The following is a 72,089-nucleotide window of genomic DNA, read 5'->3' as shown; positions in this document are numbered from 1 at the left end:
CCCTTCCTTCTCAAATTGGGCCGAAGTCCAATTTTCCTCCCTCTCTCTTTTTCCTTTTTCTTTTTCTTTTTCTTTTCCTTCCCGGGCCGGCCCAGCCGAGCCGGCCCGTCTTCCCGCTCGGCCGGCCCAGCCGAGCCAGCCGCACCCGCCCGCCGCGCGCGCCCCCGCCTGGGCCGCGGCTCCGGCCCAGCTCGCCCGCTCGCCCGTCGCCCGCGCCCGCGAGTCCGCGCCGCCTCCCTCCTCCCTCGCGCGCCACTGACAGGTGGGGCCCACCTGTCAGTGACCGTTTCGCCCGCCGCGCCCGCGCCGCGCCGCGTCCGAGCCGGACTCTGCGCCGCTGCGCCGCAACCGCCGCCACCGCAACGGCCGCCGCCGAGACCGCGTCGTCGCCGACTCGGTCTCCAACCTCCGCCCGCCCTAGCCGGTCGCCGCCACCCTATAAATCCCCTCCGCCGCCGCGCCGTCGCCCACTTTCCACCGTCGCTTGTGTCGCCGCCGTGCTGCTGCCTCTCGCCGCCGCCGCGCAATCTCGTCGCCCGTCGTCGGTCGTCGCCGCTCTGTTGCGTCACCACCTCCGTCCCTCTGTCGCCGACTTGTTGCTGCCCTCGCCGTCGCCAGGGAGCCTCCTCGGCGCCGCGCGTTCCCTCGTCACCCGGCCGCCGCCGCGTCTCGCCCGTCGCCGCCGCCGATCGATCTCCACCGCCACCGCCGATCTCCTGCTCCCGCCCGCGTCGCCACCTTCGCCTCGGTCTCGCCGACCCGTCCGCGCCCTCGCCGCCGCCGGTGAGCCTCCGCACCCTCCTCGCCTCTTTCTCCCCCTTTCCGACCGACCGCCGCCGAGTCGCGTGCCGTCGCCGGACGAGGCCGAAGCCCGCCGCTCCCGCCGGCCGTCGTGGTCGTCGTCGCCTCCGCGTCGCCGACGTCTGGCCGCCGTCTCTTGCGCCCGCGCGTGCCGCGCTGCCGCCGCTCGCCAGTCGCCGTCGCCGCTGTTCTGCCGGGTTGCGCCCGTGCGTCGCCGCCCCGGCCGTCGTTGCCGTCGCGCCGTCGCCGCTCGCCGGTCGTCGCCGTCGCACCGTCGCCGTCGCGTCGCCGTCGCCGTGCGCCGCCGCCGCCGCGCCGCCCGCCGCTCCCGCCGGTCGCCGCCGTCCGCCGAGCCGCGCTCCTCTCTGTCCTCTCTCGCTGACGAGTGGGCCCCACTCGTCAGTCGCTCCCCGCGCCCGCCTCCTCTCTCTCCTCCCCGGGCCCGCGTGTCAGCCGCTCTCTCTCGCCGACAGGTGGTCCCCACCTGTCAGCCGTCAGCCTCCTCTCTCCTCGCTGACGTCAGCAGCCCCATTAATTGCGCAATAATTGATTTAGGACTTTTCTATTTAGTTAAGAAACCCTGAAAACTTCTAAAATTCATAAGTAATTCATCTAGTCTCCGTTTAGGTCCATTCAAATTTCATTAAATTCATAAAATTATCAAGAATCCATTAAAAATAGTTTCTTTTACTGTTTCAGTAGAGTTTGTGCCTGTTTTATTTATTTTTGTGCTTTGTCGCTTAGATTCGGACCCCGCCGAAGAGCCGGTTTACTTCGAGATCGTCGCCGAAGTTCCCCAAGGGCCAGAGCAAGGCAAGTGACACTCATCCTTGAACATATTGAACCCATTATTGCAAATTCCCCGCTTGTTTATTTCAAATATGCATTGTTTTAATTAAAGTACTTACTTTATGCTATTTTCGGGTAAACCTTATTGTTATGCCGTTGGTTATCCAACTTTATTCATTGCTGGACCAGGGGTAAATTGATTAGAGTCAGGCCTAGGTTAATGCTTAGCCATGCTTAGAACAAATAGCTCATGGGATCACATATAATTATGCTTAGTTCTGAATAGCCGTGATAATGATTCACTACCCGGTTCGGGTTAATGTCAACTAAAACATTGATAATGGTGGGCTATGGGTGCATGGTTTTGAGAGTCGCACCCATGGCGATTAAGGACCGGTTCACGGGAAACCCTGGAAGTCATTAAGTGCTAACCACATGCCGAAATGGGTAAGGTGGGATTTGGAGCATGACTTCGAACTATTTGACGTACCCAGGCAAGGGTAGGCGTGATGGAGTATGGACGGGCAATCGTGGCGTAACGAAAGCTTCTCCTGCTTCCGGATCTACCAAGGCACAAGAGGGGACTGCCCGACTTGGTGTAAAGGAGGGGGTGAAACCTGAAGTGTGGTACGATTAAATAGGGAGGGTTGTGTAACGGGTCCTATCACGGTCTCCTTTCCGGTATGCCGTGGTGGTATGTCGGCGCACGTTCAAGTGTAGTGGAGTCGTGTCTTGTGGGTACAGTAGTACACCTCTGATCAGAGTATAAACTATTCGAATAGCCGTGCCCACGGTTACGGGCGAACTCCCAGCTTCACTGTGATTAGTGAACCCTAATAACTTGAGTAAAATCTGTTATCACTCGGGACTACTGCAACGTGGTGTAACGTTGAGTAGTGGTTGGGCCTGTTGCAACGTGGTGTAACGTTGGACAGTGTTGTGGTATTTTACAACTGCTTATTTTATTTATGTTTTACTGTATTTAAATTACCTTTATTCTTTCAATCTCTGCTATTTATTTAAACTGCTGCTTTGTCGCAACTAACCCTAGCCCGTCCTTGTTAACTCCTATGCATCATTTATGTTTCCCCCTTGTCCGTGTTACTTGTTGAGTACGGTGGTTTGTACTCAGCCTTGCTTAACTTTCCCAACCCAGAGCTAGAAGCAGAGTCCGATGGAGGTGCCTCTCAGGAGTGAGCTGTTCCGCCGTCGAAGTGTTGCCTGTGGACTGGAGCCGTACCCGCTGGAGCTAGTCTACCCCTTTGTTTTTCTTTCCGCTGCATTTCCGCTAGAATAAGTGTAATTTTCAGTTGTTTCTAAGAACGATGGTTATGTAATCAACATTGTCTTTTTGTGTACCCTGGCTGGTCCTGGACAGGGATTTAATACACAATTAAGTTCAGAAATTCGTGTGAGGAATTTCTGGGCGTGACAAGTTGGTATCAGAGCCTCCTTTGACCGTAGGATCAGCCCAATGGAAACCCTAAGAGCCCTCTGCTTTTCATGTTTGTGCATAGTTTGCGAAAGTGGGAGTGTTTTGAAAATGGGTTGGTGTTTTTCAAAAGCGTGAGTGATTTAAAAAGACAAAACCCCTTTTGTTGAAAAGCGTGGGTAAATCGATTTACGGGTAAAACTTTATTTACTTTCTTTCTTTTATGATTTATTTATCTTGAAATAAAATTTTGCATCTATTGATTCCAAATCCTTGTGCTCTTTAGATGGCTGACCATCCCTTGTACCATCGTGGAAACGGAATGGCTGGATTCGTGGCAGAGTTGGCAAGAGTCTCATTCACCGCAGGATACCCCTATGAGCCGGAGTACACCACGATCCATCCTCTGGAAGACGAGTTTCCCCACCGAGTAAGATTGGAGTTGCATGGAATCCCCGGTTTCCTCCCTAACTTGGAAGCAGAAGGAGCTGGAGGTTCGCATGAGCATGCCTGCCAGGAAGCTGCCTACAGTCTGATGACAACGCTCAGGGCCAGGCATGACCTAACATTTCGGCATTCGGCTTACCGGTATCACCCTGGTCGTGGACCCAATTCCATGGTCAGTAGGTTTCGGTCTGCCCGAAGTGAGCAAGACCCTACCTTCGGTAGGATGTGCACGGTGCTGCAGGGTCTCGACCAGATGCATCACGACCTCCACGAAGCGTCCAAGGCCCTGAACGACGCCAAGCTCACTCAGATCGTTCGTCTGCAAGATGAGGTCGACCGCTTGAAGAAGGAGAACGCCAGGCTCAAGGGACTCCCAGAGCCCGGAGGTGCAAGGTGTCGCACTACGGCAAGGAAGCGAACCCGTGGGCCGCCAAGAGTTCAGTCCTACCCCGGTGCCCCGGATTAACCAGGACCCCTGATGCAGATGGTGCCAACCTCTCCGACCCCGGTGCCCGAGGAAGGTGTCTCCCCGTTCAACGCAGCAAGTAATCGCAACAGGGTCGTCACGGTCTCGAGCAGCAGTGAGTCCGCTTCTGGCGAAGACGAAGATGGCCTCCCCAGCAACTCAAGAAGCCGCTCTGAAGACGAGGAAGAAAATCCGTCTCCCGTCGTCGGTCGTCGCTCTCCTTCCGTGCCCTAGACGCCGCCCTTAGCTTCGTTTTTAGTCGTTGTGTGCTAGTTTTGGTGTGTTAGGTTTGCTTCGCTTGGGGCTAGTGGTGAACCATAGCAGTAGTGGGGTTATGGTTGTGCCGCCAGGAGTTGTGTGGTTTTTAAGTGTGTTTCTTAAGCAAGATAATTACAGTTCACTGATTAAATAAAGCCCCTGTTTGCTTAGTCGTTTCTTTTTCTTCTTTCTCTTTCTGTTCCTCCCGCCCCGCAGATGGTGAACACCCGCCACGGCAACCGCGACACCGACCAGTCCAGCACCGGAGGACCGCCCCCGCCGCCCCCGCCGCCCCCACCAGAGAACCCGTCGCTTGCCCAGGTTCTTGCTAACCAGACGAAGATGCTCTCTTGGATGATGCAGCAGATGCAACAGCAACAGCAGCAGCACCAACAACTGCTACAGCAGCTTCTAAATCAAAGTCAGAACAACCAGCAACAGCAGGGACCACCCCCAGTTCAGTCCAAGTTGCCGGAGTTCCTTCGCGTCCGTCCCCCAACTTTCTCAAGCACCACCAACCCCATGGAGGCAAGTGATTGGCTCCATGCCATCGAGAAGAAGCTCGACTTATTGCAGTGCACTGACCAAGAGAAGGTTTCCTTCGCCGCACATCAACTGATGGGTCCCGCCTCTGCTTGGTGGGATAATTTCCTGGCTACCCGCACTGCTACCACAGAAGTGACTTGGGCGGAGTTCTGTCTTAACTTCCGCAAGGCCCATATCCCTGACGGGATAGTCACCCAGAAGAAGCGTGAGTTCCGCGCTCTGCAGCAAGGTACCAAGACAGTGACAGAATACCTTCATGAGTTCAATCGCCTAGCGCGATACGCTCCCGAGGATGTCCGCACCGACGCTGAAAGGCAAGAAAAGTTCCTCGGAGGCTTGGATGATGAACTGAAGAAGCAGTTGCTTTCGGGCGACTATGCTGATTTTGAGAAACTAGTAGACAAGGCCATCCGCCAAGAGGACCAGCACCTCCAGATGGACAAGAAGAGGAAGGCCTCGCAGTTCAGGTCTAACCAGCCGCCTCCTCAGAAGCCCCGATTCCACACCGGTCCCTACCCTCAGAATCAGCAACACGGGCAATCAACCTTCATTGTCCGCCAACATCGTCCTTACAATCCCAACAACTTCTCCGGTGCTTCGTCCCAGCGTGCTCCACCTCAGCGTGCTCTTCCTGCACCAGCTCCCCGGCAACAGAATGCTCCTCCACCGACAGCTCAACCTCCTCCAGCCAGGAAGGATGCAGGTGCAAAGCCTGGGGTGTGCTACAACTGTGGCGACCCAGGTCACTTTGCTGACAAGTGCCCGAAGCCGAAGCGCAGTGGGCAAAGGTTCGTGCAAGCTCGCGTGAATCACGTCACCGCCGAAGAAGCACAGGCTGCGCCAGAAGTAATACTGGGTACGTTTCCTGTCAACTCCGTACCTGCTACAGTACTTTTTGATTCTGGTGCTACACACTCTTTTATTTCAAGGAAGTTTGTGGGAATGCTTGGGTTAAAAAGGGAAAAGTTAAGAGACCCGATGCGGGTTAAGACTCCAGGGCATAGTATGTTTTCGGACCTTTATAGCCCTGTTGTGCCCATAGAAATCCAAGGGACACCCTTTCTAGCCAATCTCATCCTTCTCGAATCTGAAGACCTAGATGTCATTTTGGGAATGGACTGGCTTACCAAGCATCAAGGAGTGATTGATTGTGCCAAGCGTACAGTCACCTTGACCAGCGAAGAAGGTAAAGTGGTGACTTATCAGTCGCTGGAGTCAATGGCAACCAGGACTTGTTTGAATCAGATGGAAGCCGAAGAGCAGCCCTCGGAAAAAGCCAAAGACCCAAAGAAGTTGGAAGACATACCAGTGGTTTATGAATATCCGGAGGTGTTTCCAGATGATCTCACAACGATGCCGCCAGAAAGAGAGATCGAGTTCCGTATCGACTTGGTACCCGGAACCGCTCCGATCTATAAGAGACCCTATAGGATGGCCGCCAATGAGATGGCAGAAGTGAAGAAGCAAGTGGATGAACAGCTCCAGAAAGGTTATATCCGACCGAGTACCTCGCCTTGGGGTGCCCCGGTTATTTTTGTTGAGAAGAAGGACAAAACTAAGAGAATGTGTGTGGACTATCGTGCTTTGAACGATGTCACTATCAAGAATAAGTATCCTCTGCCAAGGATTGATGACCTATTTGATCAGTTGAAGGGAGCCAGAGTTTTCTCCAAGATCGATTTGAGATCAGGGTATCACCAGTTGAGAATTCGGGAAGAAGATATCCCTAAGACGGCATTCACTACTCGCTATGGCTTGTATGAGTGTACGGTAATGTCGTTTGGACTTACTAATGCCCCAGCATTCTTCATGAATCTCATGAATAAGGTGTTCATGGAATACCTGGATAAGTTTGTGGTTGTCTTCATCGATAACATTCTTATCTACTCCAAGTCGGAAGAAGAGCACGAGCAACATCTGCGGATTGTGCTAGAAACGCTAAGAGTACACCAGTTGTATGCCAAGCTCAGCAAGTGTGATTTTTGGCTGCATGAAGTGAAGTTCCTTGGCCATGTGATCAATGCCCAAGGTGTAGCCGTAGACCCCAGTAATGTGGAGTCAGTGATCAAGTGGACCCCGCCTAAGACGGTTTCCCAAATCAGGAGTTTCTTAGGACTTGCGGGCTATTACCGCCGGTTCATTGAGAATTTCTCAAAGATAGCCAAGCCAATGACACAGTTGTTGAAAAAGGAAGAGAAGTTCAAGTGGTCAAGTGAGTGCGATAGGAGTTTTGAAGAGCTCAAGCAAAGGTTGGTTTCGGCACCCGTGTTGGTTTTGCCGGATCAAACGAAGGACTTCCAGGTTTACTGTGACGCATCCAGATCAGGACTAGGATGTGTGCTAATGCAAGAAGGAAAGGTGGTTGCTTACGCCTCTCGTCAATTGAGACCACATGAGGGTAACTACCCGACTCACGACTTGGAATTAGCAGCTGTAGTGCATGCCCTAAAGATCTGGCGACACTACTTGATCGGTAACAAGTGTGAAGTGTATACGGATCATAAGAGTTTAAAGTATATCTTTACACAACCGGATTTGAATCTCCGCCAGCGAAGATGGTTGGAATTGATCAAGGATTATGATCTAAGTATCCATTACCATCCAGGCAAAGCAAATGTAGTTGCAGATGCCTTGAGCCGGAAAAATTACTGCAACGCTGCGATGTCAACAGAAGTTTGTGAGCAGTTGCAACAGGAGTTTGAACGACTAAATTTGGGTTTAGTCGAAGAAGGTTTTGTGGCAGCCCTAGAAGCGCAGCCCACTTTGGTGGATCAAGTTCGCCAATCCCAAGCAAATGATCCGGAGATAGCCGAGCTAAAGAAAAATATGCGAGTTGGTAAGGCTCGAGACTTTTCAGAAGATGAACATGGAACAATCTGGATGGGAAACAGGTTGTGCGTACCAGATAACAAGGAGTTGAAGGAGTTGATACTCCAAGAAGCTCATCAAACCCAGTACATTATTCACCCTAGGAGTACTAAGATGTATCAGGACCTCAAAGAAAAGTTTTGGTGGGTTAGTATGAAGAGAGAGATTGCAGAATATGTTGCCTTGTGCGATGTTTGTCAACGAGTCAAAGCAGAACACCAAAGGCCAGCAGGACTATTACAACCTCTCCAGATTCCAGAATGGAAGTGGGAAGAAATCGGGATGGATTTCATCACTGGTTTACCAAGGACTGCTGCTGGTCATGACTCGATTTGGGTAATTGTGGATCGATTGACAAAGGTCGCTCATTTCATACCAGTTCACACTACCTACTCAGGGAAAAGATTAGCCGAGATTTACTTGGCTAGGATCATGTGTTTACATGGAGTACCGAAGAAGATCGTTTCTGACCGAGGGAGTCAGTTTACTTCAAAGTTTTGGCAGAAGCTACAGGAAGAATTGGGAACCCGACTGAACTTCAGTACAGCCTATCATCCCCAGACAGATGGTCAGACAGAGAGGGTAAATCAGATTCTTGAAGATATGCTCAGAGCTTGCGCTCTCGACTTTGGTGGAACTTGGGATAAGAATCTACCGTATGCAGAGTTCTCATACAACAACAGTTATCAAGCCAGTCTACAGATGGCACCTTTTGAAGCATTGTATGGGCGAAAGTGTCGTACACCCCTCTTCTGGGATCAAACAGGAGAACGTCGAGTTTTTGGGACTGAAGTTTTAAGCCAAGCGGAAGAAAAAGTGAGAATAATCCGTGAAAGGTTGAAAACGGCCCAAACCAGACAGAAGAGTTATGCAGATCATCGTCGAAGGGACTTAGCCTTCGAAGCAGGAGACTATGTGTACCTCCGCGTCACACCTTTGCGAGGAGTACACCGGTTTCAGACCAAAGGAAAATTGGCACCACGTTTCGTGGGACCATACCGGATAGTGGAACGCAGGGGAGAAGTTGCGTATCAGTTGGAACTCCCCGTTAACATGGCCGGAATTCATGACGTGTTCCATGTGTCGCAGCTCAAGAAGTGTCTCCGTGTGCCTGAGGAACAGACCAACTCCGAGCACATCGATCTGCAGGAAGATCTAACTTATGTGGAGAAGCCAGCACGGATTCTAGAAACCAGTGAAAGGAAGACTCGGAACCGTGTGATCAGATTCTGCAGAGTTCAGTGGAGTCACCACTCAGAAGAAGAAGCAACATGGGAAAGAGAAGATAAGCTCAAGGCCGCCCATCCGCACCTCTTCGCCAGTGCCTCCGAATCTCGGGGTCGAGATTCCGTTTAAGGGGGGTAGGTTTGTCACACCCGGAGTTTCGTCCTAAGCCTAAATTGTAAAAAGAAATCCGTAAATAACAATTGGCTTAATTAACTCAGGAAAAATCCCTCTAAAAGGAATTAATTCAATTAAATCGAGGCTCGCAAATCGACTAACAGGATTTAAATTCAAATTGCAGAAGTATAAAATTTGGCCAAACAAATTAATTTAAAACTCGGCAAAAGTGGGGTTTTCCTTTTTCCCTCCTTTTTCCTCTCTTTTTCCCTTCCTTCTCAAATTGGGCCGAAGTCCAATTTTCCTCCCTCCGCTCGGTTGCGTCACCACCTCCGTCCCTCTGTCGCCGACTTGTTGCTGCCCTCGCCGTCGCCAGGGAGCCTCCTCGGCGCCGCGCGTTCCCTCGTCACCCGGCCGCCGCCGCGTCTCGCCCGTCGCCGCCGCCGATCGATCTCCACCGCCACCGCCGATCTCCTGCTCCCGCCCGCGTCGCCACCTTCGCCTCGGTCTCGCCGACCCGTCCGCGCCCTCGCCGCCGCCGGTGAGCCTCCGCACCCTCCTCCCCACTTTCTCCCCCTTTCCGACCGACCGCCGCCGAGTCGCGTGCCGTCGCCGGACGAGGCCGAAGCCCGCCGCTCCCGCCGGCCGTCGTGGTCGTCGTCGCCTCCGCGTCGCCGACGTCTGGCCGCCGTCTCTTGCGCCCACGCGTGCCGCGCTGCCGCCGCTCGCCAGTCGCCGTCGCCGCTGTTCTGCCGGGTTGCGCCCGTGCGTCGCCGCCCCGGCCGTCGTCGCCGTCGCGCCGTCGCCGCTCGCCGGTCGTCGCCGTCGCACCGTCGCCGTCGCGTCGCCGTCGCCGTGCGCCGCCGCCGCCGCGCCGCCCGCCGCTCCCGCCGGTCGCCGCCGTCCGCCGAGCCGCGCTCCTCTCTGTCCTCTCTCGCTGACGAGTGGGCCCCACTCGTCAGTCGCTCCCCGCGCCCGCCTCCTCTCTCTCCTCCCCGGGCCCGCGTGTCAGCCGCTCTCTCTCGCCGACAGGTGGTCCCCACCTATCAGCCGTCAGCCTCCTCTCTCCTCGCTGACGTCAGCAGCCCCATTAATTGCGCAATAATTGATTTAGGACTTTTCTGTTTAGTTAAAAAACCCAGAAAACTTCTAAAATTCATAAGTAATTCATCTAGTCTCCGTTTAGGTCCATTCAAATTTCATTAAATTCATAAAATTATCAAGAATCCATTAAAAATAGTTTCTTTTACTGTTTCAGTAGAGTTTGTGCCTGTTTTATTTATTTTTGTGCTTTGTCGCTTAGATTCGGACCCCGCCGAAGAGCCGGTTTACTTCGAGATCGTCGCCGAAGTTCCCCAAGGGCCAGAGCAAGGCAAGTGACACTCATCCTTGAACATATTGAACCCATTATTGCAAATTCCCCGCTTGTTTATTTCAAATATGCATTGTTTTAATTAAAGTACTTACTTTATGCTATTTTCGGGTAAACCTTATTGTTATGCCGTTGGTTATCCAACTTTATTCATTGCTGGACCAGGGGTAAATTGATTAGAGTCAGGCCTAGGTTAATGCTTAGCCATGCTTAGAACAAATAGCTCATGGGATCACATATAATTATGCTTAGTTCTGAATAGCCGTGATAATGATTCACTACCCGGTTCGGGTTAATGTCAACTAAAACATTGATAATGGTGGGCTATGGGTGCATGGTTTTGAGAGTCGCACCCATGGCGATTAAGGACCGGTTCACGGGAAACCCTGGAAGTCATTAAGTGCTAACCACATGCCGAAATGGGTAAGGTGGGATTTGGAGCATGACTTCGAACTATTTGACGTACCCAGGCAAGGGTAGGCGTGATGGAGTATGGACGGGCAATCGTGGCGTAACGAAAGCTTCTCCTGCTTCCGGATCTACCAAGGCACAAGAGGGGACTGCCCGACTTGGTGTAAAGGAGGGGGTGAAACCTGAAGTGTGGTACGATTAAATAGGGAGGGTTGTGTAACGGGTCCTATCACGGTCTCCTTTCCGGTATGCCGTGGTGGTATGTCGGCGCACGTTCAAGTGTAGTGGAGTCGTGTCTTGTGGGTACAGTAGTACACCTCTGATCAGAGTATAAACTATTCGAATAGCCGTGCCCACGGTTACGGGCGAACTCCCAGCTTCACTGTGATTAGTGAACCCTAATAACTTGAGTAAAATCTGTTATCACTCGGGACTACTGCAACGTGGTGTAACGTTGAGTAGTGGTTGGGCCTGTTGCAACGTGGTGTAACGTTGGACAGTGTTGTGGTATTTTACAACTGCTTATTTTATTTATGTTTTACTGTATTTAAATTACCTTTATTCTTTCAATCTCTGCTATTTATTTAAACTGCTGCTTTGTCGCAACTAACCCTAGCCCGTCCTTGTTAACTCCTATGCATCATTTATGTTTCCCCCTTGTCCGTGTTACTTGTTGAGTACGGTGGTTTGTACTCAGCCTTGCTTAACTTTCCCAACCCAGAGCTAGAAGCAGAGTCCGATGGAGGTGCCTCTCAGGAGTGAGCTGTTCCGCCGTCGAAGTGTTGCCTGTGGACTGGAGCCGTACCCGCTGGAGCTAGTCTACCCCTTTGTTTTTCTTTCCGCTGCATTTCCGCTAGAATAAGTGTAATTTTCAGTTGTTTCTAAGAACGATGGTTATGTAATCAACATTGTCTTTTTGTGTACCCTGGCTGGTCCTGGACAGGGATTTAATACACAATTAAGTTCAGAAATTCGTGTGAGGAATTTCTGGGCGTGACACTTAGACCCACGAGGAACTTCGGCGATGACTTCGAGAACGAACGGCGCTGCGACGGGGGAAAAAACCTACGACAAACAAGGCAAAACAAACAAAACAGGCTATAAAACTACTGAAACAGAGAAAGAAACTATTTTTAATGGATTCTTGGCATTTTTCTGGATTTAATGAAACTTGAATGGACCTAAACGGAGACTAGATGAATTACTTATGAATTTTAGAAGTTTTCTGGGTTTTTAACTAAACAGAAAAGTCCTAAATCAATTATTGTGCAATTAATTGGAGGGATGACGTCAGCACAGGAGTGAGAGGAGGCTGACGTCTGGGGCCCATTTGTCAGTGGGAGAGAGGAGAGATTGAGGAGATGACATGTGGGGCCCACGAGGAGAGAGGAAGGGAGTGAGAGGGGCTAACTGAAGGGGCGGCCACTAGAGAGAGACGTAGTGGGGCCCGCGTGGGGAGAGAGAGAGCAAAGGCTAGCGGGCGGGCCCTGCATGGCAGAGACAGAGAACAGAGGAGGGGGCAGGAGATGGCTCGCCGAGCGGCATGGCGGGCGGCTGACGACGGATGCCGGCGGGTAGTGGCGCTGCGACGGCGGCGGAGGACGGACGACCATGGCCGGCAGCGGCGACCGGCGGCGAAAGTGACGACAAACGATGGACGGCGCCGACGGCCAACCGGGAGAGCTTGGCGGCGGTGGTGACTGAGGGGGAGAGGAAAGAGCGGGAGACGGGAGGGGAGAGCGGGCTCATCGGCAAGATGAAGACGACGGCCGGCGACGGACGAGGAGATGGGCGGAGCGGGAGGAGCGGCGCTAAGCAGCGAGCGGCGGCGAGAGCGGCAGCAACGGCGGCGCAGCCAGACGGCGGGTGATGGCGGCGCTGCATTAGCGGCGAGCGGTGGAGGCCGAAGGCCGGCGGCGCGAGATGCTGCACGGTGGCTAGCGGTGCACGGCAGACCGGGGAGAGGTGGCGCGCGGCAATCGGCAACGGCCGACGCGAAGGCGAGCGGAGGCTATGCGTGCGTGCGCGCGGCGGCTGCTAAGCGGCGAAGTGACCAGCGGCGACAGCGGCTAGGCGCGCACGGCGAGCAGAGCGGCACCCCAGGTGGCGGCGACGCGTTAGCGGCAACAGCGCGGCGACCTGAGGGAAGAGGAGAGGGGGGGGGAGGAAGGGGGAAGTGCGAGGACGGCATCTGGGAAGCGGCGAAGACGAGCACCGCGGTGAGCGGCGCGGCTGCGCACGCATGACGATGGCGGCGAAGACCGACGGGTGAGACTCGCGGCGGAGGCAGCGAAGGGTGGTGGTACAGCGAGCGGGCGAAGCGGAGAGAGCGGCGGCCAAGGGGAGGATTTTATAGGGAGGCGATGCGGCGACGGCGCGCTTAGGGCGGAGGGGTGGTTAACGCGCCCGAGGCAGACGCGGCGCGGCGAAAGCGGGAGGCGGTTGGCAGCGGCGCGTGGGATGCGGCACCGGGAAAAATGGCGAGGGCAGTTGCGCGCGGCCGAGGAGGCGGCAGCGCAGCGAGGGGACGAGCCAGCGGCGAGGCATGACACGGCGAGGCGACGTCGTGGCGCGACAAGCGGCGGCTCGACTGACGGCACGACGACAAGGCTGACGTGGGGTGAAGCGCAGGGAGGACGGGGTAGGGGAGAGGCGTGGCAGCGAGGCAGCGGCCACGGCGAGACGCGGCAACGCGGTGAACTCGCGGCGCGGTGCGGCGACGCGTGGCCGGCGCAGCCAGACGGCGAGGGAGGCGCAGAGGGGCGAGCACGCGGGAGAGGCAGTGCGGCGACGGGCGCAGGCAAGACACGGCAGATGCAGCGAGGGCGCGACACGGCTCGGCGGCTGCGCACGCGCAGCGAGGCAGGCGCGGCAGCGAGGCGGCTAGGCGCGGCGGCGGCTCGGGCGGAGAGGGGAAAAGTGGCGGTGGCGGGCCGGGAGGCGAATTTTATAGGGGTGGCGCGGCTAGGGCGGAGGTGGCGGTTAGAGACAGCGTCGCGCACGCGCGCAAAGAAGGCGGCGGCAAACGCGGCGGCGGCGGCGACGTGGCGCGGAAAGCGCGGGCGCGGCCGTTGCGGACTCGGGCGAAGCGAGGCGATGCGGCGCGCGAATGCAGGCGTGACAGCGATGAGCGCGTGCGGTGCCAAAGCGCGGGTGCGAGGGCGTGGCGCGCGACGCGGCGGCAGCGGCCACGGTGACGGCGGGGTGGCAAGGCGCGGCGCAGGCGCGTGCACGGCAAGGCGGCGGGGACGCGGCGCGACTGAGCGGATGCGGCGCACGGCGTAGCTAGCAGCGCGCGACGCGGTGGCGATGGCCATGCCGAGGCGGTGCAGCGAGACGGAGGCGGCGAGGATGCGAAGGGCGGCGGCCAGCGGCTCACAGCGACAGCGGCAGCGAGGCCGACGCGCGGCGTGGCTGTCGCGCGCGCGAGCGGGCGGACAGAGGAGGGGGACGCCTCCGACAGGTGGGGTCCACCTGTCGGCGACCAGGAGACGGGGAGGTGAGCTGGACTTCGGGGCGCTAGTGGGTTACGACCTATGGGCCGGCCCAGCGGGAGGGGAGGGAGGAGAGGAGGGAGAGCAGGCCGGAAGGGAGATGTGGGCCGGCGCTGTTGGGCCGAGAGAAGAGGGAAAATGAGGAGTGGGCCGAGGGAGGCGATGCAGACTTTGAGCGCCCGTTGGGACACGACTTAGGAAATTGCAGACAGTACACGCATTCACATGACAGAACCAAATCATGCACGAATTAGAGAATCGTACGATGAATCGGATCCGGAACGCAAAACCGTGCACTGTTAGCGGAACGACGACAAGATTGAACGACCCGTCAAATTGAGATTTAACGACTCGCTAAACTAGAACTAAACGTAAAATCAATCTACGCTTACGAAATTGAATTCCGCACTGTAGATCAATCTCACGCTAGCTAATAGATTGGAAAACCTAAGCAATTAAACGGTAGATTAACGATAGATTGATTCGCAAGAATAAAATATATGCGAACCTGAAATTTGGTGGAGAGAGACCAGCCGACGACGTGCTGCGAACCAGGATGCAGCAGGGCTGCTAGCGGCTTGCTGCGCAGCTGCTGGGATAGGGGCAGCACAGCTATAGCGGAGGCGGAAGGGGCGACTAGAGATGCACGGGAGAGGGAGACGGGGAAAAGAGGCAAGGGTGTAGGGGGGTATTTATAGGGGGAAGCTAGAGATAGATCTTGTTATCCATCTCCTATTAACAAGGAATAGATAATGTTTCAAAGGGATAAGATTTAGAATTAATTGGAATTGATTTTTTTGGTGGAGATAGAGATGAGGCTGCATGGCTTGGGGAGGAGGGGGAGAGAACGTGCGTACACAGGGAGGAGGAGGAGGAGTTCGGCCAAGGAGAGGAAAAAGAAAAAAGAAAAGGGAAAAAGGAAAAAAGGGAGAAGGGAAAAAGAAAAGAAAAAGGAAGGAGGAAAAAAAAGAAAATTGCCTCCAATTTTGCCGATTTTTATTAAGTTTATTAGACCAAATTTTATTGACTGCAGTTCAAATATAAATCCTGTTAATCATTTAAAATGCTTTCGGGACATTTTAGAATATCCGAAAAGCTTCCAATTAATTAAATTAATTTATTACACTGAGTTTTCTCCTGAACTTTAATTAACAAATTATTTTTAATGCATTATTTATTTAATTCTTGGCTTGGGTAAAACTCAGGGCGTGACAAATCTACCCCCCTTAAACAGAATCTCGTCCCCGAGATTCGGAGGAGCTGTTAAAGAGGTGCAGACAAGCAGCCTAGAGTTGGCAGAAACTCCTTCTTTTTCTTCACTTCCAGTTGCACTGGTGTTGTTGCGGTTGTTGTCGTTCCTTGCGTTGACCATCTTCAGAGCAGGAGGAGAGAACAAAGGGAGAGGAGAAAATCAAAGGGGCTTTTCTTGAATTACTCGAGTGAAATTTTCTGATCTTGATTAAAACACTTAAAAGAGCACTCAACTCCTGGTGGTACAACCATAACGCCACTACTTGCTATGGTGAACCGCTAACCCCAAAACAAACCTACACACACAAAACTACCAAGCAACGACTAAAAGACGATGCTAGGGTAACGTCTACGGCTCGAAACGGCTGCGACGACTAAAGAAGCAACGCTTGACTCTTGAACGACTCCATCTTCAACTTGAGAGCGACGCTTGGAGTAGCGCAGACCTGACTCTTCACTTGAAGCTTCGGTCTTGACACTTGATCGGCTGAAGTCGTTGTCGACTGCTGCGACGAAGGGGCGGGCTCGTCGATGGGATGACACACATCTATAGAGAGAGGTCAAGGTTTGAGAAGCAAGTATGCTCACTAAATTTTCAAAACCAAAAGACTCGACTCCCCTTTTTCTTTGCAAACGACTCAAATTTTGTAAAACCTAATGCATATGAAAGAAGGCTCCTAGGGTTTCCATTTGGCTCATCCTACGGTCAAGATTGGCTCTGATACCAACTTGTCACGCCCAGAAATTTACACCAAATTTCTGAACAATAGCATGTATTAAATCTCGGTCCAGGCATCAGCCCGAGTACACACTATGACAAATTAATACACAGTTCCACGTCTTAAAAACAAATAAAAACAATTATCTATCGAAATGCAGCGGAAAAGGAAAACAAACTAAACCATCTAATCTTCAGCTTCAGCTGACGAAGACGGCTCCACACCACAGGCACTCTCGACGGCGGACTGAACCTTACTTTAACCTTCGGAACAACCTTCTTCTGACACCAGCTCCGGCACTTGCTCTGGTGGGGGAAAAATTAAGCAAGGCTGAGTACAAACCACCGTACTCAACAAGTAACACCCAAGAGGGGGAGAATAATGAATGCAACAGGGTATCAAGGATAGGCTAAGGTTAACTTGCACAAAGCTGCGGCACTTTAGCAAAACAGTAAATAAAATAGACTGAAATAAAAGTAAAGTAACATTTAAAATAAACATCCACTGTCCAACGTTACACCACGTTGCAACAGGCCCAGACCGCTGTCGAACGTTACACCACGTAGCGACAGGGTCAACCCTCTGTCCAACGTTAAACCACGTTGCGACAGACCCAAACCACTACCAACGTTACACCACATTGCGCAGGGTCAAACCAGTTCCAAGATTAATAAAATTATTAAAGGGGTTCAACTAATCCCAGTGAGTCTGTCGGTTCGCCCCATAACCGCGGGCACGGCTATTCGAATAGTTTTACTCTGCAGAGGTGTACAACTTTACCCACAAGACATGGCTGCCAAGCATGTTACCATGCCCCAACGTATCACCACGATACCTCAGTACGGAAACCATGATAAGACCTTTCACCTAACCCTCCCTAGACAATCGCACCACACTTCAGGTTTCACCCCCTCCTTTACACCAAGTCGGGCAGTCCCCTCTTGTGCCTTGGTAGATCCGGAAGCAGGAGAAGCTTTCGTTACACCACGATTGCCCGTCCATACTCCATCACGCCTACCCTTGCCTGGGTACGTCGAATAGGGACAAGCTAGATTACGAGTCTCACCGTTGCCCATTCTGGCTTGTGGTTAGTACGTGTAAGACCTTCAGGGTTTCCTGAGAACCGGTCCTTAATTGCCATGGGCACGACTCTCAAAACCATGCACCCACAGCCCACCATAAGCAATATTTTAGTTGTATTAATCCACCTCGGGAAATTAATAATGATTACAACCATTAAAGGTCTATCGAAGTGTAACAGTAATTAAACAAGAATTGGTGAGCTAGTTGAACTAAGCATGGCTAAGCATTGACTAACCCTAAGTCTAGTCAAATTAACCCTGGGATGACAATAATAAATGAATAGGAATCAACGGATATATTGGTAAATTCCCAATAGATAAATACAGTAAATAGATTTGCATAAAACAATGCATGTTTGAATGTAAAAGCGGGGGATTTTATAAACATAGGTTCAATATGATCAAAGAAGGGTGCCACTTGCCTTGCTTAGACCCACGAGGAACTTCGGCGATGACTTCGAGAACGAACGGCGCTGCGACGGGGGAAAAAAACCTACGACAAACAAGGCAAAACAAACAAAACAGGCTATAAAACTACTGAAACAGAGAAAGAAACTATTTTTAATGGATTCTTGGCATTTTTCTGGATTTAATGAAACTTGAATGGACCTAAACGGAGACTAGATGAATTACTTATGAATTTTAGAAGTTTTCTGGGTTTTTAACTAAACAGAAAAGTCCTAAATCAATTATTGTGCAATTAATTGGAGGGATGACGTCAGCACAGGAGTGAGAGGAGGCTGACGTCTGGGGCCCATTTGTCAGTGGGAGAGAGGAGAGATTGAGGAGATGACATGTGGGGCCCACGAGGAGAGAGGAAGGGAGTGAGAGGGGCTAACTGAAGGGGCGGCCACTAGAGAGAGACGTAGTGGGGCCCGCGTGGGGAGAGAGAGAGCAAAGGCTGGCGGGCGGGCCCTGCATGGCAGAGACAGAGAACAGAGGAGGGGGCAGGAGATGGCTCGCCGAGCGGCATGGCGGGCGGCTGACGACGGATGCCGGCGGGTAGTGGCGCTGCGACGGCGGCGGAGGACGGACGACCATGGCCGGCAGCGGCGACCGGCGGCGAAAGTGACGACAAACGATGGACGGCGCCGACGGCCAACCGGGAGAGCTTGGCGGCGGTGGTGACTGAGGGGGAGAGGAAAGAGCGGGAGACGGGAGGGGAGAGCGGGCTCATCGGCAAGATGAAGACGACGGCCGGCGACGGACGAGGAGATGGGCGGAGCGGGAGGAGCGGCGCTAAGCAGCGAGCGGCGGCGAGAGCGGCAGCAACGGCGGCGCAGCCAGACGGCGGGTGATGGCGGCGCTGCATTAGCGGCGAGCGGTGGAGGCCGAAGGCCGGCGGCGCGAGATGCTGCACGGTGGCTAGCGGTGCACGGCAGACCGGGGAGAGGTGGCGCGCGGCAATCGGCAACGGCCGACGCGAAGGCGAGCGGAGGCTATGCGTGCGTGCGCGCGGCGGCTGCTAAGCGGCGAAGTGACCAGCGGCGACAGCGGCTAGGCGCGCACGGCGAGCAGAGCGGCACCCCAGGTGGCGGCGACGCGTTAGCGGCAACAGCGCGGCGACCTGAGGGAAGAGGAGAGGGGGGGGGGGAGGAAGGGGGAAGTGCGAGGACGGCATCTGGGAAGCGGCGAAGACGAGCACCGCGGTGAGCGGCGCGGCTGCGCACGCATGACGATGGCGGCGAAGACCGACGGGTGAGACTCGCGGCGGAGGCAGCGAAGGGTGGTGGTACAGCGAGCGGGCGAAGCGGAGAGAGCGGCGGCCAAGGGGAGGATTTTATAGGGAGGCGATGCGGCGACGGCGCGCTTAGGGCGGAGGGGTGGTTAACGCGCCCGAGGCAGACGCGGCGCGGCGAAAGCGGGAGGCGGTTGGCAGCGGCGCGTGGGATGCGGCACCGGGAAAAATGGCGAGGGCAGTTGCGCGCGGCCGAGGAGGCGGCAGCGCAGCGAGGGGACGAGCCAGCGGCGAGGCATGACACGGCGAGGCGACGTCGTGGCGCGACAAGCGGCGGCTCGACTGACGGCACGACGACAAGGCTGACGTGGGGTGAAGCGCAGGGAGGACGGAGTAGGGGAGAGGCGTGGCAGCGAGGCAGCGGCCACGGCGAGACGCGGCAACGCGGTGAACTCGCGGCGCGGTGCGGCGACGCGTGGCCGGCGCAGCCAGACGGCGAGGGAGGCGCAGAGGGGCGAGCACACGGGAGAGGCAGTGCGGCGACGGGCGCAGGCGAGACACGGCAGACGCAGCGAGGGCGCGACACGGCTCGGCGGCTGCGCACGCGCAGCGAGGCAGGCGCGGCAGCGAGGCGGCTAGGCGCGGCGGCGGCTCGGGCGGAGAGGGGAAAAGTGGCGGTGGCGGGCCGGGAGGCGAATTTTATAGGGGTGGCGCGGCTAGGGCGGAGGTGGCGGTTAGAGACAGCGTCGCGCACGCGCGCAAAGAAGGCGGCGGCAAACGCGGCGGCGGCGGCGACGTGGCGCGGAAAGCGCGGGCGCGGCCGTTGCGGACTCGGGCGAAGCGAGGCGATGCGGCGCGCGAATGCAGGCGCGACAGCGATGAGCGCGTGCGGTGCCAAAGCGCGGGTGCGAGGGCGTGGCGCGCGACGCGGCGGCAGCGGCCACGGTGACGGCGGGGTGGCAAGGCGCGGCGCAGGCGCGTGCACGGCAAGGCGGCGGGGACGCGGCGCGACTGAGCGGATGCGGCGCACGGCGTAGCTAGCAGCGCGCGACGCGGTGGCGATGGCCATGCCGAGGCGGTGCAGCGAGACGGAGGCGGCGAGGATGCGAAGGGCGGCGGCCAGCGGCTCACAGCGACAGCGGCAGCGAGGCCGACGCGCGGCGTGGCTGTCGCGCGCGCGAGCGGGCGGACAGAGGAGGGGGACGCCTCCGACAGGTGGGGTCCACCTGTCGGCGACCAGGAGACGGGGAGGTGAGCTGGACTTCGGGGCGCTAGTGGGTTACGACCTATGGGCCGGCCCAGCGGGAGGGGAGGGAGGAGAGGAGGGAGAGCAGGCCGGAAGGGAGATGTGGGCCGGCGCTGTTGGGCCGAGAGAAGAGGGAAAATGAGGAGTGGGCCGAGGGAGGCGATGCAGACTTTGAGCGCCCGTTGGGACACGACTTAGGAAATTGCAGACAGTACACGCATTCACATGATAGAACCAAATCATGCACGAATTAGAGAATCGTATGATGAATCGGATCCGGAACGCAAAACCGTGCACTGTTAGCGGAACGACGACAAGATTGAACGACCCGTCAAATTGAGATTTAACGACTCGCTAAACTAGAACTAAACGTAAAATCAATCTACGCTTACGAAATTGAATTCCGCACTGTAGATCAATCTCACGCTAGCTAATAGATTGGAAAACCTAAGCAATTAAACGGTAGATTAACGATAGATTGATTCGCAAGAATAAAATATATGCGAACCTGAAATTTGGTGGAGAGAGACCAGCCGACGACGTGCTGCGAACCAGGATGCAGCAGGGCTGCTAGCGGCTTGCTGCGCAGCTGCTGGGATAGGGGCAGCACAGCTATAGCGGAGGCGGAAGGGGCGACTAGAGGCAGCACAGCTATAGCGGAGGCGGAAGGGGCGACTAGAGATGCACGGGAGAGGGAGACGGGGAAAAGAGGCAAGGGTGTAGGGGGGTATTTATAGGGGGAAGCTAGAGATAGATCTTGTTATCCATCTCCTATTAACAAGGAATAGATAATGTTTCAAGGGGATAAGATTTAGAATTAATTAGAATTGATTTTTTTGGTGGAGATAGAGATGAGGCTGCATGGCTTGGGGAGGAGGGGGAGAGAACGTGCGTACACAGGGAGGAGGAGGAGGAGTTCGGCCAAGGAGAGGAAAAAGGAAAAAGAAAAGGGAAAAAGGAAAAAAGGGAGAAGGGAAAAAGAAAAGAAAAAGGAAGGAGGGAAAAAAAGAAAATTGCCTCCAATTTTGCCGATTTTTATTAAGTTTATTAGACCAAATTTTATTGACTGCAGTTCAAATATAAATCCTGTTAATCATTTAAAATGCTTTCGGGACATTTTAGAATATCCGAAAAGCTTCCAATTAATTAAATTAATTTATTACACTGAGTTTTCTCCTGAACTTTAATTAACAAATTATTTTTAATGCATTATTTATTTAATTCTTGGCTTGGGTAAAACTCAGGGCGTGACACCCGAGGAGTATGCCTATAAGAAACAGGTCAAGCATGCAATTTAGGTACCCAAACTTGTTTAAGTTTGGGTCCCTTAACAACATTGATCAACTCCTTTGGGATCCATATGCTTGGCCTTCGCTTCTCTTGATTTGATCCAATAAAGATAGCAACAACACGTCCACGGTTGTTCTTCATGATCACATGAGAGCCATATATAAGCCTGATTTGAGCTGGATCCTCATGAATTAAGGAGAGCTCAGAATCAGCCTTTCTGTCCTGCTGGGGTCGGACTGTCTGGCCCCTAGGACAAGACCGTACGGTAGGTCCTCTCTACCAGGCAAACGGCTCAGGTCGGACCGTCCGGTCTCTAGGACCGGACCGTCTGACCGGACCTTTCTGCCAGACCAAGAAGTCTAGTCGGACTGGCCGACCCAGACGAGACTGTCTGGTCTGCCCTCTCTATGGAACAAAGGGTCCGGACCGGACCGTCTGGGCCGGACCGGACCGTCTGGCCTGACTTCTCTGTTGAACAGAGGGCTCAGGCAAGACTGTCCGGCCCTGTGCGGACTGTCTGTCCTTAGGGCTGATTTTTGCGTCCTCTTCAGCAATTGAAAACCCTTCCTTCACAAATGGAACACATGGTTTACCATTGATCATTACTCTTTTTTGGTTTGCATTTGAGTCAAGGGAATAGCCAGGACCGCTCTTATCCTTGTTGTTATAAGAGGTGATTGTCTTGAAGAGGGCATCCTTGGATTGGTAAGTTCGTATGCATCTAAACTTTACCAAGGTCTCCAACCTCTCATTCTCCTTCTTCAACTCCTTGAGAGCTGCATTGTTAGTCTCAACAACACTTAAGTCAATAGTTTTGCATTTCACACAATTAAGAATGGTATTGACTATTGTGTTGTCCTTAGAGTCTGAGAGGTTGCGCTTAAGATTGTCAATTTCATTGTCAAAACCATTGTGCCTCAAATTCATGGACACAATAGTTTCCTCAAGAACTTTATTGACATCCTTAAGATTGGTTATGGTTTGATTTGCTAGCATGAGTTCCATAGATAAATCTACCAATTTTCCATCTTTTCCAGCAAGGACCTTTTCAAGAGAGTCACTTTTCATCCTTTCTTGAATAAGGAGATCTTCTTGCCTCTCAAGAGAGCTTTCCTTCTCTTCTAGCACTTTCATGAGTTTGGCGATATGAATGAGAGCGGGCTTGCTAAAATTTCTAAGCATAGCATCATCATCATCATGGTCTATATCATCATCATCACTAGAATCAACAGCGTATGGTCATTGTCGTCGTCGCTCAAGATGGGGAAGAGCCACTCCATCCTTGATGAAGATATAGACATGGTGGCGACGCCTTTGCTCTTGGAGTCTCTTGACTTGGGCTCCTCTTCCTTGTCGCTCTCATTGTCGCTTGAAAACCACTCTTCACCAATGTGAGCTCTCCCGGGCCTTCTCTTGAAGTACTTGGTTTTGCCCTTGTTCTCCTTGTTCTTGGCGAGCTTGGGGCAATCCGCTATGAAATACCCAAACTACTTGTACTCATAGCATGCTTTCTTGCATTGCCTCTTGGATCGATCCTCATCCTTTCTCCCATAGCTCTTCTTGCGGAGGAATTTCTTGAATTTGTAGACCAAGACAGCGAGTTCTTCATCCTCACTCTCCAATTCACTTGAGCTCTCTTCTTGAAGCTTGGAGCAAGTCTTCTTTGCCTTGAATGCAACCTCTTTGTTCTTGGCTTGGACGACATTGGTAGCGTACTTCTTGACTTCCTTAGCTTCTTCCTCCAAGAGCTCATGTGAGATGATCCTTGAGAGCACATCACTTGGAGTCATCCTCTTGAAACCGCTTGACTCAAGGATCAAAGTCACCAAGGTAGGGTTCCTTGGTGAAATGGCCCGGAGCAAGCGCTTCACCACCACATGATCCGTCATATCTTTACTTCCAAGCCCATGGATCTTGTTCACAATGACCATCATCCGGTCATACATCTCTTGAGGTGTTTCGTTATCTTCCATGATGAACCTTCCAAGCTTCCCTTCAAAAAGTTCAATCTTGGATTCTCGAACCCCTCTTGATCCTTCATGTGCCACGTGGAGTGTGTCCCAAATCTCCTTGGCTTCATCAAGTTGATCAACCTTGTTGAATTCCTCTAGGCTCAAGGAGTTGAAGATCACACTTGCCGCTTGAGCATTGCGGTGGATGAGGAGTTCTTGCCCCGGGGTGAGATCTTCTTCATCATCCGTGTCACGCCCAGAAATTCCTCACACGAATTTCTGAACTTAATTGTGTATTAAATCCCTGTCCAGGACCAGCCAGGGTACACAAAAAGACAATGTTGATTACATAACCATCGTTCTTAGAAACAACTGAAAATTACACTTATTTTAGCGGAAATGCAGCGGAAAGAAAAACAAAGGGGTAGACTAGCTCCAGCGGGTACGGCTCCAGTCCACAGGCAACACTTCGACGGCGGAACAGCTCACTCCTGAGAGGCACCTCCATCGGACTCTGCTTCTAGCTCTGGGTTGGGAAAGTTAAGCAAGGCTGAGTACAAACCACCGTACTCAACAAGTAACACGGACAAGGGGGAAACATAAATGATGCATAGGAGTTAACAAGGACGGGCTAGGGTTAGTTGCGACAAAGCAGCACTTTAAATAAATAGCAGAGATTGAAAGAATAAAGGTAATTTAAATACAGTAAAAGATAAATAAAATAAGCAGTTGTAAAATACCACAACACTGTCCAACGTTACACCACGTTGCAACAGGCCCAACCACTACTCAACGTTACACCACGTTGCAGTAGTCCCGAGTGATAACAGATTTTACTCAAGTTATTAGGGTTCACTAATCACAGTGAAGCTGGGAGTTCGCCCGTAACCGTGGGCACGGCTATTCGAATAGTTTATACTCTGATCAGAGGTGTACTACTGTACCCACAAGACACGACTCCACTACACTTGAACGTGCGCCGACATACCACCACGGCATACCGGAAAGGAGACCGTGATAGGACCCGTTACACAACCCTCCCTATTTAATCGTACCACACTTCAGGTTTCACCCCCTCCTTTACACCAAGTCGGGCAGTCCCCTCTTGTGCCTTGGTAGATCCGGAAGTAGGAGAAGCTTTCGTTACGCCACGATTGCCCGTCCATACTCCATCACGCCTACCCTTGCCTGGGTACGTCAAATAGTTCGAAGTCATGCTCCAAATCCCACCTTACCCATTTCGGCATGTGGTTAGCACTTAATGACTTCCAGGGTTTCCCGTGAACCGGTCCTTAATCGCCATGGGTGCGACTCTCAAAACCATGCACCCATAGCCCACCATTATCAATGCTTTAGTTGACATTAACCCGAACCGGGTAGTGAATCATTATCACGGCTATTCAGAACTAAGCATAATTATATGTGATCCCATGAGCTATTTGTTCTAAGCATGGCTAAGCATTAACCTAGGCCTGACTCTAATCAATTTACCCCTGGTCCAGCAATGAATAAAGTTGGATAACCAACGGCATAACAATAAGGTTTACCCGAAAATAGCATAAAGTAAGTACTTTAATTAAAACAATGCATATTTGAAATAAACAAGCGGGGAATTTGCAATAATGGGTTCAATATGTTCAAGGATGAGTGTCACTTGCCTTGCTCTGGCCCTTGGGGAACTTCGGCGACGATCTCGAAGTAAACCGGCTCTTCGGCGGGGTCCGAATCTAAGCGACAAAGCACAAAAATAAATAAAACAGGCACAAACTCTACTGAAACAGTAAAAGAAACTATTTTTAATGGATTCTTGATAATTTTATGAATTTAATGAAATTTGAATGGACCTAAACGGAGACTAGATGAATTACTTATGAATTTTAGAAGTTTTCTGGGTTTCTTAACTAAACAGAAAAGTCCTAAATCAATTATTGCGCAATTAATGGGGCTGCTGACGTCAGCGAGGAGAGAGGAGGCTGACGGCTGACAGGTGGGGACCACCTGTCGGCGAGAGAGAGCGGCTGACACGCGGGCCCGGGGAGGAGAGAGAGGAGGCGGGCGCGGGGAGCGACTGACGAGTGGGGCCCACTCGTCAGCGAGAGAGGACAGAGAGGAGCGCGGCTCGGCGGACGGCGGCGACCGGCGGGAGCGGCGGGCGGCGCGGCGGCGGCGGCGCACGGCGACGGCGACGCGACGGCGACGGTGCGACGGCGACGACCGGCGAGCGGCGACGGCGCGACGGCAACGACGGCCGGGGCGGCGACGCACGGGCGCAACCCGGCAGAACAGCGGCGACGGCGACTGGCGAGCGGCGGCAGCGCGGCACGCGCGGGCGCAAGAGACGGCGGCCAGACGTCGGCGACGCGGAGGCGACGACGACCACGACGGCCGGCGGGAGCGGCGGGCTTCGGCCTCGTCCGGCGACGGCACGCGACTCGGCGGCGGTCGGTCGGAAAGGGGGAGAAAGAGGGGAGGAGGGTGCGGAGGCTCACCGGCGGCGGCGAGGGCGCGGACGGGTCGGCGAGACCGAGGCGAAGGTGGCGACGCGGGCGGGAGCAGGAGATCGGCGGTGGCGGTGGAGATCGATCGGCGGCGGCGACGGGCGAGACGCGGCGGCGGCCGGGTGACGAGGGAACGCGCGGCGCCGAGGAGGCTCCCTGGCGACGGCGAGGGCAGCAACAAGTCGGCGACAGAGGGACGGAGGTGGTGACGCAACAGAGCGGCGACGACCGACGACGGGCGACGAGATTGCGCGGCGGCGGCGAGAGGCAGCAGCACGGCGGCGACACAAGCGACGGTGGAAAGTGGGCGACGGCGCGGCGGCGGAGGGGATTTATAGGGTGGCGGCGACCGGCTAGGGCGGGCGGAGGTTGGAGACCGAGTCAGCGACGACGCGGTCTCGGCGGCGGCGGTTGCGGCGGCGGCGGTTGCGGCGCGGCGGCGCAGAGTCCGGCTCGGACGCGGCGCGGCGCGGGCGCGGCGGGCGAAACGGTCACTGACAGGTGGGCCCCACCTGTCAGTGGCGCGCGAGGGAGGAGGGAGGCGGCGCGGACTCGCGGGCGCGGGCGACGGGCGAGCGGGCGAGCTGGGCCGGAGCCGCGGCCCAGGCGGGGGCGCGCGCGGCGGGCGGGTGCGGCCGGCTCGGCTGGGCCGGCCGAGCGGGAAGACGGGCCGGCTCGGCTGGGCCGGCCCGGGAAGGAAAAGAAAAAGAAAAAGAAAAACGAAAAAGAGAGAGGGAGGAAAATTGGACTTCGGCCCAATTTGAGAAGGAAGGGAAAAAGAGAGGAAAAAGGAGGGAAAAAGGAAAACCCCACTTTTGCCGAGTTTTAAATTAATTTGTTTGGCCAAATTTTATACTTCTGCAATTTGAATTTAAATCCTGTTAGTCGATTTGCGAGCCTCGATTTAATTGAATTAATTCCTTTTTGGAGGGATTTTTCCTGAGTTAATTAAGCCAATTGTTATTTACGGATTTCTTTTTACGATTTAGGCTTAGAACGAAACTCCGGTTGTGACAAACCTACCCCCCTTAAACGGAATCTCGACCCCGAGATTCGGAGGCACTGGCGAAGAGGTGCGGATGGGCGGCCTTGAGCTTATCTTCTCTTTCCCATGTTGCTTCTTCTTCTGAGTGGTGACTCCACTGAACTCTGCAGAATCTGATCACACGGTTCCGAGTCTTCCTTTCACTGGTTTCTAGAATCCGTGCTGGCTTCTCCACATAAGTTAGATCTTCCTGCAGATCGATGTGCTTAGAGTTGGTCTGTTCCTCAGGCACACGGAGACACTTCTTGAGCTGCAACACATGGAACATGTCATGAATTCCGGCCATGTTAACGGGGAGTTCCAACTGATACGCAACTTCTCCCCTGCGTTCCACTATCCGGTATGGTCCCACGAAACGTGGTGCCAATTTTCCTTTGGTCTGAAACCGGTGTACTCCTCGCAAAGGTGTGACGCGGAGGTACACATAGTCTCCTGCTTCGAAGGCTAAGTCCCTTCGACGATGATCTGCATAACTCTTCTGTCTGGTTTGGGCCGTTTTCAACCTTTCACGGATTATTCTCACTTTTTCTTCCGCTTGGCTTAAAACTTCAGTCCCAAAAACTCGACGTTCTCCTGTTTGATCCCAGAAGAGGGGTGTACGACACTTTCGCCCATACAATGCTTCAAAAGGTGCCATCTGCAGACTGGCTTGATAACTGTTGTTGTATGAGAACTCTGCATACGGTAGATTCTTATCCCAAGTTCCACCAAAGTCGAGAGCGCAAGCTCTGAGCATATCTTCAAGAATCTGATTTACCCTCTCTGTCTGACCATCTGTCTGGGGATGATAGGCTGTACTGAAGTTCAGTCGGGTTCCCAATTCTTCCTGTAGCTTCTGCCAAAACTTTGAAGTAAACTGACTCCCTCGGTAAGAAACGATCTTCTTCGGTACTCCATGTAAACACATGATCCTAGCCAAGTAAATCTCGGCTAATCTTTTCCCTGAGTAGGTAGTGTGAACTGGTATGAAATGAGCGACCTTTGTCAATCGATCCACAATTACCCAAATCGAGTCATGACCAGCAGCAGTCCTTGGTAAACCAGTGATGAAATCCATCCCGATTTCTTCCCACTTCCATTCTGGAATCTGGAGAGGTTGTAATAGTCCTGCTGGCCTTTGGTGTTCTGCTTTGACTCGTTGACAAACATCGCACAAGGCAACATATTCTGCAATCTCTCTCTTCATACTAACCCACCAAAACTTTTCTTTGAGGTCCTGATACATCTTAGTACTCCCAGGGTGAATAGAGTACTGGGTTTGATGAGCTTCTTGGAGTATCAACTCCTTCAACTCCTTGTTATCTGGTACGCACAACCTGTTTCCCATCCAGATTGTTCCATGTTCATCTTCTGAAAAGTCTCGAGCCTTACCAACTCGCATATTTTTCTTTAGCTCGGCTATCTCCGGATCATTTGCTTGGGATTGGCGAACTTGATCCACCAAAGTGGGCTACGCTTCTAGGGCTGCCACAAAACCTTCTTCGACTAAACCCAAATTTAGTCGTTCAAACTCCTGTTGCAACTGCTCACAAACTTCTGTTGACATCGCAGCGTTGCAGTAATTTTTCCGGCTCAAGGCATCTGCAACTACATTTGCTTTGCCTGGATGGTAATGGATACTTAGATCATAATCCTTGATCAATTCCAACCATCTTCGCTGGCGGAGATTCAAATCCGGTTGTGTAAAGATATACTTTAAACTCTTATGATCCGTATACACTTCACACTTGTTACCGATCAAGTAGTGTCGCCAGATCTTTAGGGCATGCACTACAGCTGCTAATTCCAAATCGTGAGTCGGGTAGTTACCCTCATGTGGTCTCAATTGACGAGAGGCGTAAGCAACCACCTTTCCTTCTTGCATTAGCACACATCCTAGTCCTGATCTGGATGCGTCACAGTAAACCTGGAAGTCCTTCGTTTGATCCGGCAAAACCAACACGGGTGCCGAAACCAACCTTTGCTTGAGCTCTTCAAAACTCCTATCGCACTCACTTGACCACTTGAACTTCTCTTCCTTTTTCAACAACTGTGTCATTGGCTTGGCTATCTTTGAGAAATTCTCAATGAACCGGCGGTAATAGCCCGCAAGTCCTAAGAAACTCCTGATTTGGGAAACCGTCTTAGGCGGGGTCCACTTGATCACTGACTCCACATTACTGGGGTCTACGGCTACACCTTGGGCATTGATCACATGGCCAAGGAACTTCACTTCATGCAGCCAAAAATCACACTTGCTGAGCTTGGCATACAACTGGTGTACTCTTAGCGTTTCTAGCACAATCCGCAGATGTTGCTCGTGCTCTTCTTCCGACTTGGAGTAGATAAGAATGTCATCGATGAAGACAACCACAAACTTATCCAGGTATTCCATGAACACCTTATTCATGAGATTCATGAAGAATGCCGGGGCATTAGTAAGTCCAAACGACATTACCGTACACTCATACAAGCCATAGCGAGTAGTGAATGCCGTCTTAGGGATATCTTCTTCCCGAATTCTCAACTGGTGATACCCTGATCTCAAATCGATCTTGGAGAAAACTCTGGCTCCCTTCAACTGATCAAATAGGTCATCAATCCTTGGCAGAGGATACTTATTCTTGATAGTGACATCGTTCAAAGCACGATAGTCCACACACATTCTCTTAGTTTTGTCCTTCTTCTCAACAAAAATAACCGGGGCACCCCAAGGCGAGGTACTCGGTCGGATATAACCTTTCTGGAGCTGTTCATCCACTTGCTTCTTCACTTCTGCCATCTCATTGGCGGCCATCCTATAGGGTCTCTTATAGATCGGAGCGGTTCCGGGTACCAAGTCGATACGGAACTCGATCTCTCTTTCTGGCGGCATCGTTGTGAGATCATCTGGAAACACCTCCGGATATTCACAAACCACTGGTATGTCTTCCAACTTCTTTGGGTCTTTGGCTTTTTCCGAGGGCTGCTCTTCGGCTTCCATCTGATTCAAACAAGTCCTGGTTGCCATTGACTCCAGCGACTGATAAGTCACCACTTTACCTTCTTCGCTGGTCAAGGTGACTGTACGCTTGGCACAATCAATCACTCCTTGATGCTTGGTAAGCCAGTCCATTCCCAAAATGACATCTAGGTCTTCAGATTCGAGAAGGATGAGATTGGCTAGAAAGGGTGTCCCTTGGATTTCTATGGGCACAACAGGGCTATAAAGGTCCGAAAACATACTATGCCCTGGAGTCTTAACCCGCATCGGGTCTCTTAACTTTTCCCTTTTTAACCCAAGCATTCCCACAAACTTCCTTGAAATAAAAGAGTGTGTAGCACCAGAATCAAAAAGTACTGTAGCAGGTACGGAGTTGACAGGAAACGTACCCAGTATTACTTCTGGCGCAGCCTGTGCTTCTTCGGCGGTGACGTGATTCACGCGAGCTTGCACGAACCTTTGCCCACTGCGCTTCGGCTTCGGGCACTTGTCAGCAAAGTGACCTGGGTCGCCACAGTTGTAGCACACCCCAGGCTTTGCACCTGCATCCTTCCTGGCTGGAGGAGGTTGAGCTGTCGGTGGAGGAGCATTCTGTTGCCGGGGAGCTGGTGCAGGAAGAGCACGCTGAGGTGGAGCACGCTGGGACGAAGCACCGGAGAAGTTGTTGGGATTGTAAGGACGATGTTGGCGGACAATGAAGGTTGATTGCCCGTGTTGCTGATTCTGAGGGTAGGGACCGGTGTGGAATCGGGGCTTCTGAGGAGGCGGCTGGTTAGACCTGAACTGCGAGGCCTTCCTCTTCTTGTCCATCTGGAGGTGCTGGTCCTCTTGGCGGATGGCCTTGTCTACTAGTTTCTCAAAATCAGCATAGTCGCCCGAAAGCAACTGCTTCTTCAGTTCATCATCCAAGCCTCCGAGGAACTTTTCTTGCCTTTCAGCGTCGGTGCGGACATCCTCGGGAGCGTATCGCGCTAGGCGATTGAACTCATGAAGGTATTCTGTCACTGTCTTGGTACCTTGCTGCAGAGCGCGGAACTCACGCTTCTTCTGGGTGACTATCCCGTCAGGGATATGGGCCTTGCGGAAGTTAAGACAGAACTCCGCCCAAGTCACTTCTGTGGTAGCAGTGCGGGTAGCCAGGAAATTATCCCACCAAGCAGAGGCGGGACCCATCAGTTGATGTGCGGCGAAGGAAACCTTCTCTTGGTCAGTGCACTGCAATAAGTCGAGCTTCTTCTCGATGGCGTGGAGCCAATCACTTGCCTCCATGGGGTTGGTGGGGCTTGAGAAAGTTGGGGGACGGACGCGGAGGAACTCCGGCAACTTGGACTGAACTGGGGGTGGTCCCTGCTGTTGCTGGTTGTTCTGACTTTGATTTAGAAGCTGCTGTACCAGTTGTTGGTGCTGCTGCTGTTGCTGTTGCATCTGCTGCATCATCCAAGAGAGCATCTGCGTCTGGTTAGCAAGAACCTGGGCAAGCGACGGGTTCTCTGGTGGGGGCGGCGGGGGCGGCGGGGGCGGTCCTCCGGTGCTGGACTGGTCGGTGTCGCGGTTGCCGTGGCGGGTGTTCACCATCTGCGGGGCGGGAGGAACAGAAAGAGAAAGAAGAAAAAGAAACGACTAAGCAAACAGGGGCTTTATTTAATCAGTGAACTGTAATTATCTTGCTTAAGAAACACACTTAAAAACCACACAACTCCTGGCGGCACAACCATAACCCCACTACTGCTATGGTTCACCACTAGCCCCAAGCGAAGCAAACCTAACACACCAAAACTAGCACACAACGACTAAAAACGAAGCTAAGGGTGGCGTCTAGGGCACGGAAGGAGAGCGACGACCGACGACGGGAGACGGATTTTCTTCCTCGTCTTCAGAGCGGCTTCTTGAGTTGCTGGGGAGGCCATCTTTGTCTTCGCCAGAAGCGGACTCACTACTGCTCGAGACCGTGACGACCCTGTTGCGGTTCCTTGCTGCGTTGAACGGGGAGACACCTTCCTCGGGCACCGGGGTCGGAGAGGTTGGCACCATCTGCATCAGGGGTCCTGGTTCATCCGGGGCACCGGGGTAGGACTGAACTCTTGGCGGCCCACGGGTTCGCTTCCTTGCCGTAGTGCGACACCTTGCACCTCCGGGCTCTGGGAGTCCCTTGAGCCTGGCGTTCTCCTTCTTCAAGCGGTCGACCTCATCTTGCAGACGAACGATCTGAGTGAGCTTGGCGTCGTTCAGGGCCTTGGACGCTTCGTGGAGGTCGTGATGCATCTGGTCGAGACCCTGCAGCACCGTGCACATCCTACCGAAGGTAGGGTCTTGCTCACTTCGGGCAGACCGAAACCTACTGACCATGGAATTGGGTCCACGACCAGGGTGATACCGGTAAGCCGAATGCCGAAATGTTAGGTCATGCCTGGCCCTGAGCGTTGTCATCAGACTGTAGGCAGCTTCCTAGCAGGCATGCTCATGCGAACCTCCAGCTCCTTCTGCTTCCAAGTTAGGGAGGAAACCGGGGATTCCATGCAACTCCAATCTTACTCGGTGGGGAAACTCGCCTTCCAGAGGATGGATCGTGGTGTACTCCGGCTCATAGGGGTATCCTGCGGTGAATGAGACTCTTGCCAACTCTGCCACGAATCCAGCCATTCCGTTTCCACGATGGTACAAGGGATGGTCAGCCATCTAAAGAGCACAAGGATTTGGAATCAATAGATGCAAAATTTTATTTCAAGATAAATAAATCATAAAAGAAAGAAAGTAAATAAAGTTTTACCCGTAAATCGATTTACCCACGCTTTTCAACAAAAGGGGTTTTGTCTTTTTAAATCACTCACGCTTTTGAAAAACACCAACCCATTTTCAAAACACTCCCACTTTCGCAAACTATGCACAAACATGAAAAGCAGAGGGCTCTTAGGGTTTCCATTGGGCTGATCCTACGGTCAAAGGAGGCTCTGATACCAACTTGTCACGCCCAGAAATTCCTCACACGAATTTCTGAACTTAATTGTGTATTAAATCCCTGTCCAGGACCAGCCAGGGTACACAAAAAGACAATGTTGATTACATAACCATCGTTCTTAGAAACAACTGAAAATTACACTTATTCTAGCGGAAATGCAGCGGAAAGAAAAACAAAGGGGTAGACTAGCTCCAGCGGGTACGGCTCCAGTCCACAGGCAACACTTCGACGGCGGAACAGCTCACTCCTGAGAGGCACCTCCATCGGACTCTGCTTCTAGCTCTGGGTTGGGAAAGTTAAGCAAGGCTGAGTACAAACCACCGTACTCAACAAGTAACACGGACAAGGGGGAAACATAAATGATGCATAGGAGTTAACAAGGACGGGCTAGGGTTAGTTGCGACAAAGCAGCAGTTTAAATAAATAGCAGAGATTGAAAGAATAAAGGTAATTTAAATACAATAAAACATAAATAAAACAAGCAGTTGTAAAATACCACAACACTGTCCAACGTTACACCACGTTGCAACAGGCCCAACCACTACTCAACGTTACACCACGTTGCAGTAGTCCCGAGTGATAACAGATTTTACTCAAGTTATTAGGGTTCACTAATCACAGTGAAGCTGGGAGTTCGCCCGTAACCGTGGGCACGGCTATTCGAATAGTTTATACTCTGATCAGAGGTGTACTACTGTACCCACAAGACACGACTCCACTACACTTGAACGTGCGCCGACATACCACCACGGCATACCGGAAAGGAGACCGTGATAGGACCCGTTACACAACCCTCCCTATTTAATCGTACCACACTTCAGGTTTCACCCCCTCCTTTACACCAAGTCGGGCAGTCCCCTCTTGTGCCTTGGTAGATCCGGAAGCAGGAGAAGCTTTCGTTACGCCACGATTGCCCGTCCATACTCCATCACGCCTACCCTTGCCTGGGTACGTCAAATAGTTCGAAGTCATGCTCCAAATCCCACCTTACCCATTTCGGCATGTGGTTAGCACTTAATGACTTCCAGGGTTTCCCGTGAACCGGTCCTTAATCGCCATGGGTGCGACTCTCAAAACCATGCACCCATAGCCCACCATTATCAATGTTTTAGTTGACATTAACCCGAACCGGGTAGTGAATCATTATCACGGCTATTCAGAACTAAGCATAATTATATGTGATCCCATGAGCTATTTGTTCTAAGCATGGCTAAGCATTAACCTAGGCCTGACTCTAATCAATTTACCCCTGGTCCAGCAATGAATAAAGTTGGATAACCAACGGCATAACAATAAGGTTTACCCGAAAATAGCATAAAGTAAGTACTTTAATTAAAACAATGCATATTTGAAATAAACAAGCGGGGAATTTGCAATAATGGGTTCAATATGTTCAAGGATGAGTGTCACTTGCCTTGCTCTGGCCCTTGGGGAACTTCGGCGACGATCTCGAAGTAAACCGGCTCTTCGGCGGGGTCCGAATCTAAGCGACAAAGCACAAAAATAAATAAAACAGGCACAAACTCTACTGAAACAGTAAAAGAAACTATTTTTAATGGATTCTTGATAATTTTATGAATTTAATGAAATTTGAATGGACCTAAACGGAGACTAGATGAATTACTTATGAATTTTAGAAGTTTTCAGGGTTTCTTAACTAAACAGAAAAGTCCTAAATCAATTATTGCGCAATTAATGGGGCTGCTGACGTCAGCGAGGAGAGAGGAGGCTGACGGCTGACAGGTGGGGACCACCTGTCGGCGAGAGAGAGCGGCTGACACGCGGGCCCGGGGAGGAGAGAGAGGAGGCGGGCGCGGGGAGCGACTGACGAGTGGGGCCCACTCGTCAGCGAGAGAGGACAGAGAGGAGCGCGGCTCGGCGGACGGCGGCGACCGGCGGGAGCGGCGGGCGGCGCGGCGGCGGCGGCGCACGGCGACGGTGACGCGACGGCGACGGTGCGACGGCGACGACCGGCGAGCGGCGACGGCGCGACGGCAACGACGGCCGGGGCGGCGACGCACGGGCGCAACCCGGCAGAACAGCGGCGACGGCGACTGGCGAGCGGCGGCAGCGCGGCACGCGCGGGCGCAAGAGACGGCGGCCAGACGTCGGCGACGCGGAGGCGACGACGACCACGACGGCCGGCGGGAGCGGCGGGCTTCGGCCTCGTCCGGCGACGGCACGCGACTCGGCGGCGGTCGGTCGGAAAGGGGGAGAAAGAGGCGAGGAGGGTGCGGAGGCTCACCGGCGGCGGCGAGGGCGCGGACGGGTCGGCGAGACCGAGGCGAAGGTGGCGACGCGGGCGGGAGCAGGAGATCGGCGGTGGCGGTGGAGATCGATCGGCGGCGGCGACGGGCGAGACGCGGCGGCGGCCGGGTGACGAGGGAACGCGCGGCGCCGAGGAGGCTCCCTGGCGACGGCGAGGGCAGCAACAAGTCGGCGACAGAGGGACGGAGGTGGTGACGCAACAGAGCGGCGACGACCGACGACGGGCGACGAGATTGCGCGGCGGCGGCGAGAGGCAGCAGCACGGCGGCGACACAAGCGACGGTGGAAAGTGGGTGACGGCGCGGCGGCGGAGGGGATTTATAGGGTGGCGGCGACCGGCTAGGGCGGGCGGAGGTTGGAGACCGAGTCGGCGACGACGCGGTCTCGGCGGCGGCCGTTGCGGCGGCGGCGGTTGCGGCGCAGCGGCGCAGAGTCCGGCTCGGACGCGGCGCGGCGCGGGCGCGGCGGGCGAAACGGTCACTGACAGGTGGGCCCCACCTGTCAGTGGCGCGCGAGGGAGGAGGGAGGCGGCGCGGACTCGCGGGCGCGGGCGACGGGCGAGCGGGCGAGCTGGGCCGGAGCCGCGGCCCAGGCGGGGGCGCGCGCGGCGGGCGGGTGCGGCCGGCTCGGCTGGGCCGGCCGAGCGGGAAGACGGGCCGGCTCGGCTGGGCCGGCCCGGGAAGGAAAAGAAAAAGAAAAAGAAAAACGAAAAAGAGAGAGGGAGGAAAATTGGACTTCGGCCCAATTTGAGAAGGAAGGGAAAAAGAGAGGAAAAAGAAGGGAAAAAGGAAAACCCCACTTTTGCCGAGTTTTAAATTAATTTGTTTGGCCAAATTTTATACTTCTGCAATTTGAATTTAAATCCTGTTAGTCGATTTGCGAGCCTCGATTTAATTGAATTAATTCCTTTTAGAGGGATTTTTCCTGAGTTAATTAAGCCAATTGTTATTTACGGATTTCTTTTTACGATTTAGGCTTAGGACGAAACTCCGGTTGTGACAATCCGGCATATATTTCATAACTATGCACAAAACTTTCCAAACACTTGGATGCAAGGAGATTAGATAAAGTCTCATTTTGTGCTTCCATGCCCCATAGTCAGTGCCATCAAAGTAAGGTGCACGGTCGGAACAGAAAGATATGTTAGAAGAGCAAGTATTGAGTTTAGAGTAGTCAAACTCAATAGAAGCTCCCGTTTTGGTAGAGCCTTCTTCACCATCTCCATCTTCACGATTGTTGTTGGAAACGTCGCTAGTCTTGTCTCCCAGCTTGGATCACTTCAAGCTTTTAAGCCTTTTCAGAAGAATAGTCTCTGATACCAATTGAAGTCCTAGAGACAGCCTAGAGGAGGGTGAATAGGTGTCTTGAAAAAAAATCTTCAAAATCGCAGCGGTCAGAACAGGGTCCAGATCGTCCGGACCAACGGCCGGACCATCCAGTCGGCACTCTTGGGTTGGGCCGAGAGCTCTGGCCGGACCGTCCGGGTTAGAATACCAGACTGTATGGTCAGTGGGAATAGTAGACCTAAAGGTCTCCTTTCCCTGTCAAGTTCTTGAGAATGTGAAGTGATGGTGTGCAGAAAATAAACACAGGAAGATCACAGAAACAGAAAGAACACCGAAATCACAAAAGTGAAGACACAAGAGATTTATCCCGAAGTTTGGATCTTTCGATCCTACTCTCCGTTGAGGCGCTCCTGCGAGCGGGATCTCTCTCGATCCTTTCTCTCTCTTGGCTTCCTCCCACAAGGCCAACACAGGTCTTCGGATTCACACCTAAGGACTAGCAACTCCTTCGATCAACCACCAAGTTTAAGATCAAGGCGGCTTGCCCTGCCCTAGGTTGCAATCCGCTCTTCCCTGCAGTCCTCTATGAGAAAGCACAAGAATCCACTAACAATATTACCTTTTTCCTTGCGGAGGTTAGGCAACAACCTTCACAAACTTGCTCCCGGGCGATCCACACAATCGGAGGCTCGCGGGCGACGCCTATCCGTCTAGGAGATCAATCTCCAAGAGTAATAGGTCACCTTGACTCCACACGCATCAATCAATCACCCGAGAATGAACACTCAATCACTCACTAGCCTAAACATTCTCCCTAAGATGTTATCCGATGATTAATCTCTCTAGCAGGTGTTTTAGGTTAGTGTGGACGCTTAAAAGGTGCTAAACTTGCCGTACCAACCAGAGAAATCGAACGGAAAACCTCTCCAATGGCTAGATCTAGAGGGGGTCTTATATAGGCTGGCAGACATCACTTAGTCGTTGGAAAAGAAACCTAACCGAATTGTCCGACAAGGGGGCCGGACCGTCCGACCGACAGTTAGCTTACTCACTCGGAGCAGGGGCCGGACCAAGGTCTTGACCGTCCTGCCACCGAAGTGTCCGGCCAGGGACCCGGACCGTCCGGTCCCTGCTGTTTAGCAACAAACCTTTGCTCAACTTAGACTCAACCCTAAACACTCTTGGATGCAAGTTGAGCTTCTGGTGACCCCACTTAATAGTACAGAGTTCCTATGACTCAAAACAAAAATAAAATCCGTCTTCGAACGCCTTCGTCTTCATGGAACGTTGCTTCAGGTCGTGCATGCTCTACATGTAATCCTTCAAACTAATTGATCCCTTAACTTCTCTGCAATCACAACACATTAGTGCACACATGCTTGACCAACATTGTCATTAATCATCCAAAACTCCGTTTAGGGGCTAGATGCACTTTCAAATCCATGCGAGATTTGATACTTCATCCACATGGAGCTCGACTATGTCACCTTGCATACGACTTTCCATGGCCTTCGTGCATTTCAGTATCTCATCCCGGTCCTTTCAGATCGAGGCAAGGGCCTCAAAAGGTGGGCCCAGCGAGCGCAGAGCCTCTGACTTGGCAGCTGAGCGAGCCTCGATAGCCTGCAAACAGAGAGTGATTTTGAGCGAGTTTTTAGACTCACAAAGCTTGATCGAGTAATCGATGTGGCTCTCAATCTGCGCTATGTCCCGAAATGTCATCTGATGGATCAGGCGTGATCCCGTCGGTCCGACCCTCCGTCACCCAAGTAATCTGCAAGGGTGTTTGGGGAGGGCATGGTGGGCAGAGCGGCTGAACCGGAAAGGGGCATCGGTCAAGGTATCGATAGAATTGTAAAGTGAGTAGGGAACACTCACCTATGTTCGGTCCGGACCACTGGGATGGGCACCTTGGAGTGAATACCTTCCAGAGTTGTATCGACCATCGGTGACTCTGGGTTAGCCACCCCCATGGACCCAGGCAAGGAACCTCCTGTACCCGGGGCATGGGTAGTGTTGGTGCCAGTCGGCTGGCCGGAAACCGCCGCCTCGGTTGGTACGGTGGGGGTGCGGGCTCGACAGCGATCGACGCCGGCTGGGCTGCGTGGCTCCTCACGAGCACCGCTGCTGAGGTGGGGATTGGACACTGCACAGACTCAGGGCCAGTGGGGCTGGCCGGGTCGATGTCGCTTGACCCCATGAAATAACGAGGAAGGGGGTTAGAATACCCACATGGTTACAGCACTCTATAGAAGGCCAGAGACCTCATTGGGCGCCTCAAAGGTGGAAGGCTTAGAGACCTCGTCGGGCTGGGCGCTTCGGCGTCTTCTAGCACCTTGGGAACCTCGGCGTCGGGATTGAAGGCCAACCTCTTCACAGCGGGTTCAGCAGATGACGCTCCTGCCATCCTCTTGAGATCGGGCGAAACACGGCTGGGGGATAGGAGAGATACTGGTGCCGGTCCTGAATTCGCATGAGGTCAACAATTGACAAAGTCGAAAGTATCATTCAGCAGAGAAACAATCAAGATATATCCCCAGAGACATACCACCGGAGGAGCGTTCCCAGCATGGTACGGCATCAGGAATCCTGAGGTGTCAGCCAGGATAACCGTGTTTGGCACAAACAAGCACTGGCCCGGGCCTTGATCGCTGTGGTCGACGGCACCTCGGTGACCTCCCTGGCCGGATCTTCACTCCTGGTGTAGTCGAATGCGAAGTGGACCCGCTCCTTAAGGGGCTGGATCTATCGATGAATGAAGTGCTGAGTTGCCCAGGAACCGGTGAGGCCCGCGGATTTCAGGTTCTCAATCAGATTAAGCAAGGAGTTGACCTACAGCATCTCATCAGTGGAGGGCAATGAAGACCACGAGTCTTGCATGACAGCGGCGTGGCCGACGAAAGGAGGGAGCCAATTGGCTAGATTCATGCAGTAAAACCAGGCCACATACCAACCTTTGAGGGAGGTCTTCATGGGCAAGGTGAACCAAGCTTTCTTGCTTCCCTGATGGAGCTAGATGCCAGCGCCGCCGACAACCGACAGATGGTTCCGGTTAGGTTGTGGCTTAATGGCAAAAATGTGGCGAAAGAGCTTAAAGTGAGGGGGGATGCCAAGGAAGGTCTCGCAAATGTAGACAAATACCGGAATTTGCAAGATGGAGTTGGGGTTCAGGTGATGGAGTTCAATTTTGTAAAAATCAATCAGGCCTCGGTAGAAGGAGGAAAGAGGAAGATCGAAACCCTGTTCTAAGAATTGTTCAAAACAATTATCTCTCTGGAGTCAGGGGTGGGGAAGGGCTCACCTTGAGCACCATGATAATCAAGTAACTCCTTCCCTAGGATCAACCCAGCGGTCATCATCGCGGAAAGATTTTGGTCGAAGCTCGTCGAGGCGTACCCGGAGGAAAGCGGCAACGCTTTCTCTAAATCCGCTAGGTCCGCCATGAATGGGGTTTCCTGGTGGACAAGGATGAGGGGCCTAGCTCGTGAGGACTGTCGACGGCAAAGTCGAGCGCTCGGAGCTATGGATTCTAGCACTGGGGGATCGCTGGACTAGTAAGGGCTACAGTGTGATGAGAGGGGAAGATTGAAGAAGTGGCGGCGGAGAAGAAGGTGAAGAGCCACGTACAACAGGAGGCTAAGATGGGCCGTTGTTCGGCCTAATGGCTAGAAACTTCCTGTTGAAAGGCTAAGTGTCGTTGTGTTCCCATGCGAGCAAAGCGGGACGAAATTCTCGGCGCTGGTGCAACTGATAACGTGCTATTTTTGAGGAGTTGCTGATTTCATGTTGCGCCAAACGGTAGCATAAATTTCGTGATCACCTTCACGGTTTGGGAATCGATAAAACGCCTACATTGTGGGCCTATGGCTGCACTTTTACAGGCATCGGTTGATATCACCCATGGCACTTAACTGCGCTTTTTGGCCTGTGGCTAAACTTTGAGTAAACCTGAATAAACTTCGTACTAACTACTCAGCTATAACGGTTAGGCGATTGTGCATAACCTACCCTACGGGCAATAACGTGATTTCAAAATTACATGTCTAGGGAGACATGGCGCAAAAATCATCTCCAAACCACTCGGGTTCAAATCACTCGGAGAATGCAACCAGAGGTGGGTGCCACTTGGGTCCAGAAGCACTTAGAAAAGTGTTGCTCGAGTCGGAAACCTCGAAATTTTTAGGACACCTTTTGGGTAACAGTCCATAGATGACTATATTTAATTGTTATGCATTTAAGCATAGAGTCGGGGGATACACCTAATAAGTTTCGATGCACCTATTTCTTTCTTCCGTTCGGAGCCCTCCACAGCCTCTATAATCATCACAGAGTACTCGATATCACTCGAGAAGCGCCCAGAATGCACTCGGATAATGTCAAGCCTATTGTGTAAAGATACGGCTGATGATCAACGATCTACACGGACGATTTGCGCTACTCTGGATGACTCCAGGGGCTGCTGTGGGATACCTATACTAGGGGTATCCGTAGACTACATGAGTACGTAGGGTCAAAGGGGTGCCAAATAGGAAGGAGATTGTATCTATACGGTATCGACCAGGAGTTTGGTAATTACGGGATTGCATGTCGAGTGTACTAGACCCGAGTTGTAACCGAATTATTATAGATCTTAGTCTTATCAGATTAGGATTCTACCATATCTGTAAGCCCTACCCCCCACTATATAAGGGGATACGGGCACCCCACCAGGGGACGGTTCCACGCATATTCAACAGGATCGCCAAGCAGGACTAGGACATTATCTCGCACAGCCGAGAGCCTAAACCTAGGTAAATCGTCTCCTTCATCTTAACCATCGAGGTCCGAGCCTAATAGCCACCCTATAAGTTTATTGCCGATAGCTGGAATGTCAAGACACTACAACAAGAAGGTGAAATCCAAAACTTTTGAACAAGGTGAATTGGTATGAAAGCTAGTGCTGCCGATAGGGTCCAGGGATAATATTTTTTGGCAAGTGGTCACCTAATTGGGAATGACCTTTTCGGATTCACAAGTGTGCACCGGGGAATGCCTACATGCTGGAAGGTTTGGATAGGTAAGTGCTCGGAAGACGCTAAATGGCAAGTATCTAAAAAATACTACCCGAGCGTGTGGATAAATTCGTGATCAGCTAAGCCGATTAATGTAAAAGCCAATATGACTAAGTATCGCCTCAAGATGGGCGATGTTAATACATCGCCCTTAGACCAAAACATTATGACACATCAAAACAAAGACACAGTAGAGCAATCATGGCAGAAAGCAGAAGTTATACTATCACCAACCAAGGATGACAAAAACGTCGAGTAGCATTACAAGTCAACAGAAGAGACATAGTCAGAAAATTACAACCCCAAATACTTTTTCAGGGCATCAATCACGCAGGCAAACATCATCAACGTCTTGAATGATCTTCCAGTCATCGGCATTGGTGCCAATGATTGCCGTGATTGATCGACGGCTATGGATGGCGGTCTAGACTACCTACTTTAGGATCTGTTCCTAGGAAACGATGGCCGATGGAAGATTGGCCAACTTTTGCTCTTCGGCAGAAAGGCTCTCCGCAACCATCACTAGCTGTGCATCTAGGTAGGCCTTCTTTGCTTTCAATTCCTCGATGATGGCCGATATACCTGGCGCAGCCGATTTGAGCTCATCTAGTTTAGCTTTCTCGGCTACAGCTTGCTCCCGATCGGCTTGTAACTTCACTTGGGCCGAGATTTGCGAAGCACGATCTGCAATCCGCTGGTGGGCTCGGAGTACAGGAAGCCTGTGGAGTTCAATGTGGCATCGATCAGGTCATCAGGTAGCTGGTCTTGGATTTCCATGATTCTCGACCTGATCGGACCAGCGTTGTTAATCAATGTATTAATCGGGGAGTCCAGCCTTGCCAATATGTCGGCGAGTTGTTCCTTGAGATTGGCTAGCACGGTGGTAGAGGCATCGACGTCGGGTCTAGGTATTGGCCGACATCGAAGGAAAAGAAATCATCCAAATCCTGGGATGAAGATGGTAGGTAAGGTAAAGCGTGGAAAGTACAAGACAGCAAGCTGCAGAGAAGGTAACCTGAACCATGGGGACAGAGGAAGTGACATCGGCTGCCTGGATGGGCATGGTCATTGGCACAGTGGTTTCTTTGATGGTAGTCGTCGGCTCTGGAGTAGGATCGGCCGGTAAAGAAGGTATATCGGTGGATGCAGGCGATGCACAAGATCGTCAAAGTAAAAACAAGTATAAGTAATTGCGTAAGATTGAGAAGCAGCAGTAAGACTTACCTTAAGATAGGGCCAATGGGTTATCACTTTGGATTTGCTACCCGTCTTCAGAGGAGAGCTCGAGGTAGTGTTGGCAGGAGGGGGTTGAGAGATAGCTGTTTCTAGATCAACGCCAACGTCTGACTACTCATCGGCCGCGACATCAATAGCTACGTCGATATCGGCCGATCCGGCGTCCATGCGTATGGCCTCTGCAGCTATTTTGACTTTCTTCTTGGTGGCCTTGCTGTTTCTTTTCTTCCTCTTCAATCTCCTTGGAGGGCTTGGTGGTTCAGTGAAATTCTTGATGTACTCCGAGGGGGAGGGAGCGCCACGACACAGGGATGGAATAGCCGAGGTAGAATATTCTATCAGCTTCCCACTGTGACTACCAGTCAGGGGAGCCTAAGAAGCCTGCAAGAAAGGACAGAAAAGTTGGTCAAATAAAAGAGGTAACTATCAGAGGTAAAAAGGCAGATGGTTAGAATAAATACCTCGGAGTTTGAAAAGTCATAATCGGAGTCAATCCGATTGTAGTAGAAACCAACGGGGATATTGAAGAGATGATGATGAATCTTGTCCCACCAGTCGTCGAAGCTTTGAAGGGTTGAGACACCATATTTGAAATACTTGGGTGTCCTAAACAAAATTACATCAGCTAGCATGTTGACCCGATCGTACTCTAAGGCCGAGCTAGCCGATCCCATCATTTCAAGCTTGCCAATGAAGAATAAATCAGCTACTACTTGCCCGCATCCAAACTGTCTTGCTACCAAGGCAGAGTGGTAGAACTCGTATGAAGGCTTAGCCGATCTGCCCATATGGAAGTTCACTGGGAGTAGACATGGAGTAGCAGCAGTCATGAAAGTGTCCCAGGAGCACTTATCTGTCAAGACTTCTCCTAGGACCAGAGGGCTTGGTACATCAAATTCGCTGCAGCCATTATATCCAAACCAAGTGCAGGCGATCCGGTCTGGGCCTGAATAGCAGATGCTAAAAATCTTGGCCAGTCTCACGGCAGACATCCGATGCCTAGGAAAGGAGGACAAGGTCTCACCGAAAGACATACATTGGCGGGTGCGAGGCATTTCAGACTACTAGTAGTCCAATGGGAAGCTGCAGCAAATGACAGAGGAAAGTTCAAGCACCTTGGAGAAGTACAGCCTCAACCATAGCTATAAAAACCACCACGGCCTGACGATGTGTCCGACAAGTTGACCGCCGATAGCTTCAGAGAGACTTGGTGCAGTAGCTGGTATACTGCACCTAACAGGAATCAGCCTAAGGGGAGGACGTTGCCATCGGCCAGGTATTCTGCCAGGCATTCCATGTTAATGCTTGGTCCCAGAGTCTAACCGTAGAAGAAGAATCGCTCGAGCCAGAGATTGAGGAAAGCGCTGTGTTCTTGGTGATCAACTGGCCCGGATAGTTTCTGGTGGCTGCTGATGTACTTGCTCCATCCACTTGTTCCTTTTGTTTGAACCCGATACTAAAAAATGTTCCTTAGTTTGTACGGATTGATGGTGGCTGTGATGTTGAGGCCGGTAAGCCTAACTACATCCATCAGGCTTGGAGTCATCGGCCCATGTCTAAAAAGGAACACGTTAAACACACCGGTTAGGAGTGCTTCGTCTTTCTCCATTTCTGACAAAGAAAGGCCAATGCAGTGTCTTATATCCATCTCTTCCCATTAGGTTCCATTAGCCTTGTATACCCTGGAATGCCAATCCCTCCGTCATGACAGGGAAGTGGGGAACGACCTAAAGGATTGGCTCCAGTCGGAGGTGTTCAGTTGTGCATTTTCGAAAGGAATACGGATGGCTTCTGAGCATATTATCTCGGTAGGGTCTGGGTTCCCTATGGGTTCGAGGAAGTAAAAAGGAGCATTGGGACAGGGGATGAAGATTTGGGCTTTTTGATTCGAGAAGAAAAGAGAAGGAAAAGGCTATAATTTGGGGCATCACAGCAAGATGGTAAACATGCCGATATGAACACTAAGACGATCGGCTAATAGATTGCAAGAAACAACCAAGCAGGATGGAAACAGTAAACCCTAGGTGATCGAAAAGCGGGAAAACAGATCATGTACAAGTGGAAAGTAGGGTGCGGGGTAAGAAAAGGAAAGAATAGGGGATTACCTCAGGGATCTCGAAGGGGACTTCACCCACTGGGCGGGGAAACACTTGACGAGGCCATTAGATGGCAGATGGTTGAGCAGCGGTGAAATCCTTGCAGCAAGGCGAAAACGGGCTCCGGAAGACGCAACGATTTGCGGGTAAGGTGGATTCAAGGATGAGAGCGTAGGAGGATCGCAAGAGCTTGGGGAAGGAGAGGAAAGCAATGGCAAGAATGGCTAAGTATGGCGGAGAACGAATCTTATAAAACAAGCCAGCAGGAAATGACCGTTAGCACAGTGTGCTAAAACAGGGGAACCGTTAAGACTATACCGTTGTAACAGAGATGAGCCGATGACAGAAATTGGTTACAAAAGAAAAAAATTTTATAGAATGAATAATACCGAAATTGGGGGGCATTATTAACGCCAGATTTTGGCAAATTACCATTATGAATTAAAACGTGATTAAAGACCAAATCGGACAACAAAAGGCGAATCGGCTTGAAAAAGAAGATTGAAGGCGACACGGATGCAGCCGACAGAGTCTTAATCCGACATGGGTTGGAGTCCAATTGGGCCTGGGACCTTAGAGATAGATTCGGTTAGGTTGGAGTCCATGTAAATTAGTTAGGTTTTTATCCTAAAGTTTCTTTAGGATTTTCTATCTAATTGAAGTCTGAGTGTAAAAGGTTATTTACTAATACGGATCCTTATCTAGTTAGGTTAGTTAAATCCCGAGGGTATAAGTAGGTATGCCTAGGGTCATTGTAAATCATCAATCAGATCGAACACACAACTTCAGCGCATTGCTAACTTTCCTAACTACTTGAGCTCTCGGTGCGAGGTTTGTTAGCTTTGCAATGTAACTTCAAGTTCGTCAAACCCGTCGATCGGCTAGAATAGGACTATCTTGATTAAGTTTGATCTCCTGCCTACTGGTCGGTGGTTTGAGTTCTATTATTTCTCTAATCTATTTATAGTTTTGATTAGTGGTAGATCTCGATCAAGTACTCGTGAGTTCATTTATTCGATCTGTTAATAGGAGCTTGTTCAACTAGATTATGTCTCTGTTTGGTCCGATTATGTATGTTTGGTTCGATCTAGTTATAGGGACTTGTCCAGTCGGCCAAGATTAATAGGTAAATTGACGGATTACATCGGTCTGATATCTGATCGCTCGTGAATTGCAATACTTTACTGATTTTATGCATGATCGTGTTTAGACCTAAACTGTCTTGGTTAGGTCCGATCTTTTAGGTCTAGCGTGAGTATGTGTGTACTCGTTTATTATTGTTCTGCACTAGTGATTGTTGTATCAAGCTGATTTGCCTTAAATTCCACGTTTAGTTTCCTATCGGCTGCTGATTACATGTGCGATAAGCACTAGATTGGTCCGATCGGCTGGTCAATCTCGAGATTGTCTTGGTTAGGTCCGATGTCTTGAGATTAACTGATTGATTGAGCTATCAGGTGGTTATCCTACTTCTGATTCAGCCGATCAGGTATATTATGATTTACTACCAAGAAATTCCTATAAAGCCAATCATCTAGTTCATTGGCTAGGTTCCTGAAACGATATCGCCTACCCAGCCGATAGCGATTTTGGGTTTAACTGTTTTTCCATGTTATATCTTGTCAGTTATAGCATCAAACTAACTGGCACGCCTAGCAAATCCAAGAATTAGGTCTTGCACTGGAGTGGTCTTAGAGTAACTCCTAGGGCTACGTGTGTGACACGTTGTTGTTATTTTCAGCGTCAACAATATGACATAAATAGAGAAGGATAAACAGCGGGTAAAAATAGGTAAAGCCCGGAAAATAAATAAAGTAGATACATAAAATAATGATGCATGTTTGAATAAATAATGCGAGAATATTACAGTAATGGGAGCAACATGTTCAAAGATGAATGCCACTTGGCTTGTTCAGACCTATCGGGCACTTATGCCCTAATCTCAAAATAATTCGACGCGTTGACGGGCTCCGAATCTAAGCGAGAAACAACAAAAACAAGCAAAACATGGTATAAGTCTGTTGAAACAGCACAAGATTATATATTTAATTGATTCTTGGCATTTTTCTGGATTTAATGAGCCTTGAATGGACTAAAACGGAGACTAGATGAATTAGTTATGAATTTTAGAAGTTTTCTAGAATTTTTACTAAACGGAAAGTCCTAAATAGTATTTATTGCGCAATAAAGGAGGTTGATGACATCAGCATCTAGAGTAAGCCGGCACCGATAGGTGGGGGTCACCTATCAGTCAGAGCAAGGGGCCGACAGGCGGGCCCTCGGTCCGGGGAGAGAGAGATGAGGACTGATGGGTGGGATCCGCGAGGAGAGACAGAGACAGAGGGGAGGGGCAATGGCACTCGGCCGGGCGGCTCGAACGACGGCGTAGGCTCGACGTCTAATGACTAGCGACGGTGACGGCGGAAGCTCGGCGGCGAGGGAGGCCGAGGCGGCGGCGACGACAGGGAGACAATGACGGCATAGAGGTGGTGGCGCCAGGACGGGGCATGAAGGGTGACGGGTATCACGGGCACACAGCGGTGGCGCACGAGCTGGCGGCGGCGACCGAAGAGAGAAAATGGGAGTAAGAGGGGTGTGTGGTCCGGTGATGAAGGACGACAATGGCGAGTTGGCGATGCCGAGGACAGCGTTCGGCGATGGTGTTCAAGGGTGAGGTGGAGAAGGGTGGCGGCAGTGGGATCAGAGCGGTTGTGCGAGGGGGAGATGGTCGATGGCGACGGCGGCCAGGGAAGGGGGTTTTGTAGGGGCTGGCGGCGCGCGTAGGGCGGCCAGTTGGTTGAAGATCGTGGCAAAAGGTCATGATTCGCAGCGATGGAATTGGCGGCGGTTGCAGGCGGAGTCAGCAGCAGCGAGGACTCGCCGCCGGCACGGCAGATAGCTAGGGCCCACCTGGCAGTGCGCGGAGGAGGAGCAGCAGACTCGCGGTGAACTGGGCCGTGGGGTTTTGCCTCGGCCTGGGAGGGAGAGAGGGAGAGGTGGGCCGGCTTAAGCGGAGGGGGGAGGAAGGAAGGGAGGGAGGCGGTCGGGAGAGGAGGAACTGTTGGGCCGGCGGCCCAACGACCAGAAAGAAGAAAAATGAAAAGTCTTCTTTTTGCCAATTTTTATTGAATTGATTCACTGAAATTGAAGTTTAAATCTTGTTAAAAATTTTCAGTGTTCCCGAGATATTTTAGAATATTTCGACAATCTTAAATTTAGTTAAATTAATTGCTTTAAAGGGTTTATCTCCTGAGTTAATTAGACGAATTGTTTCCGGCTATTTATTAATTGATTTAAGGTTAGGATAAAGCTCAGGGCGTGACATAGGACCGGCCGGCTAGGTGATGGATCGTATAAGGGTATTCTTTATTTAGTTCATTTTATAATTCACAAATTGAAAAATACTTTCAACCATACAACATGTCATCATGGCAGTGTGCCACATATATTATATACAAAACCATCTTGATCGATATTTTCAGTGTGACACATACGTCATATACAAAACCACGATATTAATTAAGAGTTCATTGTTGAATTTGCAGTGTGTTATGTGTTCGATGTTTGGGTGATTTATATGTTTGGACAACAGTTAACGGTAATAAAATGCAGCGGAGCGGAGCTGCGAGGGACCCATTTTTTGTATATATGTCGATCGCAATCTTTTTAAGAAAAATAAATTGAGGAGCATATGCGTGAGCTCACTTGATCTATTTAAAGGAGGCAGGGCGGCAAGTGGGGATAGCTGGTTCCGCACCCTACCTAACGTCTGAAGTGTGAGTTGAGCTAGCTATAGTGATCCATTTCATTGTTGACCATGGCTGAAGAAATGGTGCATCCATTCTCGCTCTGGTGTGCTCCTGTTCCGATCAAACATGCAATCGAACAGGATGCTCTGGCTCCATTCCCAAAGCCAGAGGCTCCGGCCGTGGATGAAAAGGCAGAAGGCTGCAATCAAGACCGCCTCATGTCATCCCTACCGACGAAGGTCTATGGCAAGCGTCGGTTCCTCAAGTACCAGGCTACGTGGTGGCCTGAGGTTTTCCTCCCAGGGGTGCTCGCCATCCAACGCCGCTTCCAGCCGCGGTCATCCGATGTGCTGCTGGCATCGTACCCCAAGTCAGGAACCACATGGATGAAAGCACTTGCGTTCGCGATCATGTCGAGGAAGGTGTATCCTCTGGAGGAGCACCCGTTGCTGCGCCTCAACCCCCACGACTGTGTTGTGCACTTGCCTGGCGCTTACGCCGCAGGCAAGGAGTCGGTGGTGGAGGCGCTACCTTCACCGCGCATAATGGCGCTCCACATGCCCTACTCTACCCTGCCAGACTCTGTCGTCGTCAACTCTGACTGCAAGATCATCTACGTGTGCCGCGATCCCAAGGACGTGCTCGTGTCTCTCTGGCACTACTACAACAAGGTACGCCCCGATGAAGCTCATCTGTCCCAGTTCCATGATCTCTACGAGTCTTTCTGCCAGGGGGACACCATATTTGGTCCTTGGTGGGACAATGTTCTTGGCTACTTCAGGGCCAGTTTGGACATGCCTACTAGAGTCCTCTTCCTGAGGTACGAGGACATGCTGGAGGATACTGCCAGTGCTGTCATGGCCATAGCCCACTTCGTGGGATGCCCATTCTCAGGAGAAGAAGAGAGAGCCAAGGTTGTCGAAGCGATTGTCAAGCTTTGCAGCTTCGACGAGCTCAAGAATCTAAACACCAACAAGTCCGGGAGCCATGGCCTACTCCGCAAGCACGCAAGCTCCTCCTATTTCAGGAAAGGAGTAGCTGGCGACTGGATGGACCACATGACCGAGGAAATGGCTCACCGCATTGATACAATTGTTCAAGGCAAGTTCCAAGGATCAGGCCTCAACATTAAATCAGCTGCCTCTACCTGATCGATCATTTTATGCCATCGAGTGTTAAACTGCAAGTTGATCTCTTAACATTATATATAATGACTATCGAGTACACTTGATGCTCTCGCGCGCGCCAGTACGTATGTAGTACTGATAAATAAATCGTCGGGTTATGTCTGATCAAGTGGCCTGGCCGGTGGCGGGCACAGCTAGCTAAGCCCTGTGGTACGTTAAGCTGTTATTATGATGTTATCGTTTCCTATTAATATATGCATGTATTCTATATCTCGTTATAGGTATTTATATATGTAGTGCGCATCTACCAGTGTGTGTTAACATGCAGCAGTCTAATGTAACAGCATGGATCAATTATTCGGTTCATTTTATTTAGTTGGATGGACAAAGATCTTTTTGTAAAAGTGCTACTATTGTATTTCCCACGTGAAAACTATCTTGGTCCGGATTGGGTATTCTAGTTGGCAACTATGTGGCTACATGAGTTGAAACTAACTCAGCACTGCATGCTCCCTCCGTTCTATATTATAATACTTTTTAAATTTATCTAGATTCATCCATATATCAATGTCTATGTTTTTAAAATGTGTCTAAATTCATTACCATGCATATAAATGCAAGAAAAATCACAAAGTATTATAATATGAAATGGAGAGAATATGACAGCAGCAGCCTCAAGTATAGTAACTAAGTTTTCAATTTCATCTTTCGACCAGCCAACCCCGCAAGTCCCTTTGAATATAATCATATACAAGGTAGTTTAATTTTCTATAGTACATTGGTTCTAATCCGTGGAACTGTGGTTACATAAACTTTATTTTATTTATGAAGATAAGCACACGCCTTATATTCCATGTATCGATTGGGTTAGGACGATGTTGGGTCCACCTGGCCTACATCAGTTATTGTGTGCTGCAGTCGACGTTTATTTATTTTCGCCCGCCTCAGTTCCTTTCTGTTTCCCCTCTACAAAAAAATCTAGTATGGTATGTAGATGGCCTGCTGATATAGGATCACTATACGTTGTACCAACTCAATCTGAGGCGTTTCTGGCCTACGCCACGATCAATTTAGATTTAATTCGTTGATGTATCCAATAAATCGAAGTATCATAACGACGAAACTTGCATATCACAATAACTCTATGCATGCCTGGATTACAGTAGCATTACACGCATTGCATGAAAGTTGTATGGATCACTACTATAGATCCCTACAAATATGATGCTTCATCCTTGACGGAGCCCAACAGCCCGTCATAGACAAAACCGGCCGAAACATGGTCCATTTTTGCTGGCTGTATATGGTCTAGCTCGTGACTGATAAGACGTAATCCCTGAAGGGCAAAAATTCAGGCCCAACAAGAGATATCAGTGATGGGAATAAATAGTAGCCTGTCACGGGAGACATATTTCGTGACGGGCCCTTATGTACACATCAGAGATGAAGTATCCGCGATGGGCCATAATTGAAAGCACGACAGAGATGATTTATATATGATAGGTCGTAATAAGGCTGTCAAAGATATGTCATCTGTGACGGCCCTTTAATTTTGGCCTATCAACGATGATTCCACCCGTGATGGTTATGTGTTTATGGCCCGTCAAAGAAGGCATAACCGAATACCACGTTATATATATATATACACATATGGTCACGCTACCACCTCCCGCACTTCCACCCCCACAAAAAAAAGTGGCTGTGCGAGTAAATCTTTAACTTATTCGTCATATGTGGGTTGATGAAGTTAAAAATGAACTGATGAAGTAAGACGCATGTAACGTAAGTAGTATAAAGGGTGGGGTGTAACGTTGAAATAAGGACGTCGTCTTAGTAAAAAATTAACTGATGAAAGAGGGCGCATGTAACGTAAGTATGATTGCGACAGTCAAAATTTAATGGAAACTTACTTGAAGTAGCATGTCGTAGTATGTTTTAGTTGGGTGAGTTAAAGATTAACTGATATATGACAACTTTCATATTTGCCTGTCTTCATACTTCAAAATTACCTTGCGATAGCACTCACTCAACGAAAAATAGATAGTTAAAATATTACTCTAGTAGTACGTCCTTACACTTCTTGTGTTTTTTGTTGTGTATTTTAACTTCGTTAGTTAATTTTTAACTATTGTGAAATTAATTTTTGTTGCGACGTTGTCTGGGTGGTCGATCTTAAGGCACAGTTAAAATTTAAATTCAATCCAGATTGACTGTGCTAAAATCATGCAAAATCGGGAAAAAAAAGTAGTATCGTATGTTCAAACAGAGTCACTGATTTTCCTCGTTGTGGATTGCTTTGCATGATAACGCATTCATTCTTCCCCCCTATATATGTTCCCACCCACCATTTGTTCAACCACCCCAGATCGATCATGGACGAGGTAAAAAAAACTTGTACCACCGAATCCCCCCATCGATTTGTGTCATATTCATCGTAAGGTAGATGATGATGCTGTTGAGGACGTCTTGCCGAAGGCCATTAAGAGACAGATAGAGGCGTGCAAAAATACAAGATCGATGATGCTGCTCTAGATGTCAAATTGCTGGACGAGCTGACGTCAGGATATGAGTGTCCCGAAGAGTTTCATGTGTTGGGACCTCCTCCCCCGACATGGCCGGAACCATACCCACAGTCACCGATGATGGATGAGGACATTGTAGTCACCACCGAGCATTTGGGCTACGTTTCAACATCCTGCCCATCTCCCCCATCAGATGTTGACGACTTAAACCCACCAGACGACCCTCACAACACCATTTTTTGGCACCCCGCCTTCGAAGACAACCCCGACGACTTGTTTATAACACATGAAGACATGTGGTATTTTAGGCATGGTGTTGAAACCCTGCCAAGGGATGCTCATTCCCCGCCACCCGCTTCAAGCATCATAGCGGTCCCCCCGAGCTGTGATAACGTGTGTATTTTTTAATTTCACGTTAAATAAAATATGATGTTCTGTTACTGCTTTATTTTTCATATTGTGTATTATTCTCGAGTCCGTCGCCTGGGATCGCCTCGCAAAAAAATCTAAGCGGGGAAAATAGGGTGAGCAGTTTGCACAATGGAAAAAATGGAAAATGATGAAACCGAGCAAGACGTGCATAGCGATAACCGCGCCTGTTTTCGATGTGCCTACAACCAGAAATTTCCTTGCCACTACTCACTGTAGCTGACATAACAAAACCGCTATTGAGTTAAAATTTAACTGAGGGATCAATGGACTGAGCAGATAACTCGGAATTGAATTTAACTTATGTCTGATTGAGTTGGCGGGCGGGATGGGGTGTCGGTTGGCACTCAACAATAATAGAGTTAAAAGTTAACTTGTACCTGTTGTAGGCGGGGATGTGAGCGATAGGCAGTTGATCGGGAGTTAAAAATAGCTTGTACAGGAAGGAAGCGGGGCACTACAACAGGAACCCGTCTTTAGCACTGGATCTTTGTATTGCTGGAAGTCCTAATAAGCATTGGAAGGTCTTAAAGCAACACATTTGGTTTGCGTTGGTGTTGCTGGCGTTGCAAGGGTAGCAATACAAGCTATTCATTGGTGATAGTAGAAATAATTGTTGCAATGTTGCAATGGATAGCAGGGTAGAGGTGTACTGGCGTACTACTATTATGCGTTGCTACCATTAAATCACAATATTATTTTTATTCATATTCCAATTTTAATAGTAATTGGAATCAACCCAATATCAAATGCTTGTACTCACATCACCAGAAAACAAATATGAATAATTGATTTCAGTCATAAATAAATGGTGTTTCTTCAGGTACAATATAATCTTACAAAATGCCTTTTGCATTGCCAAACTAACATATCATCTGGCATACTATGTTGAATCATCTAATGAAGAATAAAATGGACCAGGCTAAACTCTCCCTTAAAGACGCATCTTGAGATCAGCAGTAATTTCTCGTAGCTTGTCATCTCTAGATCACCATTAGCTAGTTTCTTGAAACTCTGTCATCAGCGTTCCATCACTCAAGGTATCTTCTCCATAACAAAGGACAGGAAAATTTGAGTAAATTTATTTAGTTCTTATCAATCTAAATGGAATTGAATAGAAGGATGTAATTTAACAATTAAAGTGTTTTTGTTTTAGTGAAAGTACACATAATGAAGCGATGATCTTTTTGCCTTACCTCTTTAATTAGCATAATATGTTGTCAAATATTAGTGCTAGCACTGAAGCAACACAAATTATCACAAGATTAATACAATAATGGCTCAAAGTTACCATGAAAACTGGCAATAGGAACTGCTTCATGATCGTTTAGAAGTATACCTTCAGAAAGCCTTCATGTGCAACTAAACAGGACAACAGATCCAGTTCATCTAAAAATGAGAATGATGGAGATGGAAAGACAGGGTTAGAGGTGCAACTGTGTGGATCAGAAACTAAAAAATAAACATGCCCAATATAAATGAATACTTGATAGACATGAACAAGACTTTGATCTTAAGAGGGGTGGCTAAAACAAAAAGATTGTCATTGAATATCAATTTCTCATTCAGTAACCAGAGCTACTGTGTTCAGATCAAATTCTTCCCTTTCACCTATGAAAACAATTCGATATGTTTTCTACACAAAGGATATTAATAAGTTTAACAAATGGTAATATGGAGTAATTGATACTGTGAAATAAGCTACCGAACAATACAACACATAGGCATATTTCCACCTGAGAAAGCATGATGTACCAGCTAGTATTTACCGAACAAAACATAAAAACGATGTAAATTTTTTTTGTCATTTATTATTTGACCCGATTGAAGAATCATTAGCAGCTAGGGAAAATGACAAACATGAAAAAAAATCCTAATCATAGCATTGAAATTAATCATTTCTCCATGACTATGTTCAGAAATACAATTACAATTATAATGTAAACAAATATGGAAGGTACTAACCAAGTCTTAAGCAGATTTATAAAGCAAAAGAAAAAAAGAGAAGAAAGTTACAATAGTTCTTATAGGGATTGGCAAAACAAGACTACATAACTTGTGTGCTAGAAATATATTTCAGTTGAAAGCAGAATAAGTCATTTAGGTATATAGCTAATTAAAGAAGCAACAGCTGAGATCAGGGCATCTGCAGCCACACAGCTCGGGCATCATTACTTAGATCCTCAGTTAGTACAGCTTTCCACGTATGGCACAGAGAACATAGTAAAGCCAATCAAGATCGACCCAGGTGAAAGAAAGTTAATTTACACAAATTGAACATTGAGGTTATCAGTTTCATTATTGGAGATCAACCCACAAAGAACGACTACTACATATGAAGCAAGACTGAACATATGCCAAGTCATTCAAGAATCGAGGCGGAGGCGACCAGGTGCCTTTCCAAAGGTCGAAGCGTCGACGGTGGTAGGTCAATAGATGTGTGTTGACGTTAAAATATGATCCGACGTGTCACACACGAAGGTCTGGGAGTCAATCTTAGACAGCTCCAGTGCAGGACCTAAATCTTAGAATGCGCGGGCGTGCCAGTCAGTTTGATCCTGTAACTGACCAAATAAACAGTGAAACCAGCCGATCGGCTATCGAGCCGATAGGCAACAAAATATCCAGCCGATCAGATGTTGATGCATCAGCGTTTAGCCGATAGATTGAGCAATCGGCTGTTAAAAGCTTGGATCGGCTAGAAACTCACTAGAAATAAACTTAAAGTAAATATTAGACCAATCGTAATCCGCCAAGTTACTTATTAATCTTAATCGATCGGACGAGCCCCTATAACCAGATCGAACCAGACGTACAGAGATTGGACTTAACCAAGACAGTATGCAGTCGAGCATGATATGATTATAGGAAACATGAAGATCGATCAGGCTAATAAATAAACCAACGAATTACTTAGAATAAACAATGAATCCTGTGTCACGATCGGCTAAACCCAGCTTGCATGTTATTCTCATGAGCCGATGCAACATAAATAACTACTGATCTAACTAAATCCAGCCGATTGGTATAGAAATAATGCGGTAAGGTAATCGGCTACTCTATTGATGTACATATGATAAACATATAGATCGGCAAAGATCATCGGCTATAAACGACTGACAAACGACCAAGATCTATAAAATATCTAACCTCGATTGCTAAGAATAATTATAGAAGATCGGACTCAACCGAGACAGTTCAAGATTACACCTAGCAATGTCAGGCTAGATACTGAACAGATTTAGATTGCTATAAGGCCAATGAGCCGATGACCGATAACTTATCGGCTGGTACTCCGATAAAACGATGAGCAAAATACATCAATCTGATATAAACCATCAGACCGAACTGAGACAGTACTAGATTGAATATGTCAAACAGCAAATATCACACCAACGTAGATCGTCCAAAGTGGTCGACCAGATCAACTCAAAACACAAAAGTGATCTAAGTTGAAACTGATACGATAACTAGCAATCGCACAACTAGATTAGAAGATCAGACCGAACCGAGACAGTTCTAATCTAGTCGATAAGATTACCGAGGCCCGGCGGAATGTAGGACTTACCCCTCCATCGAAGATCGAGACGATGCAGCCCCATGTCTGGGGCCAAGTTTCGCCGGAGTTGAAACCTCAGAAGAGGGTGGCGATGCGCCGAAAGTAGTTGATCTCATTGATATGTAGATGAAAAACAGTGACCCCGGGCATACATATTTATACCCTCGGGATGAGGCTAGGTGGGTGTTGGACACGACATATAATTCCTAATAGATAAAAAGAAATAACAAACTCCTATTTAAATTCACTCTGACAAACAAGTTCTGATCGGACTCTAACAACCTTAGAGATAAAGAAAAAATCTAAACTAACTCTAATTAATAGATAAAATTAAATTACACGGATTCTGATTATTCCCGAATCTATCCGTAACATTCTAGGTCTAATCGGACTCTATCTCTTATCCGATCCAGACTCCATCGGGTGAATCCGAGTCATATTCCGCCTGGTCTTCTATCCGATTGCCCTGTTTCCTGTTCGATTCGGTCTTTAATCACAGTTTAATCTCTAGCGGCAATTATCCAAATTATGACGTTAACAAGGTGTTGGGATACTGACGGCTCCTCTCCGGCGATGACTTGGAGGCACAGGCGGTGACTGAGTCTGGGGCTTGTGCAAGGGGCCGAGGACATGGTTGCGACGAAGACACCGTGGCTCAGCGCGGTATGGGCAAGGCTACGAGGATGAGGCAGCGGCGGCGGCTCAGCGCAGTATGGGCGAGGCTGCGTGGATGAGGCGGTGGTGGCGGCGGTGATCTGATTTTTGTTAAAGTGTAGATGGGGAGGGGAGTTAGATGCGATGATTTAGTGGATTGGGCAATTGGGTTGTTTTTCTTTTGACTTATCTTGAGGGACGTGGAAACTGCTGGTTGCTTGCAACGATTTCTACATTCATTGCCTGCTATCTGTTGTTGAATGGGAGTTTCCCTTGTAGTGTGGGTCGATTGACAGAATGTGGGCCAGTAAGCGTTCGTGATGTGTCACGCGCTGTGTAATCCGTAGCGCCGTATATATAGTGCGGGATATCAATAATAGGGGTATCCGTAGACCACATAAATATGTACAGTTAAAGGGGTAGCGAATAGGAAGGAGATTATATCTGTATGGTATCGACTAGGAGTTTGGTAACTACCGTATTGCATGCCGTGTATACTAAATCCGAGTCGTATCCGAGTTAGGATAGATCTTAGTCTTATCAGATTAGAACTCTACCATATCTGTAAGCCCTACCCCCCACTATATAAGGGGGTACGGGACAGCCCATGAGGGGAGGATTCCACACATATTCAATACCATGGCAAAGCAGGATTAGGGTATTATCTCACCCAGCAGAGAGCCTGAACCTGGGTAAATCGTCTTCTTCTTCATCCCAACCATCGAGTTCCGAGCCAAATAGCCACCCTATAAGTTTATTGCCAACATCAATCGGTGACAGTTGGCGCGCCAGGTAGGGGTGCGATTCTCTTTTTTCTTCAAGGTTCTTTTTAAGCGAAGCTTGATGGACTTCCCACCGAGTTCAACCTTCAGGTTCGGCGGCATCCGGCTTCAATCTGACCAGTTCAGCGCGCTCTTGTACATCGACTTGAGCTCCTCCAAATTCGACGATGAGGTTTGTTGGTTCGACCCTGGCACGAAGGCATCTGATCAGATCCAGATCCAATCTAGGTCGCATGATACTGAGATGCCATCCCCCAAGTCAGTCGACCAGTAGGCTAGTCAAGGCGTCGTTCCGATGGAGGTGGAGACGAAGCCCGAGGCAGTGCCGACCACTTTGGTCGACGCTTGAGAGACTCGCAGCAGCATAGGAAGTTTCGTAGTGCCAAGAGAAGTCTTCGCCACCATCAAGCTGACTACGGACACTTCCGAGGGCAAACACCAAGAAGAGGAGGCGCCCCGACTGGCTGAGGAGCGCCAACTCCAGGATGACAAGGAACGCCAAGAGCGAGAAGACAGGGAATGATATGTGACACAATCGCATGCCGATCGGCGAATCCAATCCTGAAAGATGCAGTGCAGCCTGCTTCAAACGCAAGTTGAGGGGCACAATGTCTTTAAGACGCCCCAACAGAACGTCTGAGCGGCTGCTGATCTACTCTGCGATGTAATCCAGCAACTCCCACAGCAAGATCTACCCATGGTTGAAACCATTAACAAGATCAACACCATGGTAACCACTATTGCAATCCAGCATTCTCTTCAATGCACCTTGGGGACACCGGCGGCTCATTCGAAGGCTCGATCGTCTAGATCGCTAAGGTCTAGGCTAAACGTTTCCAGCCAGCTGACTAGTTCACGACAACCCACTGAAAATAGGTCGTGTCGTAGCTATCCTGAGTCGACATAGAGGAGGGATGCACTTAGAGGCAACGCCGCATCGATGAGGAGATCCGCCGACTGGACTGACAACTCCAAGTGCTCAAGACAGAGAAGAGACGCCTCAATCAGGAGGACCCCTCCGACCTCTGCCACAAGATCAAACACCAGCGCAACGCTCGTCAGGATAGCCGCCATCGAGACTAGGAACAACGCAGCCATAGTCAGGCATCTAGGCATCACCGCATCGGTCACCCAAGAGCTCCGACACTAACATGACAGATGGTGCCCGGTGTTTACTAAGAATTTAAGTCAGTTGATTTGGCCTACTGGCTTCAAGCCGACTGAAATAAAGAAGTATGATGGCTCGACTGACCCGAAGGCCTGGCTCACAGTGTACACCATGGCCATCCGGGCTGCAGTAGGTGACACCAAGGCAATGGCCAACTACCTACCGGTCTCCTTGGACAATTTGGCTAGACACTGGTTGTTGGGGGCTCCCCAAGCGATCTATTGATTCATGGGCAGAGCTTCGCGATCGGTTCATCGACAATTTCCACGGCACATATGAAAGGCCAAGGACAAAGTACGATCTTTACCAAGTCCAACAAAGGAAAAGTGAGTCTCTGTGGGCCTACATTAAATGGTTCTCGGAGGTTCGCTATTCCATCTCGGACATCAAAGATGACGTGGTCATCGCCGCCTTTTGCAAAGGCGTGAAGCTCAAGAGGCCTTTGATGACTTCAATAAATATTTAACCTCTCCCCCGTGCTAGATTCGCCAAACCCGTTCGAACCACTCCTACTCTACATCTCGGCCACCGAACAGGTCATCAGCATGGTCCTTGTGCTCGAGCGTCAGGAGGATGGACACGCTCAAATGGTGCAATGGCTGGTCTACTTCATTAGCGAAGTACTCGGGGAGTCCAAGCTGAAATACCCCCAGGACCAGAAGCTGCTCTACGGTGTCATAATCACTGTAAGGAAGCTAATCCACTATTTCCAAGCTCACCCGGTTTCGGTTGTATGTCGTATTCACTCGGCGACATCCTTCACAACAAAGAGGTGTAGGGCAGCATCGCAAAGTGGGCATTGAAAATGATGTCATACAACATCACCTTCAAGCCTCGAACCGCAATCAAGTCACAAGCACTCGTCGAGTTCATGGCCGAGTGGACTGACGTGCAACTGGAGACCACACAGCACGATGTACTTCAATGGCTCCCTGCGTATGTGAAGGGCTGGGGCTGGAGTTGTACTCATATCACCCAATGGCAAAAAGTTCAAATACTTGCTCCAAATCCACTGCCCAGCCTCACACAATGTAGCCAAGTACGAAGCACTCCACCACGGGCTTTGGTTGGCTATATCCCTCAAGATTAGGCGGTTGCTCGTTCGTATGATCCTTTACCGTCGATGACGAAGAACGTAGTTGGCAGCGTCTTGCTTCCGACTGTGAGCTCGATGTTGAGGCAGCCTTTGGCTTCCGATGAATTGCCCCCGAAGTCTTTCAGTACCATGTTTGTCTTGATCAGGACTTCGGGGGTCTTGCCCAGCTTCCTGCAGCTAGAGTACGGCATTAAGTTGACTGTCGCTCCTCCATCGACCAGTATTTTGGCCATTGGCTCGCCATCAACATGCCCCTGGATGTACAGAGGTCTCAAGTGCCGATGGTCCTTGTCTGCTGGCTTCTCAAAGACAGCTTGTTGTAGCACTAGCTAGGCAGTTGCCTCCTATGCTTTATCATCGGACCAATTGGCCATATATACTCCGCCGGTAGTACTATCACCATGTTAATGTCCGCCGAGGGCTTGTGCACTTCGGACTTGATCCATCACTCTTTGGGCGTCCTCATGGGAGCCCATGGCTGTTGTTCTTCGATCTACTATTGTTGAAGTTCTCGGTGGTGAAGCCTTTGCAGCCGTCTATTCTGGTTCTTTGTGAACAGGCCGCTGGGGCACCATTGTTTGGGCTTCATCGGTTGGTGTTGTTCCCCTTCTTCATAATATTGCCCGATGTCATCGGCTTCCTGCTCCCTTGGGCCTAGCCTGTCGTGCATCGAGATGCGGCGTCTTGCTTGTCCTGGGGGCGTTCTTGGCCTCCTAAAACCTGATCGTCGGCTGGTTTCCTGCCATTATTCAGGGTTGCACTCGGGGCAATCTTCTTTGGATGGCAGCCTGATCCTCTCTTCTCAGGAGTACTAGAAGAAGGGGCAATCCCAGTTATCGTCATAGTCGGCTCGCTCCACACGCTCCTGGCTTCTTGTCACGCCCAGAAATTTACACCAAATTTCTGAACAATAGCATGTATTAAATCTCGGTCCAGGAATCAGCCCGAGTACACACTATGACAAATTAATACACAGTTCCACGACTTAAAAACAAATAAAAACAATTATCTATCGAAATGCAGCGGAAAAAGAAAACAAAGCTAAACCATTTAATCTTCAGCTTCAGCTGGCGATGACGGCTCCACACCACAGACATTCTCGACGGCGGACTGAACCTCACTTCAACCTTGCGGACGACCTTCTGACTGAAACTCTAGCACTTGCACTGGTGGGGGAAAAATTAAGCAAGGCTGAGTACAAACCACCGTACTCAACAAGTAACACCCAAGAGAGGAGAATAATGAATGCAATAGGGTATCAACGATAGGCTAAGGTTAACTTGCACAAAAGCTGCAGTAATTTAGCAAAACTGTAGATAAAATAGACTAAAATAAAAGTAAAGTAACATTTAAAATAATCATCCACTGTCCAATGTTACACCATGTTGCAACAGGACCAAACCACTGTCCAACATTAAACCACGTTGCGACAAACCCAAACCACTACCAACGTTACACCACATTGCACAGGGTCAAACCAGTTTCAAGATTGATCAGGTTATTAATGGTTCAACTAATCCCAGTGAATCTGTCAATTCGCCCAATAACCACGGGCACGGCTATTCGAATAGTTTTAATCTGCAGAGGTGTACAACTTTACCACAAGACATGGCTCCCAAGCATGTTACCATGCCCCAACGTATCACCATGATACCTCAGTACGGAAACCATGATAAGACCTTTCACCTAACCCTCCCTAAACAATCGCACCGCACTTCAGGTTTCACCCCCTCCTTTACACCAAGTCGGGCAGTCCCCTCTTGTGCCTTGGTGCATCCGAAAGCAACAGAGGCTTTCATTACACCACGATTGCCCGTCCATACTCCATCACGCTCACCCTTGCCTTGGTACGTCGAATAGGGACAAGCTAGATTACGAGTCTCACCGTTGCCCATTCTAGCTTGTGGTTAGTACGTGTAAGACTTCCGGGGTTTCCCAAGAACTGGTCCTTAATTGCCATGGGCACGACTCTCAAAACCATGCACCCATAGCCCACCATAAGCAATATTTTAGTTGTATTAATCCACAACGGGAGATTAATAATGATCACAACCATTAAAGGTCTATCAAAGTATAATCAAATAATTAAATAACAATTGGTGAGCTAGTTGAAATAAGCATGGCTAAGCATTGCCTAACCCTAAGTCTAGTCAAATTAACCCTAGGATGACAATAATATTAAATGGGAATCAACGGGTATATAAAGGTAAATGCCCAATAGATAAATAAAATAAATACATTTGAATACAATGCATGTTTGAATGTAAAAGCAGGGATTTTATAAACATAGGTTCAATATGATCAAAGAAGGGTGTCACTTGCCTTGCTTAGACCCACGAGGAACTTCTGCGACAACTTCGGGAACGGACGGCGCTGTGACGGGGAAAAACCTACGACAAACAAGGCAAAACAAACAAAACAGGCTATAAAACTACTGAAACAGAGAAAGAAACTATTTTTAATGGATTCTTGGTATTTTTCTTGATTTAATGAAACTTGAATGGACCTAAACGGAGACTAGATGAATTACTTATGAATTTTAGAAGATTAACTGTGTTTTTAAACTAAACAGAAAACCTTAATGGATTTATTATGCAATTAATCAGAGGCGATGACATCAGCACATGAGAGAGAGGGGGTGCGCTGACAGGTGGGACCTACATGGCAGTGACACAGCCGAGAGAGAGGGGACATCGACTGACACGTGGGGCCCACGAGTAGAGAGATGGAGAAAAAGGAGGGGAAGCTGACAGGTGGGCCCCTGGTTCGGTGAGAGAGAGGAAGATGGACGGTATGATGGACGGGGCCCACAGAAGAAGGAGAGAGGCGCTGGCAAGTGGGGCCCATGGCCTGGTGAGAGGTTGTGGCCGGCGGATGGACCCCACCGATAAGTGACACAAAACAGGGGAGAGGGGAGAGCGGACTCCGACCGTAGCAGAGCGGCGGCGGGCGGAGATGGTGCTCGGCCATGCAGCGGCGCGGTGGTGACGGCCAGCGACCGACACGACGGCGGCGCGGTAGCGATGGCCGGCGACCGGCATGAAGGTGGAGTGGTGGTCGGCGGTCGTCGACGGACGGCGGAGGCAGCACGACCGGCTGAGAGGCGACGCGCGGCGGCCGATGGAGAGGCAGTCGTTGGCCGGCTCGGGGAAACAACGACAACGGCGTGGCTGGCACGGGCGTGCAACGGCGGCGGCAGCACCTCGTCGGTGGCGGCGAGGCGAAGGTGGTGGCGGGCGGATGGGTGACGACGGGGTCGCGTGGCTTAGAGCAGCGGGATCGGGTGGCGAGGAGGGAAAGGCACGACAGCAGGGACGACGGCGACCGAACGCGGCGTCGAGCGCGCGAAGAAGAGTGGCGCACGGGGACAGTGGTAGTGCGACAGCGCGGCCAGCACGACGGCATGGAGACGACGCAGCCCGAGGACGGCGTGACGCGGGGAGACGACGGCGAAGGCGCGGGGAAGTGAGAGCCGATCGCGCGGGTAGGCGGGCACGGCGGCAACGGCCGGCGACCCACGGCGCCTGGCGACGGCGCGAGCATCCCGGCGACAGCGACAAAAGGAAAGAAGATTGGGAGAAAGAATTAGGGCGCTCACTGGCGATGGCGAAGGTGTGGGCGCGTCAGCATGGCGGCGGAACACGTGACGATGACCGTCGAGGAGGGCAGCGAAGCGCGGGTGGCGAGATCGGATTGGCGACGGCGCAACGGCGGGTGAGGCGGCGGCTCGGGTCACGGGAAAAAAAGCGGCGGCGGCGCGCGGGGTGCGGGGAATTTATAGGGGAGGCGACCGGTTAGGGTGGGGAAGTGGTTAGCGTGGTGGCGCGCTGGTTGCGGCCGGCGGTTAGCGAGCGCGGGGCCGACTCGGGTGGAGAATCGGCGACGGCGGTTGCAGCGCGGTTGTTGTTGGCGGCGGCGGGAAAAGTGGCTTGGCCGTTGGGCCGATGCGGGCGTGCGCACGGATTCGGCAGCGCCCGGAGGAAATGGAGCAGCGATCGCGTGCGGGAGGAGGTGGCGCGTCCGGGACGCGATGGCGAGGGAGGCACGCAACAGCAGCGACATGGCGAAGCAGCACGAGGCGGCGCAACGCGACGGCGCTAGCGTCGCGGCGAGCACGAGGCAGAGAGCCGCCCGGGACGCGATGGCATGGCGGCGAGGGCGCCACAGGCTCGGCGAGCATGGCAGAGCGGCGGCTCGGCGCAAACCAGCCAAGCGACGGCGCGGGCACGCGATCAACGTCCAGCGGCAAGGCCAAGCGGCGGGCGGATGCGGAGGCGAGGATGCGGGCACGCGTGGCGAGCGCGCGGTGCAAGCTACGGCAGACGCGACACAGCGGTGGCTCGGTGGGATGCGCACGACCAATGCATCGGCGCACCTTGGGCAGCGGAGATTGCGGGCGTGAGGCAGCTACGCGGCTCGGATGCGGCGCGATGTGTGCAGCGCGGGCACGAGGGGGAGCACGGTAGAGCGGGGCGCAACACTGCTAGAGGCGACGCTTGCGTGGTGGTGCAAACACGCGCGCGACACGGTGGGCAGGCGCGCGGGCACGAGGGCGTGGCTTGCACGGGCGTGCGGCCGGAGGAAGACGATGGGGCTGACAGGTGGGGACCACCCATCAGTATCCCAGGAGGAGAGGGGAGGCAGCCTGGACCTTGGGGCGCCAGCGTGCGGCCGCCTTGGCTGGGCCTCGGCTAGGTCGGCCCAACGCGCGAGGAGACAGGCCGAGTGAAAGGAGTGGGCCGGCTGACTGGGCCGGCGGCATGCTAGCCGGGAGGAGAGGGAAAAGGAGTAGTGGGCCGAGGGAGGCGATGGGGACTTCGAGCGCGTGTAGGGCTGCGGCTCAGGAAATTTGCGAACAACACACGTATTCGTGTAACAGAACCAAAACGTCCATGAATCAAAGATTCGTAGGATGAATCAGAAGCGAAACACAAACCTGTGCACGGTTAGCGGAACAACGACAAGAATTAACGACCCGTCAAATTGAGATTTAACGACTCGCTAAACTAGAATTAGACGACTTTAACGTAAAATCAATCTACACTTATGAAGTTGAATTTCATATTGTAGATCAATCTCACGCTAGCTAATTAGATTAGAAAAACCTAAGCAATTACATGGTAGATTAACGATAGATTGATTTGCATGAATAAAACGTATGCAAACCTGAGGTTTGGTGGAGAGATCAGTGACGGATTGTTGTTGTTCCTCGCTGTTCTGTTAGGAAACCTAAACAATTAAACGGTAGATTAATTTAGATTGATTCGCAAGAATAAAATATATACGAACCTGAGGATCGGCGATAGATTAGATCGGCTTTCGCTGCTGCGAACAGGAATGCAGCATGGCTGCTAGCGGCTTGCTGCGCAGCTGCTGGATAGGGGGCGGCACAGCTGTAGCGGAGGCGCAAGAGGCGACTGGAGGTGCACGGGAGAGGGAGACGAGGGGAAAGAGGCCAGGCTGTGGGGGTCTTTATAGGGGAGCTAGAGATAAATCTAGTTATCCATCCCCTATTAAAAAAGAATAGATAAGGTTTCAAAGGGATAAGAAATAGAATTCTAATCGATAGGAATTAATTTTACCGTGAGAGTGGAGGTGGTGGGGCTCACGGCTGGCTGGCAGGCAGGAGATGTGCGTGCGTCCAGGGGGAGGAGGAGGATCGCACAGGGAAGAGAGGGCAGGGAGTAGTTTGGCCAGGGAGGAAAAAAGGAAAAGACAAAAGAAAAGGGAAAAAGGGAGAAAGAAAGGAGGGAAAAAGAAAAGAAAAAGGAAGGAAGGAAAAAAAACGAAATTGCCTCCAATTTTGCCGATTTTTATTAAGTTTATTAGAGCAAATTTTATTCTCTGAAATTCAAATATAAGTCATGTTAATAATTTAAAATGCTTTCGGGACATTTTAGAATATTCCGAAAAGCTTCCAATTAAATTAAATTAATTTATACACTGGGTTTTCTCCTGAACTTTAATTAACAAATTATTTTTAATACATTATTTAATTAATTCTTGGCTTGGGTAAAACTCAAGGCGTGACACTTCTCTCCTGCCGATGGTGTACCTGTTCATCATGGATGTTGAAGTAACGCACGGCGTACCATCGCGCCTTCTGGATTGGCTTGGCTCGTAGCCGATGTCGGTGTGCACCATGCTCACAGGGAACGGGTGCCCATCTATTTTCATCGGCTTTTTGTTCTACTCGAACTTGATTTGGCCTTGCTCCACGACCGATTGGATCTGCTGTCGGAAGATGTGGCAGTCATTAGTGTGGTGGGACACAAAATTGTGTCATTTGCAGTACCTTTTCTTCTTAAACTCTTCGGCCGATGGGATGACATGTCCTGCAGGCAGTTGTATGTGTTTTTCTTGCAGCAGGAGGTCAAAGATCTTGTCAGCCTTGTTGACGTCGAAGTCAAACTTTTCTTCCACCTTGGCTCATTTCACCCAAGGACAGTTGACCGGCTTCTTGTTCCTGGTCCATTCTGCCAAGCCGAGTCAACTTCCTCTGGATCGGAGTCCAATGAATCCTTGGCGAGGTAGGCCACCCTGCGTTGAAACTTTTCTTTCCTGGCCTCTTGGTATCGGATCTCGTGGGCCGATACCTTCTGTACCAGGTGTGCTAAGCTCTCGAACTCTTCGGCCGAGAACTTCTCTCTGATTTGGGCGAGCAAGCCTTGGAACGCTCACTTAGCCAGCTGTTGGTCACTCGAATTGAGACTGTAGCAACGGCTCCTGATATCTCTGAACCGTTGCACATAATCATGGGCCGACTCATCCACCCTTTGTTGCACTGTGGTGACGTCGGTCAGCGTCATCTCCTGTACTCCCACGAAGAAGTACTTATGGAATTGTTTCTCGAGATCTACCCAACTCCTTACCGAGTTTGGAGGTAACAAAGAGAACTAGGTAAAAGACGATCCCGAGAGTGAGCGAGGAAAGAACCGCACCTTGAGTGCATCTTCAGCCGATGCCTCCCCACACTGGGCCAGGAATCGGCTGACATGTTCGGTGGTAGATATACCATCTTGTCCTGAAAACTTCGAAAAATCCGGCACCCTATACGGGTGTGGTAACGACACCCTTTCAAACCATTCTGGATACGGGCACCAATACATCATCGTTTGCTCTGTAGGCCTGTCACACCCGGAGTTTCGTCCTAAGCCTAAATCGTAAAAAGAAAATCGTAAGTAACAATTAGCTTAATTAACTCAGGAAAAATCCCTATAAAAGGAATTAATTCAATTAAATCGAGGCTCGCAAATCGACTAACAGGATTTAAATTCAAATTGCAGAAGTATAAAATTTAGCCAAACAAATTAATTTAAAACTCGGCAAAAGTGGGGTTTTCCTTTTTCCCTCCTTTTTCCCTTCCTTCTCAAATTGGGCCGAAGTCCAATTTTCCTCCCTCTCTCTTTCTCCTTTTTCTTTTTCTTTTTCTTTTCCTTCCCGGGCCGGCCCAGCCGAGCCGGCCCGTCTTCCCGCTCGGCCGGCCCAGCCGACCGGCCTCCCTCCGCCCGCCGCGCGCGCCCCCGCCTGGGCCGCGGCTTCGGCCCAGCTCGCCGCGTCGCCCGCGCCCGCGAGTCCGCGCCGCGTCCCTCCTCTCTCCCGCGCCACTGACAGGTGGGGCCCACCTGTCAGTGACTGTTCCGCGCCGCGCCGCGTCTGCGCCCGCGCCGCGCCGCGTCCGAGCCGAACTCCGCCGCCGCGCCGCAACCGCCGCCGCCGCAACCGCCGCCGCCGAGACCGCGCCGTCGCCGACTCGGTCTCCAACCTCCGCCCGCCCTAGCCGGTCGCCGCCACCCTATAAATCCCGAGTCGCCGCGCGCCGTCGCTCGTTTTCCATCGTCGCCCGAGTCGCCGCTGCGCTGCCGCCGTTCGCCGCCGCCGCGCAATCTCGCCACCAGTCACCGGTCGTCGCCGCCTAGCCGCGACATCACCTCCGTCCAGCTGTCGCCGACCTGCTGCCGCCCTCGCCGTCGCCGGGAAGCCTCCTCGGTGCTGCGCGTTCCCTCGTCGCCCGGCCGCCGCCGCGTCTCGCCCGTCGCCACCGCCGATCGATCTCCGCCGCCACCGCCGATCTCCTGCTCCCGCCCGCGTCGCCACCTTCGCCTCGGTCTCGCCGACCCGTCCGCGCCCTCGCCGCCGCCGGTGAGCCTCCGCACCCTCCTCCCCTCTTTCTCCCCCTTTCCGGCCGACCGCCGCCGAGTCGCGCGCCGTCGCCAGACGAGGCCGAAGCCCGCCGCTCCCGCCGGCCGTCGTGGTCGTCGTCGCCTCCGCGTCGCCGACGTCTGGCCGCCGTCTCTTGCGCCCGCACGTGCCGCGCCGTCGCCGCTTGCCAGTCGCCGTCGCCGCTGTCCTTCCACCGCCGCCCATGCGTCGCCGCCCCGGCCGTCGTCGCCGTCGCGCCGTCGCCGCTCGCCGGTCGTCGCCGTCGCGCCGTCGCCGTCGCGTCGCCGTCGCCGTGCGCCGCCGCCGCCGCGCCGCCCGCCGCTCCCGCCGGTCGCCGCCGTCCGCCGAGCCGCGCTTCTCTCTGTCCTCTCTCGCTGACAAGTGGGACCCACTCGTCAGTCGCTCCCCGCCAGCCGCCTCCTCTCTCTCCTCCCCGGGCCCGCGTGTCAGCCGCCCTTTTCCTCTCTCTCTCACCGACAGGTGGTCCCCACCTGTCAGCCGTCAGTTCCTCTCTCCTCGCTGACGTCAGCAGCCCCATTAATTGCGCAATAATTGATTTAGGACTTTTCTGTTTAGTTAAAAAACCCAGAAAACTTCTAAAATTCATAAGTAATTCATCTAGTCTCCGTTTAGGTCCATTCAAATTTCATTAAATTCATAAAATTGTCAAGAATCCATTAAAAATAGTTTCTTTTGCTGTTTCAGTAGAGTTGTGCCTGTTTTATTTATTTTTGTGCTTTGTCGCTTAGATTCGGACCCCGCCGAAGAGCCGGTTTACTTCGAGATCGTCGCCGAAGTTCCCCAAGGGCCAGATCAAGGCAAGTGACACTCATCCTTGAACATATTGAACCCATTATTGCAAATTCCCCGCTTGTTTATTTCAAATATGCATCGTTTTAATTAAAGTACTTACCTTATGCTATTTTCGGGTAAACCTTATTACTATGCCGTTGTTTATCCAACTTTGTTCATTGCTGGACCAGGGGTAAATTGATTAGAGTCAGGCCTAGGTTAATGCTTAGCCATGCTTAGAACAAATAGCTCATGGGATCACATATAATTATGCTTAGTTCTGAATAGCCGTGATAATGATTCACTACCCGGTTCGGGTTAATGTCAACTAAAACATTGATAATGGTGGGCTATGGGTGCATGGTTTTGAGAGTCGCACCCATGGCGATTAAGGACCGGTTCACGGGAAACCCTGGAAGTCATTAAGTGCTAACCACATGCCGAAATGGGTAAGGTGGGATTTGGAGCATGACTTCGAACTATTTGACGTACCCAGGCAAGGGTAGGCGTGATGGAGTATGGACGGGCAATCGTGGTGTAACGAAAGCTTCTCCTGCTTCCGGATCTACCAAGGCACAAGAGGGGACTGCCCGACTTGGTGTAAAGGAGGGGGTGAAACCTGAAGTGTGGTACGATTAAATAGGGAGGGTTGTGTAACGGGTCCTATCACGGTCTCCTTTCCGGTATGCCGTGGTGGTATGTCGGCGCACGTTCAAGTGTAGTGGAGTCGTGCCTTGTGGGTACAGTAGTACACCTCTGATCAGAGTATAAACTATTCGAATAGCCGTGCCCACGGTTACGGGCGAACTCCCAGCTTCACTGTGATTAGTGAACCCTAATAACTTGAGTAAAATCTGTTATCACTTGGGACTACTGCAGCGTGGTGTAACGTTGAGTAGTGGTTGGGCCTGTTGCAACGTGGTGTAACGTTGGACAGTGTTGTGGTATTTTACAACTGCTTATTTTATTCATGTTTTACTGTATTTAAATTACCTTTATTCTTTCAATCTCTGTTATTTATTTAAACTGCTGCTTTGTCGCAACTAACCCTAGCCCGTCCTTGTTAATCCCTATGCATCATTTATTCTCCCCTTGTCCGTGTTACTTGTTGAGTACGGTGGTTTGTACTCAGCCTTGCTTAACTTTCCCAACACAGAGTTAGAAGCAGAGTCCGATGGAGGTGCCTCTCAGGAGTGAGCTGTTCCGCCGTCGAAGTGTTGCCTGTGGACTGGAGCCGTACCCGCTGGAGCTAGTCTACCCCTTTGTTTTCCTTTCCGCTGCATTTTCGCTAGAATAAGTGTAATTTTCAGTTGTTTCTAAGAACGATGGTTATGTAATCAACATTGTCTTTTTGTGTACCCTGGCTGGTCCTGGACAGGGATTTAATACACAATTAAGTTCAGAAATTCGTGTGAGGAATTTCTGGGCGTGACAAGGCCTCAAGCCAAAGTGTTCCCACATAACTTCAGCTATGAGGTCAGTCCAATCCTCGTCACTAAATTGCCCCTCGGGCATTAGGTCTCGCTGTCGAGGCTGATTCTCGTACATCGGCTCCTGCCTGTGCGGCCATGCTGGTGGTGGCTGGTAGTGGGCGCCTGCGTGATGGTATGGCTCAGCTTGCCGTGCATACCTGGGTGGAGTTCTCTCCTGGTAGGCCTGCCTAGGCCTCGCTGGAGACCTCTCGAACTAGGGAGGCTGCACTATCGGCTCTTCATCCCTCGTAGGATTTCTCATGTCCCTGTGGAGCCGATACCTGGGCCTCTCCCCTTCTTGGAAGTAGATTGGTCCCCTTTGCTGTGAATCCTAGTCGGGGGCACCATTGCCGACTTGTCTGATTAGCACCGACAGTGTGTTTACCAGCACCCTCGACTGGTTGATCAGTGCATGGTGGACCGCCGAATTGACCATGTCTTGCAGATTCGGCGGGTTCTCTAGGGGTGGGTTGCTGCTCTATCTCGGCTCCAAGGTCGGCGTTGGAAGCCAGGATTTCTGTACTGGGCCATCCCTGGTCATGCTGAACGACTCAAGGCACAACTTCTAGTAACTACCCATGTGTTGCTGCACTAGAGCCTTTTGTTTGTCTATGAGCTTGTTGAGAGTGACGGGAAGGATATTGTCGAAACTAACTTCCTTTGCGGCCATCTCCCCTGTCTGGACACTCGAGTAGTTAATTGGTCGTGTGGTTGAACTGGGTCTTCTTAGCACTAATCCCACTAGACGTGCCAAAAATGTGTTGACGCTGAAACTAATAACAATGTGTCACACACGCAGGCCTAATTCTTAGAATGCTGGGTGTGCCAGTCAGTTTGATCCTATAACTAACACGATATAACATGGAAAATAGTTAAACCCGAAACCGCTATCGGTCGTATAGTCGACACCATCCTAGGACCCTAGCCGATGAGCTAGACGATCGGCTTTATAGGAATTTTATTATAATAGATGTAAATATGCTCAATCGGTCGAATCAGAGGTAGGATAACCACCGAACAAACCAATCAACTAATTAATCTTAAAAGATCAGGCCTAACCGAGATAGTCTTAAGATTAATCAGCTGATCGGACCGATCCGATACTTATCGCATGTAAACTCATCAGCCGATAGGAGACTAATCATGGAATTTAAGATGAATTGGATTGCTATACCAAATACTAGCATAAAACAATAATGATCAATCACATACATGCTCACGCTAGACCTAGAAGATCGGACTCAACCAAGACAGTACAGATCTAAGCATAACCATGTATGAAATTAATAAAATATTGCAGCATACGAGTAACAGGATATCAGGCCAGCGCAATCTATCAACCTATTCATTAATCTCAGTCGATCTGACAAATTCCTATAAGCAGATCAAACTAAATACACATAGATCAGACCTAACCAAGACAATATGCGATCTAGCATCATACAATTATAGGAATATGGAGATCGATGAACTTAATGAATAAACCGGCAGATTACTTGAGCTAATGCTAGCTAGAACTCCAGCGATAAGCCCTCACGAGTACCCGATCCCATCTGATAACATAAACCTGGCCAACTAGATTGATCGGACCAAACCAAGACATAATCAAGTCGAACCGATCGATCCACGCTAACAGATTGAACAGATGAACTCACGAGGACTTGATCGAGAGTTACCACTACTCCAAACTACAAGTATATTAAAGCAATAGTAGAACTCAGCCCGTCGATCAACT

General features: G+C 50.9%; 1 protein-coding gene and 1 long non-coding RNA gene across 2 annotated transcripts; one reads left to right on the top strand and one right to left on the bottom strand.

Moving 5' to 3' along the window:
- Positions 1-48,658: 48,658 nt before the first annotated feature.
- LOC107305090 (cytosolic sulfotransferase 12-like) lies at positions 48,659-50,097 on the top strand. The gene has a single exon (XM_015841610.1). The coding sequence runs from the start codon at positions 48,659-48,661 to the stop codon at positions 49,739-49,741; it is 1,083 nt and encodes a 360-aa protein (XP_015697096.1). The 3' UTR covers positions 49,742-50,097.
- A 3,371-nt stretch (positions 50,098-53,468) lies between these two features.
- Positions 53,469-57,106, bottom strand: LOC107304876. Its single transcript, XR_001550950.1, has 3 exons — positions 56,786-57,106; positions 54,008-54,057; positions 53,469-53,712 (listed from the first exon to the last, which is right to left on the bottom strand). It is a non-coding gene; the product is annotated as an uncharacterized LOC107304876 (long non-coding RNA).
- Positions 57,107-72,089: the final 14,983 nt, after the last annotated feature.

This window comes from Oryza brachyantha, chromosome 1 (genome assembly GCF_000231095.2).
Source record: "Oryza brachyantha chromosome 1, ObraRS2, whole genome shotgun sequence".
NCBI classification, from domain to species: domain Eukaryota; kingdom Viridiplantae; phylum Streptophyta; class Magnoliopsida; order Poales; family Poaceae; genus Oryza; species Oryza brachyantha.
This window is presented reverse-complemented; position numbering and strand designations above follow the sequence as displayed.

Excerpts from the sequence above, each read along its gene's own strand:
- LOC107305090 (XM_015841610.1), top strand. The coding sequence starts at position 48,659 with ATGGCTGAAGAAATGGTGCATCCATTCTCGCTCTGGTGTGCTCCTGTT.